Here is a 72,089-nt window from a genome sequence, read left to right as displayed (position 1 = left end):
CGATTAATTTTCTCATTTTTCTAAACGATATCGAATAGTCTCACAAGTTATTATATAGTCTTGATGCTTCCCTGCTCATGTATACGTGCAAAAATATTTACTATTGAGCAACCTGAATTTCTATAAGGAAGAAACACTGTGCAAATGCAGAGAATTTCACTTTAAACCGCAGCAGATGCAAAAACAGTGCTATGATTAAGAAGAACATTTTTGCCTGCACTACACTGACCATACCGAACAAGTGTATCAATGCTCTGGAAGGTGAAATGTCTTTAAGTGCAGCTTCTTTCTTTGGACCATGCTTCAGTGGAATGGCATGCCAGAGGAAACCGTTAACGGACTCCATCTTTTATTTTTCAAATAAAAAATTTCCTTATTGGAGATTTTCAATGTTTGTCTTTGGTTTAGTTCGAACATTGTAGTGATAGAATTATGAAAATACAAGACAAAACACTTGCACGAGTCTCTTGTTTTGTCGTTGTTCTTAAATTGTTTTAAATTAAATACGGTGCAGTTATCCTTTTCATTCCATCTCTTATGCCCAAATAAACGCAACAAAAAGACTGAAAATGGCTTGTTCGCTGCAGAGTTCTCACGTGATGCGGTTTCTCACTTCTTCATTAAAGGGTGCTCTTCTGCACAAGAATCCTCATTGTATCAAACTCCATTTACAAGCTGTTAAAATTAGTCTCTAGTGTAGAATATACACCTCCTACAAATCAGTGCGTAATTTTTCAAACGAACTGTTTGCGAATGTGGCAAAAGTGCTCCTTTTATATCATAAGAAAGGCAACCCTGTAAAAGGGGACACTAGACCAAAAATGCCTATGTTTTCTCGAAGCACAAGTCACCGACACCTAAGCGCTTCATCGTTAAGCTCTACGCTGCAGTACTGGAAGCTTAGATGTAAGTTCGAGGGCCACGTGGACAAGAGTGGTGGAAGCAGTGGGTTGTCTCAGGCGTAGCTGCAATATAACCATAAAAGAACGCTGCAAAAAAAATAAAAAGTTACCAGGACTACGTGTTCTCTCCTTTAAAGGGTACTTTGCTGCACAATAACCCTTATTGTGTGAAAAGCTATATTTACAAGCTGTTAAAATAAGCCCCTAGAGTAGAATATACACCTCCTCCCAATCAGTACCTATTTTTCAAACGAACTTTTGACGAATGTGGCCAAAGTGCGCCTTTTATATCATAAAAAAGGCAACTCTGTAAAGGGGCGCACCAGACCAAAATCGCCTAGTTGTCTCGAAGCACTAGTTACCGACGCCTAAGCGCTTCATTGTTAAGCTCTACGCTGCAGTACTAGAAGCCTAGATGTAACTTCAAGGGCCATGTCGACATGAGTGGTGGAAGCGGTGGGTAGTCTCAGACGTAGCTGAAAAATAACCATAAAAGAATGCTGCAAAAAACATTACCAGGACATTCTGGTCTCTCCTTTAACAGTCACTTGTGAGAGATTTTGTTCGTTTGAGTACACAGCAACTCGGGAACGATTGCAAAAGTATGAGAGGCAATCTAGTGTTTTGCAGGATGTCTTATGTTGCAATCACAGTGTAATGATCTAACTGAGATACTACGCAACTGAAACAATGCCAAAGGTTTTATCTTTGGCCCTACAATCCAAGGAAAGGCTATGATGACATTGCGATGCCAGCTTACAGCGTGTGCTTATACCTATGGCTCCTAATTCAAACTGCGTCGGATTATGAGACGTTTAGCACACTTCGTTCTCCCCCAATATAGTGTCAAGGTTACGTGTTGCAGGATAGGCGCAGTTGGAGTAGTAAACATTTTGATTTATTAACAGCTGCGTGATGTCATACTACGCAGGCAATATTGGTTCGGCGAGTAGGCGTAATGAGGTAATTCAAAGTTTGCCGGGTGTATCTTATGATGTAACTTAATCTATTAGGTTACATCATAAGGCACATTCAGCCGATTTCGCGTAAAGGAACGTTTTAATTTTACGTGAGATTCAAACTCGAGACTTTCGTTTTGACAGCCGGCCTCGCTACAGGCCATAAAAAGCTTTTTTGTGGGACTTAAGAGCAAGCGGAGATGGATATGCATGTCGTGTTGTCCTTTACATACATCAGTGGCACCTGGCGATACTGTGCTTATGAGTGTGTGGGTAGAAACATGTACCGAAGGACGAAATATTGTCACAGCCTTGTCAAGAGGAGCTTGGCATGCGAGAATGAGGAATCAACTTCACAACAGTTGCACCACTTACAATACGGATGGCTTATCTTCCTCTGTTTGGAATATATTCTAAGTTTCATCTCCTTAGAAAATTTAGAAAAATATTGTAGAAGTAATAATAAGTAATTAAGTGCGCCAGATTAACAAAACTATAATTTCAAAAACCATGAATATGTGCTAACTCTTTGTGTTTGGATAACTTCTAGGCAGTTCATTGCGCAGGATTAGGACATTTACGGCTTCTTTATGAACGAAATTTAAAATCTGACCACTTTAACAAGGAACTTTTTATTTTCATTACATGTCACACATTTGACGCTTGTTTTTCTTAGAGGATAATCAGGAATCCAAAAAGTACCTTATCTCTCTTCCCAATAAACATTTAGTTCAGAAACCGCCTTTAAAGCAGCCTTTGGCGAAATCATTTGGAGATGGTGATTTATCTCACAATTGTGCTCTTACAAAATGTACGAAATGCGAAAAATAATTTCAGAGATTTCAGAACTTCCTATTTAAATATAAGGCCAAAGTAATAAATAAAGGGACCTGGTGCATACGCTGGGCCATTCTTTTGAACAATGCACTGTTTTGTAGCGTATAATTCGAGTTGCCTGTTTTTGTATCAGCATTACACCTGTATTCACCCTCGTCTGCGTTCATAAAATGCTTTCCTTTGTTGCTTTCTGGGAATCAGTTTCCGTCCAGGCTTCATTTCTATCTCCTACTTGCCGAGCACTTTGATTATCCCGGCTCCAAGTGGTGCGCTAAGAGTGTTCGGACGTTACGAGACGCGTTTTAATAAATCCAAGCTTATATTTCCGTTTTGCAGCCAGTCCTAGGTGCTATGTCACCAATTATCTTTTTCTACTTTGCGTTTCAGCTCACTGGTGTACGCTTGATAGCAGGTCCTTTTTTACTAGAGAGCGGTGAAGACAAGCTTTCTAACTTGGGCATGCACTATTTTCACTTTCTATGTGTTGAAATTATCGTTCATAGGTTATTTAAGCTGTGAGTGCATCACTGGAAACAATATATATATATTTCGGCTGCACAGGTGACAACCAAACGTCCTGACAATTTCCTTTAATACTTGCATAACCCCAAGAAAGCAAACTACCGACACACTTTTTTGCAGATATTGCGATTTTAGACCGGCATATCCCCTTAATGGTGTCCATAGTTTTGGCTTCGTTGTGTGGCACAACGAAATGCAGGTTTACAGTTACATACAGACCAGTAGAATAGGCATGACAAGATCCACTAGAGCAAGAACAATTCAAATTTGGCGGTGCTGTCACATGATCACTTAGCCAGTGAGCGTTGTATTTCCATCATGCTTCCTGATCATCTAAATATAAGAGTTCGCCTTTGCAGCGAATTATCGTGAGATTTTATTTTCCCGAAGAAGGTTAGGGAACTGGCTTTCGTTTTTTCGTTTTAAATACCAATATGAAATTATTGTATCCGTAGCTTCCATCTCGCCTTTGACACTAACGGCAAAAATGATTTCTTCTGAAAGCTACGTATCTGGTTTCTCATAAAGAGTCATTGTATTGCAAGCTTTTTTTACTTCAAATTACGTGTCTATTGGCAACAGTTTACTCCTATAAATATACTTAGCAAAACAAAAATTGCGTATGTCTCTATGTCAAGCAATATTAAGAATTGCAGTTCCCACAATTTTATGTTTTGGGAGCAAAACGAAAAACTACCTTCATTTCTAATTTTTATTTATTTCTGTGCGTATTTTTTTTATTTCACGTGTTAAGCTCTTTGTAGACAAATGAGCGCACATACGAATCCTGCGCAGCCTCAAACGCCATCCATCAAGGCATTTTCACGTAGGCTGTAAAATATGTAGCCTCTATCGAATGCAGCTGCCTAGCCGTAGTCGCTATTTATGTATTCACAAATTTTAATTTTTAGTTCTCCTTGTAAGTATACTGCAGTGATTTAAGAATTTGCGCTCTCGAGCATTCCTAGCGGTAAGTGCGCCTGTGGCGGCATCTGTCGACAGTAAAACGAAACTGAAACTGGCTTCCTGGAAAGCTTACTTTCATGCGTGACCCGCTTTGCGGTGGAGAAAAACGTTTTCAACGAATTAGCATTTACACATACCGAAAATGTCAGCAGCACTAACATTTTTTTCAGAACTGACACTAAAAGCATGAATAAAACAAAATACGCTTATTCAACTTTACATTTTTTTTCATACAAGCCGGTGGTGCTGTGGTGACAATTACTTCAGTCATTTTATTATAGCACTTTTACAAACAATGAGGCAGCGAGCTTTTTCCCGCAGTGCATAAGCACACTGTGTACAAGGCCATGTAGCGAAAACAGCTATATGTGCTAAACATTTGCAAAGAAAAAATAATAACGCCTCCAAATATGCCGCACTCTGAAATACAAATTCATTTGTATTGTTCATTTCCGTGAGTTATAGCACCGCAGTATACATGCCACAAAGAGCAGCCTTCCTGGCATCATATAAAAGAGTTTGGACAAATGTGAGTGTGTGGATCAGCTGACGATGGGCCTGGATTTAAATAAGCGCCATCCAGAATGTAGAGTAAGTGGCTCTTCACGGAGCTTACACGTTAGGTAAATTATTAAGGCGACCTTTAAAGGAGGAGTGCATATAGCACAAGAAGTAAAAAAAACATTACGAACTCAAGCAATAGGAAAATCTTTTATTCAATAATATTATTCGTACCAACATTTGGCGAGATATAATTTTGAAAGGCAAAAATGGAATCATATACATCACATATACCGGGTTAAGTGGAGAAATATGGAAGAGGCATTCTCCCTGCAGTAGGTATAGTCAGGCTGATGATGATGATGATGGTGATGATAATACATCAAGCATAGAATTATTTACTTGGCATAAAATAATTTGCGCCAATACGATTGTCTGGTTCAGCGGATGATGAGCCAGCATTGCAGTAGGCATAATCCCGACAGGACCACTACTTGCATCTCAGAGATTTTACAAAGGCAAAGAAATAGGAATATGGTTTGGTTTGTGGGGTTTAAGGTCCAAAAGCGACTCAGGCTATGAGAGATGCCGTAGTTGAGGACTCCGGAAATTTCGACCACCAAGGGTTCTTTAACGTGCACAGGCATCGCACAGCACACGGGCGCCACACCGTTTCGCCTCCATCGAAACGCAGCCGCAGCGGGAAATGGGAAGAAGTGCAGTGCTAAGAGCACTGAAGTTAAAAAGGGAACGAACTGGTCACAGTTGCGGCCGACATCTGACAGTAATAGGTAAATATATACGCAAGTAGGTGTCAATAATTTTGCTCCGCGAATATTATCAGAGGCAAACTTCACGCGTATTTCCCATGCTATTTTGTCTCGTGTCTCACCACTTCACTTAAGGTTACGTAATTAAGGCGATCCTAACGAATAAGTCGATGTCATTATATATTTTCAGACCTCGAAAATCACAACACAAAGCCTCAAATAATTTTGTGTTTTTGTGGAGATTTCCGATCCTACGAGATAATTTGCGCAAATTCATGGGGAACAACTTGTACATGTGAGTGCCACTGTAATGCTAGAATACACTACTTCTGGTGATACCTTCTCATAAACATGATTTTTCAAGCATCAGAGGGCAACGCCGGTACCCGTGGACGCTGGAAAATAAAAAAATAAATAAAATTCAAGCGCGTGCAGCTTGCTTGAACGCCGTAGTGCCAATGCCTTTTTGAAAGCATGTGACATAAAGTGCCGATAGATGGGGAACATTTTGAAGTAGCCCTTAGTGCAATTCCAATGGCGACTTTATAAAAAAATGGCGCTAGGTCCGAGTGTATTGTCTGGGCTACCACACGCCGCACATTCACAGGTGCGATCCCGCTACTGCAGAGCGCGGGAGCTTTTGCCTGCTGCGTTTCCGCCCTGGGCCGGTTCGCTCCTTAGGCAACCTGGTCGCCACCGAGCTCCCCCGGGGCCACCATATCGGCGCCCAGCTTAGCGCGGACACCGGATGAACATGGGCAGACGTGGGGCAGGCCTCCCAGCCTCAACCCGTCCTCTAACGCCAGCCTCCAAGCAGCTGGATTACAGGAGCACGCCACTACCCCCGGCGGGGAAGCGATCAATGCGGCCGTTTCTTATATGCACAATTGTGTAATTCCCCCTTAATACAATCCTTCTTTTTTAACTGGATGATGTCTCCGGCGCACATGTGCTTTAATGTTCTTATCAGGAAATTTCTGGGATCAGTATTGGTTGACAGCTGGAATGTCACAGTGCTGAAATATACGCTTGCGCAAGGGCGTCTGGTTTTGTTTTGAGCTCAACAGATGCCGCGCTAAGCGCAGCGACCTAACCTCCTGTCTCGTTCACTCGGTGGCACCAAGCTCGGGACTAAACCGGAGCTTCGATACCCGTTCGAAAGATGGGAGGCCGATGCAAAGAGCGCGATATTTTGAATGGCCTTAGCACATTATAGAATCTGCCGCACTTAACATCTCAGACAGTTGATCCTCTAGACCGCCTGCTCTTTGTTTCAATATTGTGGACGCGACCATTGTTGAACGTGCGTATGCAAATCCTGAATCATACTCGGTGGAAGCAGCTTCGTCTTGGCGAGACCCCTGTTTGAATATTTCGATATGCAAGAAATGGAGCACCGCTCGATAATCTGCAAGGAATTTACATTAATCACCAAGATCTTTTAAGGGAATTGGCGTTTTCTGCCTCCCAGGTTATTCGGATTATGGGTGTTTCCAACTGATTATCCCCTTTACATATGTAAATTTTTTTGCGATTAATTTTCTCATTTTTCTAAACGATATCGAATGGTCTCACAAGTTATTATGTAGTCTTGATGCTTCCCTTCTAATGTATTACGTGCAAAAATTGTTACTATTGAGCAGCCTGAATTTCTATAAGGAAGAAACACTGTGCAAGTGCAGAAAATTTCACTTTAAACCGCAGCAGATGCAAAGACAGTGCTATGATTAAGAAGGACATTTTTGCCTGCACTACACTGACCACACCGGACAAGTGTATCAATGCTCTCGAAGGTGAAATGTCTTTAAGTGCAGCTTCTTTCTTTGCGCCATGCATCAGTGGAATGGCATGCCAGAAGAAACCGTTAACGGACTCCACCTTTTATATTTCAAATAAAAAATTTCCTTATTGGAGATTTTTAATGTTTGTCTTTGGTTTAGTTCGAGCATTGTAGTGATAGAATTATGAAAATCTAAGACAAAACACTTGCACGAGTCTCTTGTTTTTTCGTTGTTCTTAAAGTGTTTTGAATTAGATTCGGTGCAGTTATCCTTTTCATTCCATCTCTTCTGCCCAAATAAAAGCAACAAAAAAACTGAAAATGGCTTGTTCGCTGCAGAGTTCTCAGGTGATGCGGTTTCTCACTTCTTCCTTAAAGGGTGCTCTTCTGCCCAAGAATCCTCATGGTATCAAGCTCCATTTACAAGCTGTTAAAATTAGCCTCTAGTGTAGAATATACACCTCCTCCAAATCAGTGCCTAATTTTTTGTTTGCGAATGTGGCCAAAGTGCTCCTTTTATATCATAAAAAAGGCAACCCTGTAAAAGGGGGCACTAGACCAAAAATGCCTATGTTTTCTCGAAGCACAAGTCACCGACACCTAAGCGCTTCATCGTTAAGCTCTACGCTGCAGTACTGGAAGCTTAGATGTAAGTTCGAGGGCCACGTGGACAAGAGTGGTGGAAGCAGTGGGTTGTCTCAGGCGTAGCTGCAATATAACCATAAAAGAACGCTGCAAAAAAATAAAAAGTTACCAGGACTATGTGTTTTCTCCTTTAAAGGGTACTTTGCTGCACAAGAACCCTTATTGTGGCAAAGCTACATTTACAAGCTGTTAAAATAAGCCTCTAGAGCAGAATATACACCTCCTCCAAATCAGTACCTATTTTTCAAACGAACTTTTGACGAATGTGGCCAAACTGCGCCTTTTATAACATAAAAAAGGCAAAACTGTAAAGGAGCGCACCAGACCAAAATCGCTAGTTGTCTCGAAGCACTAGTTACCGACGCCTAAGCGCTTCATTGTTAAGCTCTACGCTGCAGTACTAGAAGCCTAGATGTAACTTCGAGGGCCATGTCGACATGAATGGTGGAAACGGTGGGTAGTCTCAGGCGTAGCTGCAAAATACCATAAAATAATGCTGCAAAAAACATTACCAGGACATTCTGTTCTCTCCTTTAACAGTCACTTGTGAGAGATTTTGTTCGTTTGAGTACACAGCAACTCGGGAACGATTGCAAAAATATGAGAGGCATTCTAGTGTTCGCATGATCTCTTATGTTGCAATCACAGTGTAATGATCTAACTGGGATTCTACGCAACTTAAACAAAGCCAAATATTTCTGCTTTGGCCCTACAATCCAAGGAAAGGCTATGATGACATTGCGATGCCAGCTTCCTAGCTCCTAATTCAAACTGCGTCGGATGATAAGACGTTTAGCACTCTTCGTTCTCCCCCAATACAGTGTCACGGTTTCGTGTTGCAGGATAGGCGTAGTTGGATTAGTAAACATTTTGATTTATTAACAGCTGCGTGATGTCATATTCAGTTCAGGCGTTCAGTCGTGTCCGACTCTTCGTGACCCTATGGACCATGTCACGCCACGCTTTCCGGTCTCTCACTATCTTCTTAACATCACATAGCTTCATCTGCAATGCCTCGAGAATGCCATCTAACCATCGCGTTCGCTGCCTACACCTTCTCCGGCGACCCTCAACCTTTCCCAACATCAAATCTTTCTCCAGCGACTCCTCTCTTCTCATCAGATGACCAAAGTAGCTGAGCTTTAACTTTAGAATTTGACACTCCAATGAGCAGTCAGGGTTTATGGTCGACAATATCGACTGATTTGATCTTCTGGCAGTCCAAGGAACTCTTAAGAGTCTTCGCCAGCACCACAATTCAAACGCGTCAATTCTTCGGCGGTCAGCCTTTTTCACAGTACAACTCTCGCATCCATACATCACAACTGGAAAGACCATAGCACGGGTTATACGGATCTTGGTTGGCAGACTAATGTCCCTGCTCTTTACTAGGCGGTCAAGGCTAACCATTGCTCTCTTTCCCAGAAGCAGGCGTCTCCTAATTTCATGGCTGCAGTCTCCTTCCAAGGTAATCTTGGCGCCCAAGAACAGAAAATCTGTCACAGGCAATATTGGTTCGGCGAGTAGGCGTAATGAGGTAATTCAAAGTTTGCCGGATGTATCTTATGATGTAACTTAATCTATTAGGTTACATCATCAGGCACATTCAGCCGATTTCGCGTAAAGGAACGTTTAGATTTTACGTGAGATTCAAACTCGAGACTTTTGTTTTGACAGCCGGCCTCGCTACAGGCCATAAAAAGCATTTTTGTGGGACTTAAGAGCAAGCGGAGATTGTTATGCATGTCGTGTTGTCCTTTACATACATCAGTGGCACCTGGCGATACAGTGCTGATGAGTGTGTGGGTTGAAACATGTACCGAAGGACGAAATATTGTCACAGCCTTGTCAAGTGGAGCTTGGCATGCGAGAATGAGGAGTCAACTTCACAACAGTTGCACCACTTACAATACGGATGGCTTATCTTCCTCTCTTTGGAATATATTCTAAGTTTCATCTCCTTAGAAAATTTAGAAAAATATTGTAGAAGTAATAATAAGTAATTAAGTGCGCCAGATTAACAAAACAATAATTTCAAAAACCATGAATATGTGCTAACTCTTTGTGTTTGGATAACTTCTAGGCAGTTCATTGCGCAGGATTAGGACATTTACGGCTTCTTTATGAACGAAATTTAAAATCTGACCACTTTAACAAGGAACATTTTATTTTCATTACATGTCACATATTTGACGCTTGTTTTGATTAGAGGATAATAAGGAATCCAAAAAGTACCTTATCTCTCTTCCCAATAAACATTAGGTTCAGAAACCGCCTTGAAAGCAGCCTTTGGCGAAATCATTTGAAGATGATGATTTATCTGCATAATTGTGCTCTTACAAAAAATACGAAATGCGAAAAATAATTTCAGAGTTTTCAGAACTTCCTATTTAAATATAAGTCCAAAGTCATAAATTAAAGCGACCTGGTGCATACGCTGGGCCATTCTTTTGAACAATGCACTGTTCTGTAGCGATTAATTCGAGTTGCCTGTTTTTGTTTCAGCGTTACACCTGTATTGCGCCCTCGTCTGCGTTCATAAAATGCTTTCCTTTGTATTTTTTGGGAATCAGTTTCCGTCCAGGCTTCATTACTATCTCCTACTTGCCGAGCACTTTGAATATCCCGGCTCCAAGTGGTGCGCTAAGAGCGTTCGGACGTTACGAGACGCGTTTTAATAAATCCAAGCTTATATTTCCGTTTTGAAGCCAATCCGTAGTGGCCATGTCACCAATTTTCTTTTTCTACTTAGCGTTTCAGCTCACTGGTGTACGCTTGATAGCAGGTCCTTTTTTACTAGAGAGCGGTGAAGACAAGCTTTCTAAATTGGGCATGCACTATTTTCAATTTCTATGTGTTGAAATCAGCGTTCATAGGTTATTTAAGCTGTGAGTGCATCACTGGAAAAAATATATATATATATATATTTCGGCTGCACAGGTGACAACCAAACTTCCTGACAATTTCCTTTAATACTTGCATAATCCCAAGAAAGCAAACTACCGACACACTTTTTTACAGATATTGCGATTTTAGACCCGCATATCCCCTTAATGGTCTCCATAATTTTGGCTTCGTTGTGTGGCACAACGAAATGCAGGTTTACAGTTACATACAGACCAGTAGAATAGGCATGACAAGATCCACTAGAGCAAGAACAATTCAAATTTGGCGGTGCAGTCACATGATCACTTAGCTAGTGAACGTTGTATTTCCATCATGCTTCCTGATCGTCTAAAAATAAGAGTTCGCCTTTGCAGCGAATTATCGTGAGATTTCATTTTCCCGAAGAAGCTTGCGCAAGGGCGTCTGGTTTTGTTTTGAGCTCAACAGATGCCGCGCTAAGCGCAGCGACCTAACCTCCTGTCTCGTTCACTCGGTGGCACCAAGCTCGGGACTAAACCGGAGCTTCGATACCCGATCGGAAGATGGGAGGCCGATGCAAAGAGCGCGATATTTTGAATGGCCTTAGCACATTATAGAATCTGCCGCACTTAACATCTCAGAGAGTTGATCCTTGTTAAACGTGCGTATGCAAATCCTGAATCATACTCGGTGGAAGAAGCTTCGTCTTGACGAGACCCCTGTTTGAATATTTCGATATGCAAGAAATGGAGCACCGCTCGATAATCTGCAAGGAATTTACATTAATCACCAAGTTCGTTTAAAGGAATTGGCGTTTTCTGCCACCCAGGTTATTCGGATTATGGGTGTTTCCAACTGATTATCCCCTTTACATATATAAAATTTTTTGCGATTAATTTTCTCCTTTTTCTAAACGATATCGAATAGTCTCACAAGTTATTATATAGTCTTGATGCTTCCCTGCTAATGTATTACGTGCAAAAATTGTTACTATTGAGCAGCCTGAATTTCTATAAGGAAGAAACACTGCGCAAGTGCAGAGAATTTCACTTTAAACCGCAGCAGATGCAAAAACAGTGCTATGATTAAGAAGGACATTTTTGCCTGCACTACACTGACCACACCGGACAAGTGTATTAATGCTCTAGAAGGTGAAATGTCTTTAAGTGCAGCTTCTTTCTTTGCACTATGCTTCAGTTGAATGGCCTGCCAGAGGAAACCGTTAACGGACTCCATCTTTTATATTTCAAATAAAAATTTCCTTATTGGAGATTTTCAATGTTTGTCTTTGGTTTAGTTCGAGCATTGTAGTGATAGAATTATGAAAATCTAAGACAAAACACTTGCACGAGTCTCTTGTTTTTTCGTTGTTCTTAAAGTGTTTTGAATTAAATTCGGTGCACTTATCCTTTTCATTCCATCTCTTCTGCCCAAATAAAAGCAACAAAAAAAAACTGAAAATGGCTTGTTCGCTGCAGAGTTCTCAGGTGATGCGGTTTCTCACTTCTTCCTTAAAGGGTGCTCTTCTGCCCAAGAATCCTCATTGTATCAAACTCCATTTACTGGCTGTTAAAATTAGCCTCTAGTGTAGAATATACACCTCCTCCAAATCAGTGCCTAATTTTTTGTTTGCGAATGTGGCCAAAGTGCTCCTTTTATATCATAAAAAAGGCAACCCTGTAAAAGGGGGCACTAGACCAAAAATGCCTATGTTTTCTCGAAGCACAAGTCACCGACACCTAAGCGCTTCATCGTTAAGCTCTACGCTGCAGTACTGGAAGCTTAGATGTAAGTTCGAGGGCCACGTGGACAAGAGTGGTGGAAGCAGTGGGTTGTCTCAGGCATAGCTGCAATATAACCATAAAAGAACGACGAATGTAGCCAAAGTGCGCCTTTTATAACATAAAAAAGGCAACTCTGTAAAGGAGCGCACCAGACCAAAATCGCCAGTTGTCTCGAAGCATTAGTTACCGACGCCTAAGCGCTTCATCGTTAAGCTCTACGCTGCAGTACTAGAAGCCTAGATGTAACTTCGAGGGTCATGTCGACATGAGTGGTGGAAGCGGTGGGTAGTCTCAGGCGTAGCTGCAAAATAACCATAAAAGAACGCTGCAAAAAAAATTACTAGGACATTCTGTTCTCTCCTTTAACCATCACTTGTGAGAGGTTTTGTTCGATTCAGTAGTTCAAAGCAACTCGGGAATGATTGCAAAAATATGAAATGCATTCTAGTGTTTTGCAGGATGTCTTATGTTGCAATCACGCTGTACTGATCTAACTGGGATACTACGCAACTGAAACAATGCCAAAGGTTTTATCTTTGGCCCTACAATCCAAGGAAAGGCTTTGATGACATTGCGATGCCAGCTTACGGTGTGTGCTAATACTTGTGGCTCCTAATTCAAACTGCGTCGGATTATAAGACGTTTAGCACTCTTCGTTCTCCCCCAATATAGTGTCAAGGTTACGTGTTGCAGAATAGGCGTAGTTGGAGTAGTAAACATTTTGATTTATTGACAGCTGCGTGATGTCATACTATGCAGGTAACGTTGGTTCGGCGATTAGGGGTAATGAGGTAATGCAAAGTTTGCTTGATGTATCTTATGATGTAACTTAATTTATTAAGTTACATCATAAGATTGATTCAGCCGATTTCGTATAAAGGAACGTTTTATTTTACATGAGATTCAAACTCAGGACTTTTGTTTTGACAGCCGGCCTCGCTACAGGCCATAAAAAGCATTTTTGTGGGACTTAAGAGCAAGCGGAGGTGGATATGCATGTCGTGTTGTCCTTTACATACATCAGTGGCAGCTGGCGATACTGTGCTTATGAGTGTGTGGGTGGAAACATGTACCGAAGGACGAAATATTGTCACAGTCTTGTCAAGTGGAGCTTGGCATGCGAGAATGAGGAGTCAACTTCACAACAGTTGCACCACTTACAATACGGATGGCTTATCTTCCTCTTTTTGGAATATATTCTAAGTGTAGTGAACGAAGAGCGGATGTTACGAAACACGAGGAAGAGAACAACGAAGTGCCGCTGCGCTGCTCGTGCTCGCTGGTTAGTGCCTAGATGGACTGTGTTCCTGTGTTGTTCGCCGTGCAGCTTACAGAGGGCTATATTCCCTGTTGAACCCTCAGTAAAACCCATTTCACTTGGTGGAGGGGAGGATTTCCATCCGCCCTGGAGCTTCTCAGCCGCACACTACCGACAACAGTCATGACCGATGCTACCACTCCTAGTCCAACCACCTCCTCGTCTCCCGTCTTCTGCGCTGGAGCTTTGCGCCAACGGGACCCTCCTATCTTCAGCAGAACCGGCGCCCACGACGTGGAAGATTGGCTGTCCTCATATGAGTGGGTCAGTACGCACAACAAATGGGGCGACGGTCTCAAATTAAATAACGTGATATGCTACCTAACGGACGTTGCCAACCTGTGGTTCCGCAAACACGAGGCCGATATCTCCTCGTGGTCTGCTTTCAAGACCACGTTTTCCGATATCTTCGGCAGGCCTGCAGTGCACAAGCTGCGCGCTTAGCAATGCTTGCGCGGCCGTGCACAGCTATCCTGGTGAAAATTTTACAAGTTATATTGAAGATGTTGTAGACCTGTGCAAGCGCGTGGACGCTTCAATGACAGAACATGCCAAGATTGGTCATATTTTACAAGGAATCGACGATGACGCGGTCCAGGTGCTTCTGGCCAGAAACCCAGAAACCGTGGTCGACGTAATCAATGCATGCCCGAACTTTGAGGAATTACGCAAGCGCCGTCAAATCAGATCGTTCTTCGCTCTCACACCAGGAGCCTCTTGCAGCTTTAACAGCTAACGCAGAACAGTCCCCCTTGCTACAACAAATCAAGCAGTTCGTTCGAGAAGGTGCCCGTCAACTGGCCCTCGTTCCCCATGGTCCTTGCGCTTCCTCTCCTTTGGTGCCAAAGTTGCAGCTAGTCATCCGCGAACAAGTAGCAGAAGCACTTCCCACGCTTCCTGAAGTTTCTGCTGTCGCTCCCTTGACATACGTCGGATCACCAGTACAATATAGCCAACCTTCTGTTCCAGCCCCTTTGACCTACGCGGCAGGGGCTGCGCGGCCTCCGCCTGAGCCGTTACCACCCATGCAGCCTGTCCTACGCCATGCACCGCTTCCTCAAACGGCTCCCCTTCATCCTGCGACTCTGCGCTATTAAAACCATGGCGAATTTCCGACAATCTCCCAATTTGTTACTACTGTGGTTGCACTGGACATGTGGCCCGTCGGTGCCGTCGCGGCATGGCTGCGCGTCCCGAGCCTGCGTCTTCGGAGTACTCCCCACCGCTGCTTCGTTCTGCTGCCTCTTCGCCTGCATACGCCGCCGAACAGCGTTCGTATACGACCCATCGTTCTCCTTCTCCACGTCGCAGGTCACTGTCACCAGTGCGCCGGCGACCACCCCCTGCTGATGAGGGAAACTAAGTTGCGCGGTTCATGAGGCGACAACTGCGTGCTGTGCGAAAAGCTCAAGGCCTCACATTTTGCCCACGAACGTTATAGTAATCTCTATTGATGGTCTGTCTGTATATGCGCTAGTCGATACGGATGCTGCGGTGTCTGTGATTCATGAGCGACTTTTTCGACGATTACGAAAAGTTACAACGCCATTTAACGGTTTGTCGCTCCACACTACCAGCGGAGAGAGGATTGCACCGTTAGCAGCATGTACAGCGCGTGTCGTCATTGAATGCCTTTTGTACAGTGTCGAGTTCGTAGTTTTGTCATCTTGTTCTCACGACGTGATCCTTGGATGGAACTTTTTGTCTACAAATAACGCCGTGAACGACTTCGCCCGAGCTGAAGTGGAATTTTCTGCATTGTGCCACGTACCGCCGACGACAACCGTTCAGTGTGTCCTCAAAAGCTCACCATCGCTGAAGATGTCGACGTAGCTCCAGAGGCTTGTGCCCTTGTGCCTCTTTCGTGTCCTGCCGTGTCAGCCGTTAGTGTTCTATTTGCGCCGTCTGCATCCTTCATCCACTGCAAGCACCTGCCGCTGCCGTCTGCTGTTCTCGATGTTCACGGTGACTTCACGAAGCTGCTCATCTACAATCCGTCTCCGTGCCCGATTACTCTGCTACGTGGGGAATCTCCCGGTTCTATTTAACCAGCCCACCTTCTCTCTGACCTGGATGCCTCCGAGACCAACCGTGGTAAATACATCGATGCTCTGCAGTCCGATCCGACGCCTGATTCCTTGCCAGAGGGCTTCTTCCGAAACGCCATCGATGACGCCCTTCCTTCCACCTACCTGACGCAGCTTGTGGCCCTTTTACAGACGTTTCGCTCCGCGTTCGACGCCGCCCACAAACCTCTCGGCCGCACTTCCACAGTCGCGCATCACATTCAGACCGGCTCTAACACGCCTTTTCGACAGCGCCCCTATCAGCGGCAGAGCGTCGCGTGATCAATGAGCAAGTTGAGGACATGCTAAAACGTGGTGTGATCCGTCCATCTCAAAGCCCCTGGTCTTCACCAGTGGTGCTAGTAAAGAAGAAAGATGGTTCGTTTCGCTTTTGTATCGATTACCGGCGCCTCAACAAAATTACCCACAAGGACAATTACCCCCTTCCGCGTATAGACGATGCTCTTGATTGCCTCCAAGGTGCCGAGTACTTTTCGTCTCTTGATTTACGTTCTGGTTACTGGCAAGTACCAATGGCCGCCTGTGACAGAGAGAAGACTGCATTTGTGACGCCGGATAACCTTTATGAATTTAATGTGATGCCCTTCGGTCTGTGCAATGCGCCCGCCACATTCGAGAGGATGATGGACGAAAGTTCAAGTGGCACATCTGCCTCTGCTACTTGGACGACATTGTTGTCTTTTCCACCGACTTCGCTACGCACCTAGAGCGCTTGCGGCAAGTTTTGGTTTGTCTTACTGACGCTGGCCTAAAACTGAATCATAAGAGGTGTGACTTCGGTGCGCAGCAGTTGACAATTTTGGGTCACATCGTCTCTAAGGAAGGTGTTCGTCCTGACCCGGGCAAGCTGCGCGCAGTCGCAGTTTCCTAAACCGGCCTCACTCAAGCAACTTCGAAGCTTCATAGGTCTGTGCTCGTATTTTCGGCACTTCGTACGGAACTTTGCTTCTATTATTGCACCCCTGACGAAGCTGCTCGGGGAAAACAGTGAGTTAAATGACTGGTCGGCCGAGTGCGACGAAGCGTTCACCGCATTGCGCCATCTTTTGACATCGCCACCAATCCTTCGCCACTACGACCCGACAGCACCCAACGAGGCCCATACTGATGCGAGTGGCGTTGGCCTCGGAGCTGTCTTGGCTGAACGGAAAAACAGCTTTCACGAATACGTCGTCGCCTACGCGAGTCGTGTTCTCTCTAAAGCTGAATGCAACTACTCAGTTACGGAAAAGGAGTGTTTGGCAATTGTGTGGGCACTAACGAAATTCAGACCCTACCTGTACGGTCGCCAGTTTGACGTCGTCACGGACCACAACGCGTTATGTTGGCTGTCCTCTCTTAAAGACCCGTCCGGCCGCCTCGCACGATGGGCCCTCCGCCTTCAGGAATTTAACATTCGCGTTGTATATCGTTCTGGCCGCAAACACATGGACGCCGACGCTCTGTCTCGTTCTCCCCTATCCAGCGAACCTGCTTGCTCCACGGCGGCTGATCCCGTCCTCTCGTCTCTAACCATCGCTGATATGCGTACGGAGCAGCGCAAAGACCCGTGGCTCGCATCTCTTATCGACATCGTCTCCCCTTCTCCCAACGCTGCGCCTTCTCGGACTTTACGCCGTCAAGCACCACACTTTGCCCTACGAGACGGTCTTCTCGTCTTCTCTACCGCCGCAATTATATGACTGATGGTCGACAGTGGCTCCTCGTCATTCCCCGCCATTTACTACATGAAATTTGTGCCTCTTTCCATGCCGACCCTCAGTGTGCCCATCCTGGTGTAGTCAAGACGTTTCAAAGAATTTTTCAACGCTACTATTGGCGCGGCATGTACGGTTATATTCACAAATACCTCCGCTCCTGCATCGCCTGTAAGCGCCGCAAGCCATCCACACCTCTTGCTTCTGGCCCCTTACAACCCCTTCCATGCCCGGCCCGTCCTTTTGATCGCATTGGTGTTGATCTTTACGGGCCACTTCCCTGCATGGTCTCTGGGAACCGCTGGATTATCGTCGGCATGGACCACCTCACCCGATATGCGGAGACCACTGCCTTACCTGCCGCTACTGCCCGTGAGGTCGCCCTGTTCTTCTTCATTTTGTTATTCGCCACGGCGCGCCGCTTGAGCTGCTCAGTGACCGAGGCCGAGTCTTCCTTTCCAATGTCTTTGAAGCTCTACTGGCCGAATGTCGCATCATACATCGGACCACCACAGCCTATCACCCTCAAACTAACGGGCGGACTGAGCGCTTCAATCGTACTCACGGAAATGTGCTCACGATGTACGTTGCCGCCGATGAGACTAACTGGGACGCTGTTCTTCCTTTCGTGACATACGCTTACAACACCGCCACGCAGTCAACCACCGTATTTAGCCCTTTCTTCCTCCTTTATGGGCGTGAGGCGTCGTCCACGATGGACACTATTTTACCATATTGTCCCGACTCCTCTGAGTGGACTCCACTTTCTGACGCTGCAAAGCATGCGGATGAATGTCGCCCGCAGTTTAACATCGGAATCTCAAGGCCGCCAAAAGCATCGTCACGACAAAGATCAGACGTCACATGTTTTCCCTACAGGGTCCCTCGTTTGGCTCTGGGTTCCTGGCACCCCACAGGAATTGTAATCGAAATTTCGAACTGAATACCACGGCCCCTACCGCATCGTTCACCAAACCTCCCCTGTAAATTATATCGTGGAGCCACTCACTCCCTCTTCGGACATGCGCCATCGCGGCCGCGAAATTGTGCACGCGAGCCGCCTCAAAACATACTACGACTCGCTCGTCTCGCCCTCGCCATAGGTCGCCAGGGTGGCTCCTCTTCGCTCACGGGGAAATTGTAGTGAACGGAGAGCGGATGTCACGAAACACGTGGGAGAGAACAACGAAGTGCCGTTGCGCTGCTCGAGCTCGCTGGTTTGTGCATAGACGGACTGTGTTCCTGTGCTGCTCGCCGTGCAGCTTACAGAGGGCTATATTCCCTGCTGAACCCTCAGTAAAACACATTTCATAAGTTTCATCCCCTAAGAAAATAAAGAAAAATGTTGTAGAAGTAATAATGAGTATTAAGTGTGTCAGATTAACAAAACTGTAATTACAAAAATGTGCTATAACTTTGTGTTTCGATAATTTCGTCACGTCATTGTGCAGAATTAGGACAATTATGGTTTCTTTATGAGCGTTATGTAAAATCTGTGCACTTTAACAAGGAACTTTTTTTTCATTACATGTCACATATTTGACGCTTGATTTTCTTAGAGGATAATTAGGAATCCAAAAATACCTTATCTTGTTCCCAACAAACTTTTAGTTCAGAAACCGCCTTTGAAAGGAGCCTTTGGCGAAATCATTTGGAGTTGGTAGTTATCTCGGAATTGTGCTCTTACAAAAAGTGCAATTCAGAAAAATTATTACAGAGATTTGAGAACTTCCTATTTAAATCTAAGGCCAAAATCATAAATTAAAGCGACCTGGTGCATATGTTGCGCAATGCACTGTTCTGTAGCGATTAATTCGAGTTGCCTCTTTTTGTTTGTTACAGTTGTCTTCAGCCCTCGTCTGCGTTCGTGAAATGCTTTCCTTTGTTGTTAGCTGGGCGTGACTCTTCGTCAAGGCTCCATTTCTATCTCCCACTTGCCGAACACTTTGATTATCTTGGCTCCCAGCGGTGCGAAAAGAGCGTTCGGACGTTACGTGGCGCGTTTTATTCAGTCCAAGCTTATATTTCTGCTTACCAGCCAATCCGCTATGGTCGTGTCCCCAAATTGTTTTTTTTTCTACTTTGCATTTCAGCTCTCTGCTGTACTCTCGATAGCAGATACTTTTTACTAGAGAGCGCGGAAGACAAGCATTCTAACATGGGCATACACCCCATTTTCAATTTCTATGTATTGAAATCAGCGTTCATAGGTCCTTTCAGCGGTGAGTGCCAACACTGGAAAATATATATATATATATTTCGGCTGCACAGGTGACAACCAACCTTCCTGACAATTTTCTTTAATACATGCATAATGCCAAGAAAACAAACTACCAACACACTTTTTATAGATATTGCGATTTTAGCCCCGCATTTCCCCTTAATGGTCTCCATAATTGTGGCTTCGTTGTGTGGCACAACAAAAAGCAAGTTTGCAGTTGCAGACAGACCAGTAGAATAGGCATGACAAGACAGACTAGATCAAGAACAATTCAAATTTGGCGGTGCAGTCACATGATCACTTAGCCAGTGAGCGTTGTATTTTAATCATGCTCCCTGATAGTCTAAAAATAAGAGTTCGGCTTTGCAGGGAATTATCGTGAGATTTCATTTTGCCAAAGAAGATTAGGGAACTAGCTTTCGTTTTTTTTTTTTTTAAACCAATATGAAATTATTGTGTCCGAAGCTTCTATCTCGCTTTTGACACAAACGGCAAAAACGATTTTTTTCTTAAAGCTACGTATCTGGTTTCCCATAAAGAATCATTGTATTGCAAGCGTTTTTTACGGCACATTACGTGTGTCTTGGCAACAGTTTACTCCTGAAAATATCCTTAGCAAGGAGAACTTGCGCAAGTCTCCATGTCAAGCAATATTGAGGATTGCAGTTCCAACAATTTTATGTTTGGGAGGAAAACGAAAAACTACATTCATTTTTATTTTTTATTTAATTCTGTGCTTACCTTTTTTTTTCATGTGTTAAGCTCTTTGTTGACACATGAGAGCATATTGAAACTCTGGGCAGCCTCAAAATGCATCCATCAAGGCATTTTCATGTAGGCTGTAAACAATTGTTGCCGCTGTTGTATGCAGCTGCCTGGCCGTAGTCACCACTTGTGAAATTCACGAATTTTAATTTTCAGATCTCTTTGCAAGCATAGTGCAGTGATTCAAAATTTTGCGCTCCTGACGCATTCCTTGAGGTAAGTGCGTCTGTGGCGGCATCTGTCGACAGTAAAACGAAACTGAAACTGGCTTCCTGGAAAGCTCCCTTTCATGTGTGCCCCGCTTTGCGGTGGAGAAAAATGCTTTCAGTGAATTAGTAATTACAGATACCGAAAATATCAGCAGCTCTGACATTTCTTTCAGAACTGACACTAAAAGCAAGAATAAAACAGAAAACGCTTATTCAACTTATACCCGCTTATACCCGCTTATTCAACTGTACTTTTTTTTTTCGTACAAGCCGGTGCTACTATAGTGACAATTACTTCAGTCTATTTTATAATAGGGCTTGTACAAACAATGAGGCAGCTATCTTTTTCCCGCAGTGCATAAGCCCACTGTGTACAAGGCAGGTAGCGAAAATTGCTATATGTGCTAAACATTTGCAAAGAAAAAATAACAACGCCTCCAAATATGCCGCACTGTGGAATACAAATTCATTTGTATTGTTTATTTTTGTCAGTTATTGGACCGCAGTAGACATGCCACAAAGAGAAGCCTTCCTGGCAAGGCATTAAAGAATTTGGACAATTGTGAGCGTGTAGATCAGCTGACGATGAGTCTGGATTTTAATAGGCGCCATCCTGAGTGTAGAGAAAGTGGTACCTCACAGAGTATACACATTTGGTAAATAATTAGGGCGACCTTTAAAGGCGGAGTGCATTTAGCATACAAGTTAAAAAAACTGATGAACACAAGTCATAGAAAAATGATTTATTGTTCATTATTATTGTTACCAACATTTGGGGGAATCAAATACATCAAGCATAGAAGTATTTGCTTGGCATAAAATAATTTGCGCCAATACCTGTGTCTGGTTCAGCGGACGATGAGCCTGTATTTCAGTAGGCAGAATCCCGACAGGACCACTACTTGCATCTCTGAGATTTTACAAAGGCAAAGCAATAGGAAGTAGCGCAGTGGTTAGAGCACTCAAGTAGAAAAAAGTGAACTCGTCACAATAGCGCCTGAAATTTGGGAGTCATAGGTAAATATATACGCAAGTAGAAATCAATAATATTCATCCGCGAATATTTATCAAAGAGGCAAACTCCACGCGCATTTCCCATGATATTGTTAGGTTACATAGGCGATCCTAACGAATAAATAGATGTCATTATAAATTTTCAGACTTCGAAAATCAGAGTACAGAGTCTCAAGTATTTTTTGTGTGTGTGTGTGTGTGGAGATTTCCGATATATGCATGGAAAAACCATCGTGGACGTGCATGCCACAGTATCGCTAGAATACACTAATTCTGATGATACCTTCTCATAAACATGATTTTCCAAGCATCAGAGGGCAACGCCGATACCCGTGAACGTTGCAAAAAAATGTGGCAGCGGAAATCAAAATGAAATTCAAACGCGTGCAGTTTGCATGATCGGCGTAGTGTCAATGCCTTTTTGAAAGCATGTGACATAAAGTGCTGACAGATGGGGAAACTTTTGCAGTAGCCCTTTGTGCAATTTTCAATGGCTACTTAAAAAAAAAGGGCACTAGGTCCGAGTGTATTGTCTGGGCTACCCCACGCCGCACATTCACAGGTGCGATCCCGCTACTGCAGAGCGCGGGAGCTTTTGCCTGCTGCGTTTCCGCCCTGGGCCGGTTCGCTCCTCCTTAGGCGACCTGGTCGCCACCGAGCTCCCCCGGGGCCACCATATCGGCGCCCAGCTTAGCGCGGACACCCGATCAACATGGGCAGACGTGGGGCAGGCCTCCCAGCCTCAACCCGTCCTCTAACGCCAGCCTCCAAGCAGCTGGATTACAGGGGCACGCCACTACCCCCGGCGGAGACACGATCAATGCTGCCGGTTCTTATATCCACCATTGTCTGATTCCGTCATAATTACATTCCTTCTTTTTTCAACTGGATGCTGTCTCCGGCGCACATGTGCTTTCATGTTCTTATCAGGAAATTTCTGGGATCAGTATTGGTTGACAGCTGAAATGTCACAGTGCTGAAATATACGCTTACGCGAGGGCGTCTGGTTTTATATTGATCTCAACAGATGCCGCGCTAAGCGCAGCGGCCTAACCTCCTGTCTCGTTCGCTCGGTGGCGCAAACCTCGGTCCTAAACCGGAGCTTCGATACCCGTTCGGAAGATGGGAGGCCGATGCAAAGAGCGCGATATTTTGAGTGGCCTTAGCACATTATAGAATCTGCCATACTTAACATCTAAGACATTTGACCCTCTAGACAGCCTGCTCTTTGTTCAAAATTATGCAAGCGAACATTGTTGAACGGGAGTATGCAAATCCTAAATTATACTCGGTGGAAAGAAGTTTTGTCTTGACGATACCGCAGTTGGAATATTTCGATATGCAAGAAATCGAGCACCGCTCGATAATCTGCAAGGAATTCACATTTTTGTAAATCACTTAAGTTCGTTCAAGGGTGATTCGTTTAAGGGAGTTCGTCTGCCTCTCAGGTTATTCCAGTTATGGGTGATTCCAACGTATTATCACCTTTACATAAAGATAATCAATTGCGATCAATTTTCTCATTTTCTAAATGATATCGAATAGGTTTCAGAAGTTATTATAAAGCCTTGATGCTCACTTGCTAATATATTACGTGCAAAAAATATTTACTGTTGAGTAGCCTGAATTTCCCTAAGGAAGAAATTCTGTGCAGATGACGAGGATTTCTCTTTAAACTGCAACGCATGCAAAAACAGTGCCATGATTAAGAAGGATCTTTTTGCCTGCACTACACAGACCATACCGAGCAAGTGTATCAATGCGCTCGAAGGGGAATTGTGTTTAGGTACAGCTTCTTTATTTGCACAATGCTTCAGTGGAATGGCGTACCAGAAGAAAACGTTAAGGGACTCCATCTTTGACATTTCAAATACAAAATTTTCTTATTGGACTTTTTAAATGTCTTTATTTCAGTTACATATTATCCCACTTAGAGCATTACAGTGTCCATTAAATATGAAAATATCAGACAAAACACTTGCACGAGCCTCATGTTTTTGTCATCGTTCACAAGGTGCTTTGTAATAAATTCGGTACAGTTATCCTTTTCATTCCATCTCTTCTTCCAAAATAAAAGCAATAAAGAAACTGAAACCGTACCTAACAAATTACAAAATGACTTGTTATCTGCTGAGTGCTCATGTTATGCGGTTTCTCTCTTCTTCATTAACAGTCACTTGCGAGAGATTGTTTAATTTCAGTACAAAGTAACTCGGGAACGATTGCAAACATATCAGACGCGTTCTAGTGTTTTACAGGATGTCTTATGTTGCAATCACACTGTAACGATCTAACTGGGATACAATGCAACTGAAACAAAGCCAAAGCCCTTGAATCCAGTAAATGGCATTACAGCTTTCGATGATGACGCGTGGCATCGCAAGCGGCGCCCAGTTCAATGTTCAAGGCTTTTCTGCGCAGTCATGTTTATTCGTTTGCTCAGCCGTTCATTGGCAAAAAACTTGTGCTCATCTTTCTATGCCGGTCATTATTGTCTAAGAAATCTCCGATCCGATCCGACGAGTCCGATCTCTTGGCCCGTCCGGTCCGCACTGTCTTCTGTGCACACACAACACACTCACTCACTCACTCACTCACACACTCACTCATTCACTCACTCACTCACTCACTCACTCACTCACTCACTCACTCACTCACTCACTCACTCACTCACTCACTCACTCGCCGTCGCTTGCGCCGCTGCCGAGGAAGACAGAGGGAGAGCCGCGAGGAGAACGGCTAAAGCCCCTCTAGGCATAGCCACCTGCAAACGCTTTGTTAAAGGGGCAGGGCTCCACGAGGTTAATAAAAAAGAAACTAATGAACCATGTCACTTGCTTCATAAAGCCGTGAAGTTTTGTTTTCATTTTCCTTGAAGTCAGCCCGCTCAATTCTGTACAGTCAAACTTTTTTTCTTTTGTGTTGCACTGGCCGGATGGGAAACAAAAAAAAAGCCTTTTGCCTTCGCCTTGTCGGTTGCGGACACCGAAGGCGCAGCAGCACGGCATCGCGATGAACCTTTCACATGCAACAGTTTCCTCGCGCTGGTTGGAAAATGGCCACCAGCGCGCGTCGGAAAAGAAAAAAAATATACAAAAGCGCAACGTTCGATTACACGTGACACGCACTGGCCAATGGCGGAGGAGGCTGGGAGGCAGGAAGCGGCGAGGAGTAAACTCTGGGGTAGAGCGCATTGGCGGAAAGATCTAATAATGGCAGTACTTTTCGAAGGATACAGGAGCTTTAGGGACGGCCCCTTGCCATTGTGCACCACGGGTGGAGTGCCTTCCCCACGTTCTTCACCGCAGAGGGCACCCGCGAGTGGGCGACAGCTCCGAGAGGAGAGAGAGGGGAGCAGCGACGGGCCCAAAGTGTGACTGTTTTCTACAAGAGAATATAATACTGTACGACCACATGCAGGTAATTGAATTGTCATCAGTATGCTTGAAGTTTTTGCGAGTTTTCTCTGAAATATCAGGGCTGAGTAAAAACCTCGGCTAAAAACAAGGCATCTGTATGAACCAGTCGAACCGTCGACGTCGCCTTGTGTCTGGAGCCCATCAGACTGCCTGTCCCCTCGATGCCACCATCGCGCTACTCAGTAAACATACAGCAACAAATGGAGTAGAGGAAGCTTAAAAACTATACCTTTCCTAACAAATACAGAATTTCCAAAATCGTTTGCGCAAATTAGACCAACCTGTCGCCTCAGCGGCGAATTTGGAATATCAAACCACGTATTCCTTATTTCTTTGGCCCATTTAGCTCCTGTGGAATGCATACCTGAAGGCGTTGTCTACCGAGTTGTCTGTCCGTCTAATGCGCCCAGTTTCAGTTTTCTGCACGAAATTCCGACGAAACGAATTGCGCTGGAGAGCTTTGGAGAATCAGCTCTTCATTTTAAAACTAAGCCCTTTCTTAGTTTAATAAAAGGTTGTACTGCGATTGTAATACTCTCTTAATTATAATATGTGACACAGTGCTTTGTGGCATGGAGTATATTGCTGAAAATAATTCCTTCCCCGAGAAAAACATTTCAGCAAGCCTCTCGGAAATCGAGAGCAAAATGACTTACTTGCTGAATCTTTTACTACTTTCAGAGCTACACAAAATATAAATTTTTTACTTTTTTACATGCTACGGTGTATTCAGTGAGTATTTGCTATGCGCTAATTCGCCGTTTCACCAATAAAAAGAATCGATAATCAGGCAGCCAGTCTTATTGCAGAAGCTTACGCCACATGGAACATCTGCCTATAATATTTCCTTCTATCAAAATTTCAGTAGCCGCTAACCATCATCACTTACGCCTTTCTTGAGTTTTAAATCTAATTCTAATTAGATGTGTGTCAGGAATGCACCAAATCTTGCGTCTAGGAAGCTTACCTTGATATTCCTGCACATGCTTTGACGTCTGTCATTGGCAAAAAGAAAGTGACTGTGCTTTTTGTCCATAATGCTTTCGCAGTCTGCTTTAAATATATTAAAATTTTTGATATATTCATTTATTGATGCAGAAAACTCCGTAATAAGAGACAATATTACTTGAAATTCAAATGAAACCTATCACGCAATTATTATGTGCATATGAAATATGTTCTGAAATTGACCTTGAAAAGTTATTTACTAAACTTATAAAACGCGCATGAGCATCAGGTATCCGTTCAATCCTCTTCGCAATACAAACATTTTTAAGCTGGCTTCATTAGCATTGTAGAAGAGCGGTTGATTGGGTGAGTTGAACCATGACGAACAGTAGCATAAGAGCGCAACAAAAACGAGACAGAGGAGAAGAGGACAACAATAGCGGTGGCTTACAACTGATTTGGAGTCATACTAATCCTTCCCGTCATATCCCCTCCCAACCCTCCATTCTCCGCATCCCACCTGTTCCCCAAGACTACCGCCGCAGCTATAGGCGGGTATAAGTCGAGACCACACATCCGCTCCCCCGCCATTAAATTATATATAGTAACTACCACCACCACCTCCTAGGAGCTCCCCTTTCAAAATGACTTCGAAGCCTTCGAGTTGTCTAGACACGGCTGTGGAGTTCTTCCGGTTCACAGACAGCCATGGAGGTCTTACGCACAGCAAACCGTGCCAAGAGTAAAGTATATAACCTTTGCATTTTACGTACACTCACCTAAGGGGCTGAAACGTGGCGGCTAATGATAAGGGTCCTACTTATGTCGAAGACAACTCAGATGGCCATGGAACGAATAATGGTCGGGGCAACATTAAAAGATAGAAGCATGCAGAGTGGGTCAGAGAAATAACTCGAGTTAATGACATTCTAGTGGAAAACGAGAAATGGGCATGGGAAATGCATTTATTGCAACAATAGGATACCCGCGATTGTCACTTATGGTAACAAACTGAATTCCAAGGGTAGAGAGTGTTACAGGTGCGGCAGAAAGGTGGGCGAATGAGGTTAAGACGCTCACAGAGGTCATTACTTCGTCGGAGTTCATTACTTTTCGACGAAACGGCCAGTTGGGTGCAGCTCGCAAAAGACCGCGTTAAATCGACGAATATGAGAGGGACCTTCGCCCTGCATAGTCGGGTTGATGATGATGATGCACTCGTATCTAGCCATGCTTAATCAAGCTTCCGCTCGGTAATATGAATTATCCATTTAGTCTAACGTGGCTTAGAAACAGCATAACAAAGCTTTCGCTTGCGTTACCCGGCTCGCAGAAATATTTTTGCATGTGCAATCTGTGTGTAGTGTGCTCCGGCAAGTGGTGAGAGACGAATGACACACCCAGAACGAGGGCAGCAGAGCGGAGGTGGGGATCAAAATCTGGCACCTGAAAGGCGGCAAAAAGCGAGACACAGCGTTGGCTTCTACAAAGCACGAAACCCAGCGGAGAGATGCAGCCCTAGATAACCATGATCTATGTTTCAGGGATGATAGCGGACGAACGCCTGGTATGGTCGATAGTCTTCTGCCATCTACAAGAGAATTTGGTAAAGAACGAAACGGAAGGTGACGCCATGAGCCTGAGAGGGGGACCTAGAATGAGAGAGTGCCAACGAAGTGAGCTTCTCACTGCGAGTGGATAGAGGAAAGACCTTAGTTTCTGAGTAGAGAAACCGCGCATTGAGTGTGATGGCTTGACCGAAATAATGTAAATACGTTGCTTGCAATTTCGTATTCTGAAGTTTGAGGAGCCTAATTCACGGATTTTGAAAGCGGCTGAGTAAGAAACCTGCTGGGTAAAGCGGTCGACAGAAACTCTGACGCTAATTTGAATTGCCCTAGCATTGACAGACTTCGGCCCATAGCTGATTGGACCCCTCGGACGTTGACGAGCTGCTCATCTGTACCTGCATCGCAATATTAACCAGGTGGGTATCCTGTTAGCTCCTCTGTGAAGGCACTATAGTAACCACTGAATATAACTTACGTTGTCGCGAGGGCTAAGTATTGGACCGATGTGAAGAAGGGGACAGACAAATGGAGCTGGCGGCGACTGCCGAGGTAGGTAGCGTCAGGGAAAGGTAAGTAGTGTTCATGGCTGACCAGATATTGTTGCAGGTAAATCTCCAAATCGTAGAAACTGAATTTAAAAAAACAACACTGAGCAACAACGGCTGTGCCAGTACTGTGGTGGCGGCTTCAATAAGTGCAGAGAAATACAGGACACAAACATCTTGAGGGAGGTGCTGTTGGTATGTCAGCTGAGGAGACTCATAATTCTATGCTGGTTCAATGACATCGAGGTAGCCGTGGATGTGTACAGTGTCTCAACGAATAAAGAGCGGGCCTCTTCTTGCCTAGAATGAATGGAAAGCCTGGGGGAGAGCTAGATCGGCTATCGTTAGAGAAGCGTCGCGTTACCGCAGCACTCAATTACTCTTTTCTGAAAGGTCTCCGATTGTCATCGCATGGGCATAAGTGATTATTTTATCATTCAGAAAAAGCATGAGATGAATTGCCGCGACAGACTGCAACATGACAGAAATATTACTTTAGTTGTTGCTACGACTACAACACAGCTTCCCGGAACAACTGCCTGAGCAGAAAACATTAAGTACGTGTTAATAATAATAATAATAATAATAATAATAATAATAATAATAATAATAATAATAATAATAATAATAATAATAATAATAATAATAATAATAATAATAATAATAATAATAATAATAATAATAATTTATTTTTCTTTACTACAAGGAAACGAAAGGAGCAGCCGCTAAAAAGCTGTTTCGAAGAGCAGCTTGACGGGGCGGCTGCCCCTGTATATGACGGCATTCCACAGCAGAGAAGTCACGCCCAGACAGTGAATAAACAATGAATGAAGAAATAATTTGACTACAAAACAGCACTAGGAAAATCAGAAAAAGATACATGAAAATAACACAGACAGAACACCTAATTTAAGAAATATGTATTTATAGAAACATTTCGCGGATTAATTGAATGGGAGGAAGAAAGAAATCGACCATTTTCAGGAAAGTATTGATTTAATATGGTAGGAAGCCTGAAGTGAAGCATCTGCCTGCCATAGTTCGTCCGGCAGGTCGTAACGTGTAACGCTGTAGTATAGATACCCGTTTAATTGGTATTCAAAAGGTACTTTAAGGAAACCAATACACCCGAACGGAGTTGTTAACCTCACCGAACAATTTGACAAAATCTAGGTAGTTGAAAGTCCTAGACAATCGTGGTAGATTTGTTAAGCGGCATTGCGGCCTCTATAAGAAACGAGAAAAAAAGACAATGTTCCTTCTAGGGTGTCAAATTACGATGCCGGATGTTCAGCTGTATATCTTAAAGCAGGTAGGTTGTGTTATGAGTATGACATCCCTGGTGATCGATTTCCCGGATGCCCAAAACAGACACAAGCGCAGACGAAGAGTTTGAAGAGCATGTTCTGGAACAATATGTGCCTTTGAACCTACTGGATACATCTAAAGACACCAGAACAGCCACCGCTGCAGCATAAATTAGCCCTAATAATATATGCATTTATGAGCCCAGACAAGCAGACAGTTTCAGAGAGAAACAACCATACTTCTTCAAACCAAATGGTTCTGGGCTAGTTCCTGTTTCATACTAGGAAAACAGACAGCACAAAAATGATAACCACAGGAAGAAGATGCTTCAGCAAAGAACGCTATCAACTGATTCATTTGTCTGATAGACAGATTTACACCTTCGTCAGACACAATGAAATTGCAGGATAGTCACATGAATAACCGTGTCGCCTCATTTCAGAAAAATACTCTGAAAACTGCAGGTTTTATTCTCTCGATATCAATGGGTGCCTTTTGAGGCGCAATGGGGTTTAATGCGTACAAAGATAGCTGCAAGGCTGTAAAAGATTACTTATTGAAGGCAACACAACAAACGTAGCTCACTGGCTATGAAACTTCTTGTAGCAGTTTCGTGATGCCGTTATGCACAAGCATACTTTCAATGTCAGACATCGAAACATGGTGCGATTCGAACATCCTGGATTCGTGCAGCAAGCTTATAATGCCTGTTTAGCAAACTCAAGCATGTGTCTTGCCCTAAAAACTCTTTACTCCTCTGACGGACAAAGGTGTCACTTTTATGTTCATGGCTTTGGCATGAGGTTGGTCGAAAATATCTGGGTCCTTTACTTATTTTGCAAGAAGGTAGGGTGACTGAACCATCTTTACCGCCAGCAATACTAGAAAATCTTTCTTTGGTCTGCACAAAAGCAAATCTTATTTGTATTGCAGTCATGAAGTTATTGCAGCCAGATCTATCATGAAGGCAATGGTTCATCAATTCCATTTTTTGGTCTTTTGTGCGCTGGGATACTAGCTCAGCATGCGATCCTAGAGACCCACTCCACGCGTGTTGCCGTTGCACTCGTCTACTGCAGCTGGCTAGTACATTTTGTAATTTTTTTCTTTCTTGAAATACATTCGGTGTTCTCCCATATGCCTCGGACCTAAGGGAGTTGAGGCCGATGTAATTACTTTCTTTTCCGCCCATTTTGGAAGGCACATAACTGACGCGTTCACTGTCAGACTGATTTCGCCTCTCATTTTTAATAAGAGATTTGAGGGTCATTAACCTTCACATCTTGTAGAAGCCTATTTTCCATTATCACACATGTGGCACGCAGTTTTTGTTTGTTTTTTAGCCAGCTCTTCTAGCAGGAGTATGGTGGTGAAATAGCGGTCAAAGAACAAAGGTTTTCTTCTTGTGCACTCTGGGCTCTGGAAATTGTATATCTGGGTCAGTGGACGCCACGCCTTTCAGAATATGGAGTTTGCAGCCCCATGTATTGCAATTCATCTTTATATCCTGCTTTTCATGTTGCAACTTAATATTTCTATCATTATGCAAGCAATGCATCCCTAATTGCAGTAGCGCTCTGTCCGTGTCCGCTTCTCTCGTTCTATACGTATACCACACCCTCCACTTCATTTACTGGTTTACTTTTTTGTAACACCCTCAGACACACCGTCCAACCTTACAGAGGGGAGCCTATACAAGACAAAATTTGAGGAATAAATGAAAAGCACAAGAAAATATATAAGGGTACAAATCGAAAAAAAAAAAACTAAACCGCAAGATGATCAATTGGGAACAGCATAGTGTGCAGTAAGAGCACTTTTGAATAGTTTTCTATCGGTTATAGATACTAACACCACAAGAAAGTAATTCCAATTATAAATTGAAAATGGGAGGAATCAATTGCAAAAAGCGTTTGTGCGACATGTTGAGGATCTACTTTTATGATGATGATCCACACGAAGTGATGTGTAAGAGGGATGCTGAAGGAAATGAGCGTGAAGGGCACTGTGGTAGTATATATCACGTAGCAGACAGTCGGAGCATCTGAGTTGTCAGTGAGAGAACTAGAATAGAACAGCCCGAAAATATGTAAGGACCGAAAAGAACCACATACCCGAGAGCTCGTTTCTAAGTCATGAACCAACTAATCCAACAATCCTCCCTTTTGTAGTGTAGTGTAGTGTGTAGTGTAAAGCTGTGTAGTGAGAAATTGTTTTGTGAGCCTTGCCTGCGAGATCACATCGCGTGATTAAAGTTTAATGCATTTATGGGCCACACCAGTTGCAAACAAAACTTGCATATGTTCTACATGTTCCCATTTTTTTCTGGTCCACGATACATGACTCACCCCACTTTTAAGAAGCGGTGCGTGGGCTGTCACCCGTGATGTCACGGAAAATTGTACTCATGCCCCTGAGCTTGATTCTTGCAGGAAGCGTGCATGATGTTTCGTTTATTGCCGTCGTTGTCGCAAGACGATGACCACGCAACGGAAACAGTTAAATGTACCGGATCTTAAACGCGAGCAAATGGAAGGATGGCAGTCGCGGCGGCTCCATCAACAAGATGGAGCAGCTGCAAGGCAGGATCAGTGCCTTCTCCGCTAGGGCTTCTTGACTTCGTCGGCGTGGTCGGCGTAATCCTTCTCAATCAACTCTCTAACGACGGCGAAGCGCTGGTATCTGGCCGGTTTTGACGAAGTGCTTACACAGGACGCCGCGTCGTTCTGCACGTCGTAGACGGCCCACACTAGTGACACGTTCTTCCTTCGGGCCTCTTTTATCGCCGCGTTCATCTGCATCGCACCAAAAAATACAAGCACACATTCAGAACATTTGTAAGGTAGAGACTGGTCAGCGAACTAAACATTTATTAGCCAATGTTTACGCCGCTGATTTTGCTCCGAACATTCTCTTTCACTCTGAGACGGAGCATCTAGCAGCCAGAGTTTAAACCCTGGTGGCTTTTAAACCTATGCAGTCTCCACGCACATGACTGTTCTACAAATGTCTTACTTTCTGGCCAGGACGAAACCCAAAGGAGACAATTTAAATTTTCGTGCGTATTGTAGTTATTCAGTCTTGACACCTTTCGCGTTGTTCTACAGCCTCACTATCGACGGGCGCATCTAGTGGACACAAGTATAACATTGATGCTTATTCATCTTGTACAGTCTTCTCAACGTCAATGTACTTCGTCTCATTAGCATATAGCGTGAGCCTCTAGTACTCGCAATTTAGAAACTAGCTGTTATCTTTTCTCTATAGTCTTGACGCCCCCGGTGCTGCTAGTGTCTAACACCTGGCAACAGAAGCATCTAGTAGCCACAACTAAAACGTTGGCTGTTCTTATTTTTTTACATTCTGCTCTATGGAAGAGCACACTTCGAATCGGTAATGTCAACCAGTACGTTGTTTTGCATGACTTCATTAATTTCAAAAAAAAAAAAATGCAATAGTAAAAGCCCCCTTTAGTTCTTAACGTCCCACCACAGCTTCAATAATAATAATCGGCAGCGCGTAGTAACCAAAATGTTTATTTTGACGCTACCTCTTTGGATGTTCAAAACTACCACTTATCAATAATGCTATAGATCTTCTATGCTTGGGGATATATCTTTAACAAATCCCAAGCATGCTCCGCTGGCCCGCTAAAGCACGACAGCATAATACATGTTATTATGTTATTATTATGTTATTATTTTGTTATTATTATTCTCTCACAATCTTCACGTTATAATTGATCGGAATTCCCAAACTGACTGCATATTTCTCGACTTCAAAACATCATTTGAAAAAGTTTCTCAGTCTCCTCCTCTTTGAGCGGTCTCAACTAAATATTCAACCTAACCTGCTACGTTGGATAGAATACTTCCTTTTAAACCGGTCCCAGTCTGTGTCAACAGTCATATCTCTTCCTTAAGTTCCGTTGACTCTGGTGTGCCTCAGGGCTCCGTCTTAGGTCTTTTGTTATTCCTCATATATATTAATGACCTACCTAACTGCGCATCGTCTAAAATTTATTTGTTCGCTGATGATTGTGTTGTATTTCGTGAAATTTAAAGTAATGACGATTCTAGAGCCTTGCAACAGGATATTGGTGCTATCTCTAACTGGTATATTGTGGAAAATGCATCTTAATACCTCTACATGTAAATTCTTACGTGTCTCCAGAATTTCATCACTTTCTACGCTCTACTTTCTAAATAACACAGTTCTCCAATTCGCCCCTTCCTACCACTGCCTAGCCGTTGAAACCTCTTGAGGTCTCACTTTGTCACTTCACATTAACACGATAATTAACAATGCTAATCGCATGCTCGGTTATCTCCTTCCTAATTTTTCTTCCGCCCCTAGCTCTCTTAAACTCCTCTTGTACAAAACACTTGACCGTACTAAACTAGAATATGCTCTGTCATTCTGGGACCCACATTGTGCTAACCTAACTCACGCCCGTGAAATGGTTCAGAATAACTCCGCTCCTTTCATCGTGCACAACTATCATCGTACCGCTAGTATTTCAGCAATGAAGCACATTTTAAACCTCCCTTCTTTAACGTCTCGTCGTAAACTTTCGCGCACTTGGTTTTTTGCTTCATAAAATATTTCACATTTGCCCCCAGATTCGTACCGTAATCATTCCCCCGCCTTCGTAATTCTATTCTCAACTGGACCATGCGCACAAGGTTGGGATCTCTCGTACCGTACTCATCCCCCCCCCCCCCCCTTCGTACTTCTTTTCTCGACTGGACCATGCGCACAAGGTTGGGATCTCTCTATTCAGAACACAAACATGCTGTGAGTCTTTCATCCCTCGTACCTCCAAGGAATGGAATGACCTCCTCGCTCCGGTCGTCAGCATTGAAGACATTGATCACTTTCGTAGCGCCATAGCCAACATTGTATAGGTAGTTGACTGACTTGTCTGCAATATTTTTTTTTTTTTTGTTATTACGTTTTTGTACCCTCCAGTCCCCTGTGTAATGCCTCTGGCCTTGAGGGTGAAATAAATAAATACTTAGTCGTGAGCCTGACCTTCCCATTAACGTGCTCCCATTACTATACACGACACTCAACATATCAATCACCGACAGTCTGTGACACTGGAAAGCATCAAAATAACCGATGAACTCGTGTCAGCGCAAAGAAAAGTTATATGACGGGAGTCATTCAAAACCCAATACGTCCGACTGCTGCCGGAATACCCGGGTTCGATCCCGACCGCCGGCGGCTGCGTTTCGATGGAGACGAGACGAAGTGCATGGCGTCCGTGTGCTGTGCGATGTCAGTGCACGTTAACGATCCCCAGGTGGTCGAAATTACACCGGAGCCCTCCACTATGGCACCCTTTTATCTCTTTCCTCTTTCACTCCCACCTTCCTCCCTTCCCTCACGGCGCAATTCAGGTGTCCACAAACCAGATGTGGCAGGTACTGCGTCTTACCCTTCCTGTGAGCCAATTATTATTAGTATTGTAATGAAGCGGTTTAAATGGTTCGCACAACAATATATTCTTCTTCTCTATTTTCTCTTCTGTCTGCACGAGGCAGCGGAGGTGGCTCAGTTACAGAGCCAGTAGCTGGCCCTTGCATTTTCTGCCGGTTTTGCGGGGAGAAAGACTTCTAGATATGATCTAGGCGTGCAAAGCCCATAAGCCTCCCTCAGAACTCTTGCCTGATCCCTCTAAAAAAGCTTGGGACAAGCTAAGGTCCAGCGATGACCCTGGCATTCAATTCAAGGCCGTCGAATGGGCCGGCGTTGCCAAAAGTCTCCAGGGCCTGCGGCACGCTAGCTGACTTCCCCTATTCCTCCCACTTATTGTGAATAAAGTTTTATTAGCCTCAGTCTTTTCCTTCTTCCTACAGCCACAACAACAACAGCAATATATTTATCCTACGTAGCAGCTACGACGGCCAGCGTTCACAGCGAAAGCTCGAGCTTCGTACGCTTTTTCGTTTTCGGCGCGTTACGTCTCTGATTTGCTCTTCTTTCTTCTTTCCACAGGTAATGCAACTCTCTTAAAATACTCCCCCTGTAAAAAAACACCATCCTGGCGGATTAAGCGGAGGTCACGATGGCAGGGTCATAGTACGGTTTGAAGCGGTCACGGTGGACAATTTCACGTCCTCTTCGGCGGTGATCTGTTGACTGCGTGAGGGACTCTATAAGGTAATTAACCGAAAAAGTTTGCTTAAGCATACGATAGGGTCCCTGGTATCGACTCAGAAACTTGGGCGACTGGCCTGAAGTAGAAGTGGGTACCCATAGCCACACCAACGAGTCTGGACAATAAGCAGGCGGCAGACATGACGATCCGACGCGGTTGTTTTTCTGGTGGTACTGATTTCGAGGTGTGATTTGACGTGCGATCTGACGGCACTCTTCGGCACAGGCAGCGGCTTGAGAAATGGGCGTCAATTCGGAGGCGTCGGGACGGTAGGGTAGGATCGGGTCCATTGTGCACGAAGGTTTGCGGCCGTAATAGAGGAAATAAGGCGAGAAACTGGTAGTCGCTTGCGTAGCAGAATTGTAGCCGTAGGTTATGAATGGTAACACACGGTCCCAATGCGCCTTTTTCACAAGGCCGCTCTGCGCATGCGCGCCTCTCCCCTGGTTGAAAACAAACCACCAACCCCAGCTGCGCATGCGCAGTTATTGGCCTTCACGATAGGCGAAGCCGTAGCTTATCTCGGAGGCCATGTGAAGGTAATATTTGTGACAGGCGTATGCGATAGATGGCGATAGCTGTAAAGAACACACACTGTCATTTCAATGGCGCCAAGGACGTCTTCAACCAGTAGCAGACGTATTTTAAACCACTCCTAGAGGGCGCCACATTTTGTGAAAAAGGCGGATTTCAGTGGGTGGATGAAACATACATAGCCATTATGTCTCCAAGGGTCCGAATAAATCGTTTGATCATTCCATTTGACTGGGGATGGCAGAAATACGTCGTACGATGAACAACACTGCACGCCTGAAGAAGGGCTGCTACGACATCAGACAAAAATGCGACCACGGTCACTACGTAATTCTTGGGGCGCACCGTGACGCAGGATAAGGTTCTCAAGGATGAAACTAGCGACGTCACGAGCAGTTCCAGTTGGTAAAGCGGCCATTTCATCATACCTAGTGAGGTGTTCGACGGCAACAATGATCCACCTGTTGCCGGCGGAAGAGCAGGGAAGAGGCCCATAAATATCGATTCCAACACGTGCAAATGGCCGAAGTGGACACGAGAGAGGCTGCAGGGGAGCTGGAGGGCGTGGTGGGTTCTTGCAACGCTGACACTTGATACAAGAGAGGACGTACTGGCGAATAAAACGATACATGCCCTGCCAGTAGTAGCGATGAAGTAGGCGAGTATATGTTTTCAGGAATCCCGCATGGGCGCACTGTGGATCATTGTGATAGCTCGCGCAAATGACTGGTCAGAGATGTCGCGGAATAACTAGCAGCCATTTACGGCCATCAGGGAGGTAGTTTCTGCGGTAAAAGAGGTTGTCACGGATAGTAAAGTGATGGGCTTGAAGTCGTAGAGCTCGAGAAGGGTGGTACTGTGATTGGTTGGCCAGAACGTTCATGAGCGAAACAATCCGGGGATCGCCCCGCCGGGGTGGCGCAGTGGTTAGGGAGCTCGACTACTGTGCCCAAGGACGCGGGATTGAATCCCGGCCTCGGCGCCCGCTTTTCGATGGAGGCGAAAAGCAAGGCGCCCGTGTGATGTGCGATGTCAGTGCACGTTAAAGAACCCCAGGTGGTCGAAATGTCCGGAGTCCTCCACTACGGCGTCTCTCATAGCCAGAGTCTCTTTGAGACGTTAAACCCCACAAACCAACTAAACAATCCGGGGATCTTTGCGCTGCTCAGATGCCATATCCATGGTTTCAAGAGAGAAAGAAGTGAGGCCGGCGACAGCGTGTGGTTCAGGGTCAGAGGTCACAGGGGAGTGTAAAAGGGCGTCTGCGTCGGAGTGCTTGCGACAAGATCAATAAAGGACACGAATGGCAGAGTCTTGTAAACGGAGAGCCCAGCGGGCAAGGCGGCTTGAAGGATCTTTGAGAAACGACAGCCAGCACAGAGCATGGTGATCAGTGATGACATCGAATGGCCGACCATATAAATAAGGACGAAACTTAATTATGGGGCAAACGATCGCCAGACATTCTTTTTCAGTTACTGTACAGTTGGTCTCTGCTTTTGTCAGGGCACGACTGGCGTGAACTACGATGTACTCAGGGAAACCAGGTTTGCGCTGAACGAGAACGGCGCCGATACCGATGCCGCTGGCGCCCGTGTCTATTGCCACAAGGCCACAGTTCTCCTTTCCCAAGGTCATGCATCTCTCTTAGAGTATATAATTATATCAAGGCTAAGCGGTGTTTGTAAGTAGACAATAAAGGTGTTAGGCGCACTCGTAGCAATGCCAGAAATGATGCTACCGACACTAGTTCATAAGTTTGTGGTGTGAATAATTTCTCTGCCATGCGCAGCAGGTTATTCACATAGCTACGTCGCAGCATAGTTCTTAGCACATCAGGTATCTGATGTTTTACCGTTAAACCTCGCATATTTGCACCCTCTGAGCATATGTTCTGATGTTGGAGAGGGCAGCAACGAACTGACTTTACCTCTCGCCTAAAGCACAATCTTGGCTGACATTTCCGTCACGTTCGTGGAGATTTTTCAGCCTGTCTGCATAGTGAATTTGTTTTATTTTATTTCATGTGCACCAGGGATGAGCCATGTCCTCGCTACAAGCCTATGAAATGAATGGATGATGTTTCACACCCTATGATTCCGTTGAATAAGAACTATCATCATTCAGTGCATTAGTCTAATGCTTATCTATATAATGTCAACGTGTACAGTAGGACATCATCGCAAGAACGCAGCCTGTTCATTCTGTAAACAAGAGTGTAACATGCCTCCAATTACTTGAGCCATGAATCAGTCATCTGTTACGTCATCATTAGTCATCATTCGCGCTGCTATGCGCAATGCGGTGCAGTTCGAGGCGTAAGCTTATTTTAGAACTTCAGACAGGTCCAACGCCTGGATGGGGTGTTGTCAAGCCTGGCATATGCAACAGCCGCTCTGCACTCCGTATTCTCGATTACGTCAGGAATTAAAAAAGTAAACTATTCACTCTTTTTTCCATCCCATGAGCAAACAAGGTCTGCTTATATTTATATTTTAACACGGCCTCGTAAAACACCCCATATTTCAGGAAATGTGACGTCGGCGTTGTGAACAAAAATGACGGGCTTGCGTCTTGCATGTAGTAAGTATCAAGGTGAAAGCCTCTAGGCTCATGAGTGTGCGTCCGTGAGTGCGTCCGTCCGTTTGTGTCACAATCAATATTGCAATAAAATGATGGCATCGGCTACCAACGAGTGAAGTCATCGTAATAAAAAATCTTCGGCAAAAAATCTAACACCAATACAGATCAATTATTTGGCAGAATTAACTAATCAATTACATTTTTAAATGATTAGTATGTAATTAACCAATTATTTCTATAGGTAGTTATGAAATGCAATGAGTTAATTAACCACGTGAAGTCATCAAAATTAATCCCATGACGGCAATGGGTGGTACCGCTATGGCGGGACAGGTAGCGTGACAAGTGGCATAAACAAGTCGCCCGAGAGGTTGCATGATCTCAGCAGCCACCGCTTAAAAGGCTTCCACCTCATCGCACTTTAATAGTCAAATATGTGTCCTCAATATTGTGACTGGTTACATGGCCATGCACTCAGTGCTAGTCGAGGTGTGCAACGTCTGAGACCACTCGACAAGGTCGATTTGGCAAGCACCGCCAACTTTTCCTTCTCTTTTATAGGTGAAGGAAGGAAGAACCGGATGTAGCGAAATACTCCAATATAACAAAATACACATATAATGAAACTTCGTACAGAACGGAAGACTCTGATATAGAATACGTCTTTATGTGCCCCTCATTACTACAAGCGCCGTCGATCAATTATCTCATTAACGAGCTTTAAAATCGCCAATATTTGTTTTATCCGTGCCATACATTTTGCTGCAACGCTTGCTTTATCACTCAGTATGAACGACAATATGAAGTTTCTAAAGCGTCATTCGGTCTTTCGCACAGAGTGTACGACGCGAGGCAGCTGCTTCGAGATGTCAGTGTGCACCTGCCCCGATAACGGGGGTTACCAAATTGGTGCAACCACGGACGAACGACGGAGGCTCGGTGGCTGCAGGTCCCCCGTTTTGCCTTCCTGCCATAGACATCTTTCAGGCGCGCAGCTCGGCACAATGCTCACAGTGTTTGAATGCATGCAGTCGTTATTTGTGGTACCAGTAGGCGCTTTTTGTGTCCTCTCATTTCGCTACGTGCGCGCCGTTCGATCTGCACACGTACATAACTATAATTGTGAAGAAGCAGGTATACGCAATTATAGTTATGCAATTATAGTTGTGAAGAAGCAGGTATACGGTCCCCTTCATGGATCACTTCTTTTGTCGTGGCGGAGGGGCTCGCGAAACTCGATAAGTCGTGAGCTCTGCTGTGTAGGGCCACCCAAGATAGACAGGTGACGGCAGAGAGTTCTGACAAAATGTGATTCACTGGAGAAGGTAATGGCAACCCACTCCAGTATTTCCTCCCAAGAAAACCCTATGGCCACTCACAATACCATTAATGATATGGCGCCGGAAGATGAGCCCCCCAGGTTGGAAGGCGTCCCACATGTTACAGGGGATGAATAAAGGGCGATTCCTAGTAGCTCCAGGACGAATGAAGCGGCTGGGCTAAAGCCAAAAGGACGCTCAGTTGTGGATGTGTCGGGAAGCGACCGGAAAGTCCGATGTTTCAAGGATATATATCACATAGCTACATGCAATTTAAGATCTATGACGCAAGGTAAACTGGATGTCGTCAAACGAGAAATGGACAGATTGAACATTGATATCTTGGGTATCAGCGAGCTCAACTGGACCGAAATGGGAGAATTTATGGGCCGCTTCTCATAGTAAACAGAAGAATGGGCAAAGCAGTGCTAAGGTACAAACCCAAAAACGACCGAATGATTTCACTTCGGATCCAAGGTCACCCTTTCAACATAACCAAGTCTATGCACCGACCACTACTGCTGAAGAAGCTGACGTTGAGAGATTTTATGCGGACCTACAATGCCTTTTAGACCTCACCCCATCATCAGACGTCGTTTTCTTATGGGATACTGGAATGCTAAGGTCGGAAGTGAAGAAATATCCGGAATTATAGGCAAGTTCGGTCTTGGCGAGCCAAAATGAAGCTGGGCAGAGGCTAGTAGAGTTTTGTCAAGAAAACAACCTGAGCATAGCGAATACTCATTTTCAACAGCACAAGAGGGGCCTGTACACATGGACTTCACCGGACGGTCTGTACAGGAATCAGATCGATTATGTTCTTTGCCGGCAGAGATGGAGAAGCGCTAAACAAGCAGTAAAAACAAGGCCTGGGGCCGATTGTGGCACTGATCATCAGCTTCTTGTTGCCAAAACTAAGCTTCAATTGAGGAAAACGCAGAACACTAGAAGGCCTTTCAGGTACGATCTGGACCAAATTCCATTAGAATATGCTGTGGAAGTGAGGAATCAATTTCAAGAATTAGATCTAGAAGACAGAGAGTCCGAAGAGATGTGGACTGATGCTCGTGATATAATAGAAGTTACTACTAAGGTAGTTCCAAAGCAAACGAAATTCAAGAAAGCAAACTGATTATCTGAAGAGGCTTTGCAAATAGCTGAGGAAAGGAGGGTGGCAAAAGTTATGGGGGAAAGAGAAAGATACAAGGTTCTCAATGCGGATTTTCAGAAAATAGCAAGGAGAGATAAGAATGCCTTCCTGAACATACAGTGCCAATCAGTTGAGGACAACAGCCAATTAAGGAACACAAGAGCTCTGTATAAGACAATCAAGAATATCAAAGGAAGCTTTTGTGCTAAGCTGGACGTGATAAAGGACAAACGAGGCAAGTACCTCACTGAAGCCTCAGAGATAAAGAAGAGGTGGCAGGAATACACAGAAGAACTGTACAAGAAGGACCCGAATGTGCAAACTCAACATAAGACGGTTGTGATTACTGATCTCGAGCCGGGCATCCTGAAGAGTGAAGTTGAAGGGGCCTTAGCCAGCCTTGCTAAGAACAAAGCTAGCAGAATTGATGGCATTCCAGCTGAGTTGCTTCAAAACCTCAACCATGACGCTGTTAACATTCTGCATACATTATGTCAGAAGATTTGGACAACCCTGCAGTGGCCACAGGATTGGAGGAGGTCAGTGTACATCCCCATTCCAAAGAAAGGCAGTTCCAAAGATTGTTCCAACTACCGCACGATCGCGCTTATATCGCATGCTAGCAAGGTGATGTTGAAAATCCTCCAAGGTAGGCTGCAGCAGTATGTGGATCGGGAGCTTCCGAACGTGCAAGCTGGGTTTCGTAAGGGCAGAGGAACTAGAGACCAAATTGCCAACCTTCGCTGGATCATGCAGAAAGCAAGAGAGTTCCAGAAACCCATCTACTTCTGTTTTATTGATTATGCGAAAGCGTTTGACTGCGTAGATCACAGCAGATTGCGGCAAGCTCTCCAAGAGATGGGAGTTCCAATTCACCTCATCTGTCTCCTCAGGAACCTGTATAAAGGGCAAAAGGCCACAGTCCGAACTGGGCATGGTCTTACTGACTGGTTTCCGATCGAGAAAGGAGTGAGGCAAGGCTGCATACTGTCGCCCTGCCTATTTAACCTATATGCAGAGTGCATCATGACGAAAGCCGGTCTGGACGAGTCTTCAGCTGGAGTGAAGATTGCTGGAAAACGTATCAACTACCTTAGATATGCGGATGATACCACTTTAATGGCAGAAAGTGAAGTGAAACTCAAGAGACTTCTGATGCGCGTACAAGAAGAGAGTGAGAAGTTTGGGCTTAAACTGAACGTTAAAAGGACAAAGATCATGGCGTCTTGCCTTATCAAGTCCTGGAGCATCAATGGACAAGAAGTGGAAGCTGTGACAGATTTTCTCTTCTTGGGCTCCAAGATTACCTCGGAAGGAGACTGCAGCCATGAAATTAGGAGACGCCTGCTTCTGGGAAAGAGAGCAATGGTTAGCCTTGACCGCCTAGTAAAGAGCAGAGACATTAGTCTACCAACCGAGATCCGTATAACTCGTGCTATGGGTTTTTCAGTTGTGATGTATGGATGCGAGAGTTGGACTGTGAAAAGGCTGACCGCCGAAGAATTGACGCGTCTGAATTGTGGTGCTGGCGAAGACTCTTGAGAGTTCCTTGGACTGCCAGAAGATCAAATCAGTCGATATTGTCGACCATAAACCCTGACTGCTCATTGGAGGGTCAAATTCTAAAGTTAAATCTCAGCTACTTTGGTCATCTGATGAGAAGAGAGGAGTCGCTGGAGAAAGATTTGATGTTGGGAAAGGTTGAGGGTCGCCGGAGAAGGGGTAGGCAGCGAACGCGATGGTTAGATGGCATCCTCGAGGCACTGCAGATGAAGTTATGTGATGTTAGGAAGATAGTGAGAGACCGGAAAGCGTGGCGTGACATGGTCCATAGGGTCACGAAGAGTCGGACACGACTGAACGACTGAACTGACGTATACGGTGGCTGACCGGTACGCGATGCGGCGCCAAAGGATTGTCTGAGCTTCAGGTGTTCAGAAGTTGCTTTGAACGCTTAACCCCTTAACGACAGGTTGCCCTTTTTTTTTTGTAACGAGCCTTATGGGATTGTTCAAGCGACATACGTTTGTCCCGTATGCATGTGTGCGAAAGAGAAAACATAGGTAAAGGCAGAGGTTCGGAATGCAGTGACTTCAGTGCCATTATATGTTTTTTTAAAACCTCTACATTACCAGGTATTTGATTACTTGATATCCCTTCGCCAGTCTTTGATTATCTGGCGAAAATCTTATTTTGATTTGCCTAGCCATCGATTGGTAATACGTGACGTCTCATTTTTTATTGGTTGCTGTGCCCGTCGAGGGCGGAGACAAAGGGCTTAAAAGTAAGCGTTTCGGGTAAAATCAGAGTTTATTGCGTCTAATCAATCGTTCAGTCGTATTGTAAATAGTTTTCTCCTTGCTTGTTTCTTCTCGTTTTATTTATGTTATAAATAATCATTTAACGTTCATTTCCTGTCTTCAAGTAATGTGAATGTTTGCGAATCGGAACCAGCAATGCATCAAGTACACCGATTCCATTATCAATATCTCCCAGCATCACCCCACGAAGTGGAAACACAACTGATATAATAAACGACGAATTAAACAAATAAACAAAAATATAACGTTACAAATTCACGGCATATGCATAGGTCAGCGTGGTGCCGCTGAACGTCATGATATTGACTTCCCCGCTGGCGATGTCATGAAACGCCCTGTTTTGAAAGTATGGGCGTCTATGGAAGCGTGGCGTCCATTTCACTATGCAACTGGACTTCGCTCATGTCATATAGTGCTGACATACAAAAATGTCGCCGCTAGCGCATGAACCCAAAAAGAATAAGTTGTAAAACTCATACGAGCGTCGTAATACAATATCATACACTGATCATATATTAATATACATTTTTGGTATTGTATGGTAATGTAGGAGATTGTATGAATTTTTTACTATGCATTTATTTTTATTATATTTGTGTGATGTTGTTTCATAATGCCTGTATAAGGTCTTGCATCATCCGTATGTTTTTTTCATTTGGTGATAAACACATAAATATTTGGCAGGCTGAACAGTACAACCTATAATACGAGTATTTCCTAGAAAATAGCAGATTTCTGGGAAACAAGACATATGTTGGTGAACCTATTTACCGGATAGAATGTGCGAGTTACAGGACCTGAATCCATTACCTTTTCGCGGATAGTGTTGTTATCCTCGAAGACCATGAACACATTGTTGCCCTTCTTCTGTGCGGTAGCGCTGCTCTCTAGTTTGTCGGCGACCTTGACGTCGCCAACCTTGCACACCTCCGAGTTGTCCACTGCAAGCGAGAAGATTAAGCATATTTCTAACATTTTGTCGTCTATCAGCGTAAGATTGTAACTGCAAACCCCGAGGAAGCGCAGGCTACCAATGTCGATACGAATAGAACAATAGCAAATGTCTAATTGTGAAAAAGAACCACTCACATCTACGGCAATCATGAATGAATATTCATCGCAGTTTTGTTTATTTACCCATCGTAATTGTTTATCGTTGTGAAAACATTTCTTGCCTCATCTGTGACGTCACTAAATATTTTGTGAAATTCATCAAAAATTTCACAAGAGTGCGCTTAGGAGGAGAAAGGAAACGACAAAGGAGGAAACTCAATTAAATTTGCAAATGGCAGGACAATGTAATCCACGATGCAGTTATGAACTACGAATGATATGCATGTGACGGATATTTCTTCATTTTACTGCCGATATTTGTCTTTCCTGTCTTATATTTTCTTCTTTACTTTGTGCTTTTATGCCTCAATTACCTTATAATCACAAATATATTAGACAAATGTTTGCTGATGGGGCAGAAGCAGAAAAGTAAATATAGAACTCCAGTTTCTATAAAGCAAGTATTGCCAAATCGCATCACTGCACTCTCAAGGAGCTCCTCCGAGAAACATAGGGCACGGTGCAAGCAAGATATATTTATGTCGTGAAAAAGCGATTTCACGTGCATTATCACTCGTAACGGGATCACATAAGCAAACCATAAAATCGTTTTCTTCTTGGCTCAGAAATTGCGCAATTTCCACGTAAAAGAGCTAGAAACGAAACAAAGAACAAGGAATATAACGAAAATTTAACCATGCTTTGGATATACACATCGTCATAGCCTAAGCATTTGGAAAATCGGTGGCCTAACTTACAGCCCGGTTTCGGGGATCATAAGTTGCGTTTCTACGATAAAATAACTGTGAAGAAATACGCAGAACTGCTTATAAGTGCGAATGCGCAAGCATTACCTTTTGCTAAAGGGCTCAGCCCATGCAAATATTTCTTAATTTATTGTTGGCGTGCACAAGGTGTGTGACGAGACGAGTACAGAAGATAATGACGATCAGAATGACGATACCAGTAACAAAGTAATTAACAGGTCATTGATGACAATAGGTCCTAGCAATGTAACGTACATTACTAGCCATGATAATGAGGTAAGACTGAGTAATTCAGTGAGATTTTAGGTCAACTATAATCCTCATCACTTGAGGTCAACAGATTAGGTAATAAAATAGTGATAGTTATCGCTAGCGATGAGTCATCAGCTGATCACGCAATGGGAAAATGGATGGACAAGATGTCAAGTTTATGGCGTCCTATATACATGCAACTAAGCATGTTTTGACAAAGTGTAGATGTTGGAATAGCACCGAAGGCGTCGAACATTCAGCACCAGCTGACTTTAAGGGTAAGAGCAGCTAAAAATCCTACGGGCTCCCGAATAGGGATGCCGACCATCAAGTTTTATTTCATTAAAGAATGTTTCCATCATAATCGAGGCATTTTAGAAAAGTAATCATCACTGGACTCGGAATTTTGTCTTTTTGGCTTATTGGGTGGATTGTGTCTTCTGGTCATCAATTCCGCGGGCCGTCACTTTACTGATGAGCCAAGAATAGTTTTGGTCTTAAAACTTTGCTTACGTTTAGCTTAGAGCTTGAGCAACGATTACTGTGGCTGCTACCAATCGGGACACAAAATCCTATTTCTAGCGAAACCTGTTCGGCCAAGACGCACACCACAAATATAATTTAATAGTGCGCTATATTGAGCGATTTGGAAGTAGTTTATCTTGTCGTCAAGATGATTCATTAGAGCCTAAAGCAAGAAACCTAGCTGTGACGCTTTGCAATGTACTCTAGCATCATGAAAAGCGAACTAAATCGGTTCCGAAATCCAGGAAAAGCGCTCATCAGCGCCCGTCGTTCCGTACCTAAAATCCTTCAATCATCCACAACCAGCCAGCCTCCATCCCACGCCGCTGCAGGCGGCGGCGCATGTCCTAAAGCAAGAACATTATCTGTGCACGCGCTCCCCAATGGCGGGCGATCTGTGGCAACACTATAGCTAGTTAGAATAGGATATATTCTAGCTGAGTATATTCCATACCTTGATACATTCTTACACCATCCCAGACTCTAAGGTAACGTCAACAAGTTCGTGCCAATTTTTCTCCTCCTCTTCAAACCATCCTCACCCCCTAATTAGGGGGCGAAGCGAATTCGCCCACGCTACCACTTGTGGCTCCCTCGGGAGGAGATGATGGGTCATATTTTGGCACCTACAGAGGGACAACGTTGGCCGACAGAATTCCGCATCAGCAATTTTCATTTGTCAATTCTCTCCAGTGTTGCACATTGCTCTCCTGTTACGTGCTAGATCTGCGCACAAGAGCATCTTTTAAAGAGGCCTAAATTGTTATAGCTTAGTGCCCGTCCGTATTTGCACTGTCTTTGTCATTTCGACATTGAAGACAGCCGTCCAATGCACTTACCTTGGTAGTACAGGTCGCACTCGTCGCCAAAGCCGGTGCTGTCCTTCAGGCCTTCTTTGGGCTCGAACAGGACTACGCTCATGGTGACAGAAAGGGCCACCCGAAAAGGCATGCTCTTGTTCACCACGGCGATCAGGCGCTCCTGCATTGAAAATTGGTAAATAGGGATTAGGAAGCAGCATATACCATCACTGTCTCGCCACGGAGAAGATACTCAGTTTATTTCCATCGGCGCATGCACGATGAAGGGACTCGATAATGAAAGTTACAATACGGTAGCTTGTTGTCTCTGTTAGACCGCGCTGTAAAAGAAGTAATTAAGGCAGTAAACAAAGATTCTGAGATTCAAGAACACCAAAGAGAGGAAATGAGAATAGGTCGAATGTGGAATACAAATAACAACCCATCGTCGCTCAGGCTAACCCAGGATATTTTCACAAGTGAAGGCAAGTGTAGAAGGTGCGCCAGGTTTTCCCTTTTTCTCTTTTTTTTGTGTGTGTGTGTGGGGGGGGGGGGGAGGGGGATTTCGTTAGTATGAAATGTTCGGGCTAAGTGGACAAAAATAGGCACAAACAGGGTCGACTTAGTATGAAGCGAAAAATGAGGCTTCTCACTGTTGCATTGTTCATGGATTGGCAAATGGTCAGACAGAATACAATTTGTAGCAGGCATGTAAATAAAAAGAACAAAGGAAAAAGTGATCATTTTACCATATGTGAATGTGTAGCGTTTAGTTGTGTTATCATCCGTCTTTGCGTCGAGTGGTTCGATAGGAAGTATTCACTGGCACGCCATGCGCGGTGCATTCTGGGTAACTGTGCATTTTTTTTTGTCCACTGGAAGAACTAAACAGTGCAAACCTATACACATCAAGTATTTGTTGTGCGATCCCACAAGCAGCGGGTTTCGCTGCAATGGTTTTTGGGCTGTTGTAGACGGTAGCAGCCGTACACAGAGCAGAAAGGCCTCGACGTTTTAAAGATTTTCTTTATTCAAAGCCACCTCAGTTACTGCATTGAGTCATTGTGAAACGCCTTTACTACTTACCTGGAATCTGTAACCCGTTTACAAACACGCCCATTAGGAACTATTTCTTTTTCAGGGAGGTCTCAAGGTAGCGTACACCTGTAGAATTCTTTTCATGTTCTACCAATAAATTCACTGTACGAATTCAAAATTGCTCAGATCATTCACAGAATCGTAGTAGCAAATGATCCACTTCCCATCACATTTTTGAAATTCCTTTACTAAGCACAAGAGCTGCCACAACCCAAAACATTAACCTACCTCCATGTCAAATTCTGTATGGAAAAATTCTCGTAGAATTTAACGCGCTCTTGTTTGGAATTATTTGCAACTAAACATAAAGCAACCCTTAATTTTACTCCTACTTTAAAGAGGTTCTTTGTTCAGAAACATTGCGAATTAAGTGACTTTATATTCATTTTTCTACAAACTATGCATGTTATGAGTTATTCTGTTATGGATTGTATTCATTGTTTCATTTGTTCGCATGCTGCACTTATTTTGTATCTTATGTTAATTATGGACCCGTTACTAGCCAATGGCTATGGGTCCATCAATGTTTGTATATCGCAAGATATGCAGTGAATGAATGGAATAATTGATTAATTAATTAATTATAATTTTTAATTATTGTAAGCACGAACGAGTGCGACCGAATGAAACATTTCTGCAAGGTCAACGTCACCTCTCTGAGATGCTACGTCGCGCATAGCTGGCACATCTGAACCGCGTGGGTATCATGGAAAAGGAGAAATCCATATCAACGATGGGCCACGCTGGAATCTTCATTATGTGTCCTGGCAACCAGCTGTTGCCACGATCCATGCACAACTGCTCTTACCTCACGTGCACGCCGTATACCATTTAAAAGAGCAACTTGGCAATCTCAGAACCGGCTTCACCATTTTCAGCCATGCACATGCAGTGGGCCACCAACACCCCATTCCTCCCCCTCCCCCCCTGCCATGCTTGCGGTAATATAAGCCTTCAAAGGAGGGCTCGACAAACTTCAAGAGTGATTGACCTGCGTGTGCAATAAAGGTAATTACCGGTGGATTTAACTCACCCATAAATAACGCTTGTTGCGGAATTACACGCGTACTGTAGAATGCTTCTCCCTACTAAGTCGGTGAGTTTTTGTAGCACAAATTTCGCACATGAATGGCTTTTGATCATCTGTATATTTTTATACCAACTTGTCGGGGTTATCTGCTCTATTCGCTCAGCAGTATTCGGAGGTTCTCAGCGCATATGTCGACATTAGAGCAAAGCAAGCCGCTGTCTCAGCGATGGCACCTATGGTGGCGTCTCGTGTTGTTTAGAACAACGCTGCCATGCAGATCAGGCGAAGGAACCCAAAAGGGCAGAGTTGTTTTGTGGAAGGTTTGAAAACCTTTATGAACCTATTTTTAATAATCATAAGCGAAGTTTAATTTTGCGAAAACTGCGCCTAATTTGGAAGCTTTGCTTGGCCATTGAAAAACTCTTTTCGAGCTCGCAACGCAACGAGGTGGCGCCACCGGTGCCATCGCTGTGGTAGCCACTGGAAGCGGCTTGTTTTCCTCCATTGCCGCCACACATGGTGCTAACATCCGATTTGATCTGATAAAATGAGACCCCGAAACGTTTCGTATCGGAATTGGGATGGGAAAATGCCATTTCTGTACGAAATTTGAGCTACAAGAATTCAGTGGTTTAGACGCATGTAATTTCCGTCGTTCTGGCGAGGACACTGCTTGGGTTCATCTGCGTCAGCAACGGCTTTCTAACGTGGCGCTTGTACCCTGGTCGCGCCCTTCGGGAGATCTGTAGACTTTCAGTTGGTTTCAACTCATAAATCTCGCTCACATTTTTATGTGTGGCCACAAGTCGACGCTTGCCATGCATTCACGCACATCGAACGCAAAGGGGACGATGTCGCACAGTTCTGTTTTCTCTATATACTGGTCTCTATGCGCATCCTACAGAATTTTCACATAGTTTGAACTGTCGCTCAAGATGACGGTTTTCTTTGCATTACTTCAATGTTGGAATGGGTTAGAGCTGCAACAAAAACGTGCGCACACGAGTAGCTGAACCGTCGACCGCCAAGATGGCATCGGTTGCCCACTGATGTCGCCTTTGACGTCATTTGAATACTCACCTATTGTATGAGACCATGTACTAAGGTACCCATTCTTCTCTATCAATTAAGGACGGTGCCACAAAGAAAAAAAATGCAGTGACGTCGGCTGCAGAACAAGCACAAAGACGCAGTTTACCGTTTTACAAAAATATATAGACGGGAAATGCACGTCAACACCACACGCATTGGGAAGAACCGATAACTGATCGGGCTTTCTGAAAACCCAGGGAGTTTCAAGAACAATAAGCGTATGCGTCGGTGGCTGGTAGTCAAGAGGGAAAGGGACCAAAGGTGTCGGAGTGACAACGCACGCGTTGAGCACAGAACGGAGTAAAGTGAAGGTCGATAGCAAAAAACTGATGTTGCAGTAGAAACGACTTCGGCGCTCTTTTGGAACATTATGCATCCTCAAAGGCTGCATAATATTTTTTTTTCAGGAGAGAAGGGCAACCACGGAACTTAGAGTAGCGTGTTAAATTTACACCCATATCTCACCATGGTTGGAGGAGCCTCGACGTCCTTCACTTCGCCCGAGTACTTAGTCAGCGGCTGGATGGAGCATTTGCCGCCAAGCTGCGGTCGGAGCAGGTGGCTCAACAGAATAAGCACATCCACCTTGCTGCATCGATGCAGTGTGAGATGAGAACGAGAAGAGAGGTTGTGTTAACGAGAGGACGGTGAAGCACCAAGAGGCTTCAAGTCATTTGCCCAGGTTTGATGACATCATCTTAAGTTATGGAGGACGCTTAAGCTCTGCCTTTTAGGCTGTGACGCGATAGCGTTAAAAAAAGCTTTAGCGTAGCCCAATCCGCGATCTGGCATCGTGACCCGGTACCGCGCACTTCCAGTGCGTACGGGCCGATTGCTTCCGACGACACGAGTCTGTATGCCTAAAGCCCCTCTATCTGGAAAGTAGCGAAACTCTCCTCCCTTTGGCTGCTTTCCTCCTCGATTCTCCTCTGATTTCACTCTCCCACCGGCGGGAGCGCTGCGCACGGCACGCTGAACCTGCCTGCGCAGATAGAGGGGCTCTATGTATGCCCAGAAAGTGGCGCCATCTAGCGCCGTGAAGGCGATCTGGGCACGCGCAGTGCAACGTGTGGTAGCAAACCACGGTAACAGATCGCGGGTTGCGCTACACTAAAATTCTCTCCTGTGTGCAGCTTGTGGATCCTCGTTCGCACGCATTTTCTCGCTTATTCACTAGTGCCTTAACAAATACTCATACGCATTCTTTCGAGCACGCACTTTTAAGCTGCTATATTATCCAGCTACCTTTGTAAGTGACCGCCCGACACATATATAAAACCTCGATTTAACCAATGCGTACAAATATGCCTACCCGGCCTTGAAGTAGCGTACCTAACTGGCAAAGAATCCGCCTTTTGCGCGAGTTCTATGCGCATGCGCGAAGTTCCAGCCGCGACTGATGGAAACACATTGGACGGCGTCGACGGCGTTTCTCGTAGACGCCAGTGCACGGGGGCTGGCGACACTGTGACCTTCGCAGGCTTGGCAAAGCGATGCCAACCACATCTGCCGCGTACAGTTGCCACTCTCGAGGCGTGCCGTGGTGTAAGACGTGGTTTTTCAGGTTCCCTTCGGCGAGCCGCGACCACCAACGACGTGAAGCTTGAATTAGGGCTACGAAGCCTCAAGATGTGAATGGGCGACCTCAGCAACCAACTGCGTACTCTCGACTGTGCGAAAAACACTTCGTCACAGGTATGTATGCATCCAAATTAAATATGCATGATGAAAAGTACCTACTGGAGTTAGCACCAATCCTGCAACCCAACAGTGATAGCAATGAAGATTTGTTAGTTGTGTGTTTGGTTTATGAGCGACGGGGCCGGATCGCGCTGTATTTTGTCGTTTGTTTTATTTATGTGCGAAGGGGCGGGTAGCTCAAGGTAGCTATGTGCGCCAGACCGTAATATTTAGCATGTTTTGCATGTTTTATCGCGACTGCCGCCTGTCTAACAAGAAAAAAAAATACGGCGTTTGTTATGATGCGCCGCTGTTGCGAGCCGATGTTGGTTGAGCTAGTCATGAGGCTCGCGAACGGTGGTGCATCACAACAAACACCGTAATTTTTTTTTCTTGTTAGTCACGCGGCAGTCACGATAAAACGTGCTAAATATTACGGTCTAGCGCTCACAGCCGCCTGTGATATCTGCCCTTTCGCACATAAAGAAAACAAACGACAAAATCTATCGCCATCAGGCCCCATCGCACATAAAGCAAACACGCACCGAAGAAATCCTCATTGCAGCTATCACTGTTGCGTTACAGGCTGGGTGCGTACTCCAGTAGGTACCTTTAATCATGCATATTTCCTTTAGATGCACACATACCTGCTGTATCTGTGCTTTTGCCGCTCGCAGCATATGACGCAGTTGACAATCTTGCATGACGCACAGTGTTATTTTTTTTACCTTACAAGCTCGTCTTCGTTCTCGCCAAAGCATTCGGATTTTGTTCCTTCGGTGTACGTAATCAGCTGCATTTTGTTAGGGAGCTTGAACATCGTCGTCTTCGTCCAACCATCTGCAACGATACGGAAACCGCTGGGCACAAATGAGTCTCCTGGAGGGTTCATGCTCATTCGCTTGCGGAGTGGAGCGCTCTGGATGTAGAACAGCGTTGGTTCCTGACCGACATGCGCATCCGATGTATAGGAGATGTGCATGTGTCACCATACAGTCGTTGATTCCGCAGAAATCACTGCAGAGGCTGTTGTGGATCCTTTCACAACAGAATGACCATTCTCTGTACATTGAGAACCTTTTCACCACTGCGACCACATCCGTTCTGGGGATAGAAACCGGCTGCAGCGTTGAATCCTCCATTGCCGGAAAAATGTCGCGCGTTTCCTACAGGCGTGCATTCCGGCCGGGACAATGTCCTGTTCAGGGGTGTGAATACGTGCCTCTCTGCCGAGCTTCGTAGATGAAATCCTATAGCTGCACGCTTGTAGATGACGCGAGGAGGAAGCAACGCCCATTGCACCATGCCGGCGCCGCGGTGACCGCGTTGTGCTCGGTAACTCAAGACGCCCCGCGCATATGCGCTGCTCGTTTAAGTCACAGGAGACGATTCCACTTAGCTCTGCAGCATCAACAAACCCCTGGCTTCTTTGCCCTTTGAAATCTCTCTCTCTCTCTCTATCTGCCTCCGTGCTCTCCTTTCGATTTTTGTTACAATAAATTTAAGTCAGTCGTGAATCTGCACGCTGAGAGAGTCTCATTCTGTCACGCCGAACACAGCCCGCGCTACCCGCTCTTACAATACGAAGACAGTATATGCATGCATTACGAGTGGATTGTGAAAACGCTGAAACATTCCCCCATACTGCGTGAACATGAAACTGCAATCACTGTTACTACTTTCTGCCTCAAAGGCAAAAAAAGGAAAGGGTGAGCTTTCGCTTTCTACCTGCGTTCGCGTGGCCATTTCGCATGGTACGCTAAGCGCTGAAACCCCACTCCATACCTACCCCAAAATTAAGTAAGAACTGTGGGGACAATTAAGCCACCTTAAGATGGAGTGCGATAGCACCGGAAGCATTGTTGCTGCCGCAGGCTCCCCCATCGCAGCCAGTCATGCTTGTCATTTTCTCCTATTTTATTGTTTACTACGTTACGGGTTCGTTAGTACGTTAGGGGTCCAACATGCACTACTGCTCTTGACCATCTGAAGTGATCAATGCAACTGTCAATGGAGCTGCAAACTAGATTATGTCACGTGGTCTCATGACGTTACACGTCCCCCCCCCCTCCCCTGCCCCTCCAGATTAGCACTGAAGCGTCCCCCTGACGTCGTCAACGTCTCGACGAATTAGGGAATTTGGTGTCACCGTTTAAATTGATATTACCCAATTTCAGCTCAGAAGGGCTATAATGTCATTACATCAGTGAGAACTCTTTAGAGCTAGCCCAGTCTTCGGGATTCTGAACTGCATTCGGGTGAAGCGCCACTCCTCAACCCATGCGTACCCTTACTGGTGTAAACATGCTGAATTTTTTTTAGAGCAGAGATCCAAATTACAGTCAAATTTTCGATTTACCCTTGCCTTGCCTGAAATAAAAGCCCTATTTATGAAACGCTAGTACAAGAAAATACATCTTAATTATGCTGTGATTTTCAATTCAGTAAGTCAAAACGCATACCACTCGCATGCATTTTAAATATATCAACGTTTTCTATATTCAAGGAACAATTACTGGTACATTACAGTTGGAAGAATATTTCTTTCACTAAATATTGGCCATCAGTCTACTATTGATGAGACTAGCGCCATTACAGGTTCAGTGACATAAGGTTTAAAGGTTAAACTATTCGAGGACCTCTTATTGAGGTGCACAGGAACCGCACAGTCATAGACGAGAGCCAGAACGATTCAAGCTGGCAGAGAACAAAATATGTCTTCAGTATCAAGGAAACCGGTTACTGGTAAGTCTGAAAGCGTGAGGCTGTATTAATGCTTTAGTGCCCTGTAACCCTGTAAATAATGCCAGTTGCATTTCTTTCCATCAGCCCGCGCGCCGCAGAAGCTGTATGCCCAACCTTAAAAGCTCATGGAAGATAACTTTGTCGAAGAAATTCAATTTGTTTGCAGCCAGGGCGTACTATAAGAGAATTAGGGAACATTGAGTATTAGCTTATTTTGGCCTGTCTCGATAACTAGTCGCCTCTAGTATAAAAGATGCTACCTTTAACGAAATTCGAGCTCTACTAAGCTTCGAGCAATAAAAATTCAATATATATATATATATATATATATATATATATATATATATATATATATATATATATATATATATATATATATATATATATATATTGCTTCCGCCAGCTGTTTTGAAGCCGATGGTGGTCGCGTCGACTACTTTTGGTACTCGAATCTCTGGGCTTAAGCAGTGTCTTTAAACGCATCGTCACTGTCATCACGGATTGCACTTTCTGTCCTTGTCAGTGCCAAGTCAAAAATAAAGGCAGGAAAAATCCCTGCTGAAGTCAACTGCGCTCAGATATAAATGCGCATTTTCCCTAAAATATCATGTATGCCGAAAGAGTCAGAGGGTCACTTCTTCCTTTCTGAAGCGATTATTCGTTGCAACGGTCCTTCGTACTTCGCACACCGCATATATCTATTGCAGAAAGCGTGGAAACACTCGAATGAAGTTATTCTTCTTTGGCTAACGCTGGCATTGCTCATATGTCAAGCATACAATATGGATGCCAGCAGAAATCACACTCCGAATAGTGACTCATATCACAGTTCCCAAAAGCCGGCCCTCAAGTTCATGCGTTCAAATGAGGCTTCCGGTTTCACCTCCACAGTTCAGAAATTTAGAATTCGAAGGCTGTTGGCACTGCCATGTAAACGGACTCAGCTGCGATGGAACTAGAGATTAGAGCTCTTAAGTATTTAGTTAAGCGAAGTTCTACGATATTGTTCAGTGGTGTACTCGGAGAGATCGGGAAAATCCTTCTATTTTTTCACGGCTCGTTAAAAGAGTTGTACATTTACGCGCGGCATTTTGCATATAGGCAGGACCCGGAGAGCCTGCCTCGAGCCATTGAAAACGAGCAGCTCTTCGCGCAATTTTTGCTTGTTCAGTTACTTAGCCGGCTCCTAATTCGGAGCTTTGAGTTAAGGGGGGAAGGAGGGGGGGGGGGGGTGCACATTAACAGTGAGCAACAAAAACAATTACACGTTACTGCAATTTACACGATTATATAAACACGAAAACACAACCGCAATGGGCATGAACAAAACTGCGTAAAATTTTACAGCGCGTTTCGAGTCTACGGCCGGTCGACTTCAAGCCGATCGTGTGAAAGAGAATTCAATATTAGAATTACTCTTGGGAGTTTGGTTTGGTTTGGTAACGTCCCAAAGCGACTCAGGCACTCGTGGTAATGGAGTTGAATTGAAAGCAAGCGTTTTTCCAGAAATGTGTCGAAAGCTGATATGTGCAACCGCGATGGCATGGTTCTTGATTCCCTCCTAAATTTCACGCTCCCTTTTTCTGGCAGCACCGACCTATGACACTCATACCTACATTGTCCACGTCAGGTGGCACGAATGAAAGTAGTGCGGTACTATGAAGCTTTTGCTGGTGAGCGGACGTTGTAGTAGATGCCTCTAACAAACCACTGCTCGGCAAAGACGGCTTACGTGATGCTCTTCAGCTCGTTCATGGCAGCAGCGTCGTGTTGGCTGCTGCTGGACAGGCCGGCCAGTTTGACTCCTAGAAAAGTGGTCTTTAACACCGTCGTGTTCCCAAAGCGCGCCGTCTCGAGCATCCTATCGATGTTCTGCATGCGAACACAACGCGCGCGGGTCAAGGTTTTTCTAATCAGACTGCGGGATGCCTCGTCGTGCTCACATCCGAAATGGGAATTAAAGTTTTCTTTGCTGTACTTTCTTTGCAAAAAGCGAAACAATGACATTGGTACCCGCTCCGAGCCCAGTGCTTAAAATCAGAGGAATCTCCAGGCGTCTCAGATCCCTCTCTCCCCTTCCACCCTTCTTATTCCCTAGCGAAAAAACCGTATCAGTCACAATAACCTCATACAGATTTCTCATACTAATCTCATACTGAGGTAATACAAATCTCATACAATCTCATATATTTCTCATACATTGAATGATATTTGTATGAGATTATATGAGATGTATATGAGCTTAGTATGAAAAATTTGTATGAGGTTATTGTGACTCGTTGGGTTTTTTCGCTAGGGTTGGCAAGGATTTCAAAAAATTTCGCGGTAGATTGTAGGGACTCCACGAATCGAAGCAGGCATTCATTTTTTATTCGAGTTTGCGGTCATCGAAACATCTCTTCACTATGCAGTTTGAAAACTTTCAATTCTATTTTTAGTACAAATAGTTGACGTGGTTTTTGAATGGGTGTGAGGCGCAGAGTGCACATTTGATGCGGCGTTTCAGAGCTGCATTCGCCAAAACCTTGGTTTGAAGCCATACATCGTGAAGGCACATACGTCGTCGGTTAAAACCCTTGACGCCAGCTGGCCGCCAAATTGACAAACAAGTGCATTTTATATCAACAAATAATAATATGTCACCATCGTAACGCGGTATGACCAGCGGTTTCATCGGAATTTGGATTCAAATGTCACGAAAACTGTCGCTACATGGACGCCCGCCTGTCTTGAACAGATACAGACGATTGACATGCACATCATTATGCGTATATGGGGCTCTCTCGATCGAGGATATCTATGTCATAAGATTAAGACGCCATATCATTTCCGTATTACAATTGTTTGACGGCAGAGTATTTGGCACCATTTGCGAGTGCACACACCAAGCCTGCTTTACTCGTAACGAGGCTAGTAAATGATTTCGCATTTAAAACTTATCGCGCGAGGAAGATAGATGTGAAAAAAGCAAGAAAAAAAGAGATGCCATCGTGCTGACGTTTGGACGGATTTCTACCACAATTCTATAGAGTGCACAGAAATCGTGCTGCATACGGGAATGTTTGCGTTTCCACTTCAACAAAACGCGGCTCGATTTCCAAAGTTGAAAAAAAAAAAAGAAAGCTGCTCTGTTTTTTTGCGTCTCGTCATCCGCTAACTACACCGCTTCCAAAATATTAAACCCAGTAAAATAAGTCCAGCTGCTCTCCGGACCCCGTACCGACATGATGCTCTTGAGCTTGTTTACGTTGGCGGCGTCGGAGGCAACTGCGCCCCTCGAGTAGGCTGCCACGCCAGCCGTGAGGATGCCGTACGTCTTCCAGATGTCCCCCAGACTCGCCGAGCGCAGCGACGTGTCCAGCTGAGAGAGTTCGTCGGCCGCAAAGCTGATGCCGAACTGGCGCAGCTTCTCCTCTTCGTCCAAGTACGGGTAGCCCTCCCAGGCAAGCTTCTTCTGGTAGTCCAACGCCATCTGGAAGTGTACCGTTACTTGCTGTTGTTCCTTCCGGCGTTTACAAACATTTCATGCTTCTTTCCTGACTGTTTCTATGCATAGTGTACTGCAAAGCTCGCACACCAATTCGCAACGTAATGTTAAAATGCTGACGGCTGCTCAGTTGAATAAATATCCCTCATGTTATCCATTTGAGCACGGAATAATGCAAGCATGAAGAATAATTACAGCAAGCTTAAGTATCGTTAAATTTTGATTCAATAGCATTTTTGTGTGGTTATTAAGAGTTTTTCGGCTTTTCCAAATGCGCCTGCAAAGACGCACAACAGAATATATAAATATAAAAACTACAAAAAAAAAACATCCCGTTATGTAGATCAGCTATTAAAAATCTCAATACAACTTTACGTATGCATAGCGATAGGCTGCCGTATGAACATTACATATTTTTCTAATTATCAAGCTGGTTGTTAAGGTCTAGTTAGTATTGTTAAGCAGTAATTAAAGCAGAAATGCTACTTAGGAGGCTGCTCAGGAGTGCTAATTTTTGGCCCTAATTTTACGTTGCTGTAATGTGCAGCTGCTGTTTGCTGGTATAAGGCGGCCTCACAAAACTGTTCCTGTAAAGAGTTATACGCTACATTTTCAGTTATCCAAGTCCAGCTTTCTTGGACATCAATTTGCTGCTGCGTCGACAGTGAAGCATTGCAAGAGTCTGTTTTGAGCGTGTTGATGGAAACGGTCCAACGTTGTAATTCGTTTAGCAAAGCCTTGCTGTTATAGTTTGTCCTGTGTTCACACCAAGCACCTAGTTAAGACCCCTGTGAAGAAGCTATTTGACTTCATTTTTGACACAATAAAGATATGTAAGATACTGTTACGAATCTTTGATAAGAATGGTTTGGTTTACGTTTACGAGCTTAACGTCGCAAAGCGACTCAGGCTATGAATTTGTTCTAATCTTGCGATGAGATAATTTTGCTTTATTTGCTATCCTGCGCTCGCATTGAGCAGTAACTAAGGAATGCATACCATCTAGTGCCGGTTTTTCTTATATTTTTTTTTCATCGCGAAAATCCACTGTTTACTCTCTGCTGTTCTATCTCTCGTTTAAAGCCCTTTATCTATCCGTCCTGGATGCGTGCAAACCGGCTGTATAGATTTCTAGTGCTTTTTCCGTCATTTTGATTCATTGCTCTCTGTACAAATATTTAAATACCTTAACTGCCCTGCTCTTATCGCCCAATGTCTTCGGGCATTCTTATGCAGGCTTTCCCCCGGCTGTCCGAGGGTTGAAAATAAAATACTTGAAGTAGGCCAAAGAAGCCACTTATATGCAGCTGCCAGCAGTTGGCGTACCACGGGCAATTTTGTAGCGAAAGTTCTAGGCCTCGAGTGGCCGCCGCTACGTCGTGAAGAGGCGTAGCTACGAGAAAAAGAAGAAAACCGCGCTGGGTGACAACAACAAGTCGGTAGTTGCCACCTTGTTAAAGACGAACGACAACAGCGAGGTGCCCGCACCAAAAGCATTCGCTCCGCATCCGGTTCAGTCGCGTTGAACCCCTCTAATTTTTTACAATTAACTAATCAGTAATAAAGATAATTTTTTCTAATTTACTAGTTGGATTTACTAATTTAATTTTCAAAGTTAGAGAGCACCTTCTGAAATTTTCATTCCATTTATTTCCGATAAAGAAAGGTTTGGTTTGGTTTGTGGGGTTTAACGTCCCAAAGCGACTCACGCTATGAGAGACGCCGTAGTGGAGGACTCCGGAAATTTCGACCACCTGGGGTTCTTTACCGTGCACTGACATCGCACAGCACACGGGCGCCTTGCTTTTCGCCGCTATCGAAAAGCGGCCGCCGAGGCCGGGATTCGATCCCGCGTTCTTGGGAACAGTAGTCGAGCGCCGTAACCACTGCGCCACCCCGGCGGGGTAGATAAAGAAAGCCCGACGTGTATCTTTTTCTGAACTCTAAAAAAAAAAAGCCCGCGAAGTACAAAAATATCACGTGACTGGAGCATTCGTGAGCTACGATTGTACTGCTCTCAACCCGGGCTTCAGTGAAAGAAATCGGCTGGCCGTGTATACTGTACCATAGTGTATATATTTCTTTTATTAATTTTTACCTACCCTTTTCTTTCTCCCTATCGCTCACCTCTTTGATTTCCTCTACCTTTTCCTCGCTATCCCTTTATTTCCGCCGCCCCAGTTCAGGTGCTTCAGATATAAGATAGCAGATACCGGGGCTGGCAAACATCTTTTCTTTCCTTTTGTACATACAATAAATAACCACTACAACAACAACAACGTCGCTCCACGGCTCCGTTGCAGCGCCAAGCCGATACGTCTGCGAGCGATATCACCACGCTCGGTACAATCATCGCCGACATATCAGCCTACCGCTGAAACTGAGCTGTCGACTCACGGCCGCAGCTAATTTCGTTCGCTGAAACCCTGATTGAGAGAACCACAATCATGGCGCGCTAATGCGCTAGTCACGTGATATATTTTATGTTCCGCGGGCTTTCTTTAGAGCTTGGAAAAAGGAATACACGTGAGGCTTTCTTTAAGTAAACAAATGGAATGGGGGTTTCAGAAGGTGCTCTCCAATTTTGTAGATCACATTTATTGTATAAAGGTGATAGGTAACAAATTAAAAATTACTTAATTATAGTTAGTAATTGAAAATATGAAATGCCTGTGGTGCGCCAGATGACTGGCATCTGCATATAAGTGGTTTCTCTAGCCTAGCTCAAATGTTTTATTCTTTAACCCCTGGCTAAATTTAGCTTGGATACCCTGCATAATATTGCACTCGTAGCTTACCGTGCCTCGAACGATGCTCACGCTACTCTTCTATCTCCAGTTTTTTTTTTTTTTTCATCGGTGCCTGTAGGCTAATCTGTCAAAGCTACCTTATTACTAACGCTAACTGATATCTTGCTTTCGGGTACAAAAGTCCATTCTAGAAAGCAAGCCCTGGTGCCATTATTTGTCTCCAAATACCTCTGGGTACTTTAGGCTTGTCGTACCCTCTTGATTCGAGGGCCCCTGTTCATTAGCGCAACAGCTCTTTCAGATTTTCCTATCGTAGCCTTTTCCTTAATCCGAATTTATCGGTGTTTCGATTATCCAAATCCAAGCTATTCGTGTTCTGCCAGTCAGGATACCCCTTGTTCTTGCATTGTAAAGTTGTACTCCTTGCCCTTGTGCTGTAAGCACATGCTCAATGGAATCGATAAATATCACCATGTGAAATTTTTGGCGCTACAATAAAAGCCAGGAGGCTTTTATTGCGTTTTTAGAGTTTTTAGATTCGTAGACGACTTTTTACTGGTTTTAGACATCAGCTCTGGATTTTACGAGCATGATGTTTTTATTACACTGACCATTTTACGTGAGTGTCTTAATCCATTAACTTTGACTCACGAACTTCCAGAAGGCGGGGGAATTCGGGTTTTAGACTTAAAAATTATATTTTCTGATAATCATGTGTGTGGGGCGTATGAACCCCGTTGCAAGAAGCCACTACTGCAGGTTCATTCGGCGCATTCTAAGCTGGTAAAAAGAGCCGTAGTTACCTCTTGTTTTAAGAATGCCCTAAGAAATTTCTGTGAGAACCTAACTGACTTTAGTTTCGCCCAGAAATCATCTAGATTAGCGGCCGTTGGCTACCCGATCCATATGCTGGTTTTCGTTGCTGAAGGCTTGCTAAGGCTTGAACGGAAAAACAAAAATAACCGACAACCTGATAACTCTAACAAGCAGAAAAAGGCAGTTCTAATCCCGTACATTCATACCCTGTTGCATAATCTAAAAAAGATCGCACAACGTTCTCAGGTACGAGTAGCCTTCTCAGCTCCGTGTAAGCTGTGAAGCCCGGCCCTTGACCCATAACCCATTTTCCTAAATAAATGATCTATACTAATAGTGCTATTTTAAGAGCTTCGTTTAGATTCTTTGCGCAGTACACAAAAATTAAAGAGCACAGCAGAATCTGCATAGCAGTAATGCGAAAGCACGGATGCTGATGTTGGTTGCTTCTAGTTGCCTAATTCACTTCTTGTTTACCAATTTTAGTCTTTGGTACTTTCAAATTGCGCGCCAATCCCTTCCTATGCTTCTTTCGGCTCTACTTACGGTTGCGTGACGTCACATCCTTGACGTCACAATAATTCAGTTCTTGTTTACCCCATTTTAGTCTTCGGTACTTTCATATTGCGCGCCAATCCCATCCTATACCCTTTTTGGGCTCTATTCCCGGTTGCGTGACGTCATATATTTGACGTCACCCTTACTAACTGCCTTAATTAACTACTTTAGTCTTTGGTACTTTCAAATTGCGCGCCAATCCCTTCCTAAGCCTTTTTTGACTCGATTTCAAGTTGCGTGATGTTACATCCTTGACGTCACCGTAATTGACAGATTTAGTTCGTTAGTTTAGTATTTTATACATTCAAATGTTGCGCTAAGCCATTCTCTATTGTGACCATTTTCGCCTTTACTTTTGTATTTTGCTTCTAATTAATTGCCTAATTAACTTATTGGTCTATTTATGTTTTCGGACACAACATTATGTAATGCTCTATCGATTGACACCACTCATTAACTTCTACCACTTCTCAATTACAAATGCTGCGGACACGATTTCGCTGACGCGGTGTGCTGACGCGGTGTGCTGACGCGGTTTGCTGACGCGGTCTGCGGAAGCGGTCTGCGCACAGAAATCTGTGAAAATAGCGAAGAAATGCTTTCGCATTATAATATGCCTGCTTCTCAATTTTTATAACTGTCCTTAACATTTGCATTCACTATTTATAATAAAAAGTTCGCGCTGTTCATCATCTTGAGTGTATTCATCAAGATCCTCACTGCGGATATGTTTATCCGCCGAGAGAACTACATCAACAGCTTCCGCAAAACATTTTATGAGGATGCAGAGGTAGCCTCACTGACTTTATTATTTTCCCATTTTTTTCCTAATGCATGCTCATACCACGACTCCTATTTTGCTTTCTGTTGTCGCTTCTTTTGAGACATAGGCACATACAAAACGGCTTCCATCTCAAAAGCACGTCCTCCAAAAGGACCACCTATTCGCGGTAGCGAACGTAGTGAAACTCAGCGGGGATATTTTACTTCGCGACTGCGATAAACGTAAAGACTGCAGTAAATTACTGAATAGGTCAGATGGTTAAGCTGAGGGCCGCCTGATAACTGTCTTTTAGGGGTCCTGCTAGCTGCGAACTACGATGTGTAAAACAACTCTACGCCCTCATCTACTTATTCCGAGTTCCTAGAACACCAATGAAGTCTGCGATGTGTTCAAAAATTTAATCGCTAATTTGACATGCTTAGGACCATGCGGCAAGTGGTGGTAGGCCACTAGAGTTAAGTGTTTGTGCAGTACTTCTCGTCTTGCTTGTTTCCGCAGCTTCTGGGCAAAGAAGTATACACGGCGAACTAACCTGCAGGAAGACGGAGTAGCTCACGGGGTCGTCGTTGGCCTGCACCTTGGATTCGGACATTATGACGTCCGTGTACACAATGAAGTCACAGACAGGTACCGAGGTCACCTGCTGAGACGACACGACCGAAGGCCCGACGGTGCAGAAGGTGAACATAACGGGCCGCACGTGTGGCTCTGGTGTCCAATTCATCACAGTCGTCTCCGTCGTCGTCGCTGCGCGTTAACATACTATACACTCACCACCGAGAGTGAAAAATGTACACCTTTTGACAAAAGTTTACAGCCCAGTGGGTCTATTTCTGAGCCATACTATGTGGTTCGTAATACATTCCCAGGCTTCCAAACTTGCTGAAGGCAAGAAGGGTTTCTCATCGTACGGTCTCCAATGGCTATGACTTCCACGATTGTAAAAAAAGTCATAACATAAGGCTTAAAAGTAGACCCTCAGGGCTCTAAACTTTTGACAAAGGCTGTACTTCCATTTACATACAGGGTCATCGACTGTTTGGCTGAACACGCCCGCACGCGGCCGCCCTTCTTATAGCGTCACTGCGATTGATCCGACAGCGCGTCGAAGCTAAATGACAGGGCACACGAAGCACCATCGCCAGGTGAGTCTGTACCTGTGCCACTTTGCAATGATGTATGGCCGCGACGGACGTAGCAACGCTTCGAAGGGAACGAACATATCCTTGAGGGTTCCCTTTATGAATGGATGACCTTGTACTCCCTCTCTCATATGCTTGCTAACAGAAGCGGCTGTCCGTAAGGAGTGCCTTAACAGCCCGCCGTACATTTCAGATACTAACCTGCCGGAAATATGGTGACGGATAAGCTTATCCCGAGTTGTATAAACATGGCCGTTACGAACAACCCTTGAGCTACTTCTTTAAGAGGATATACGCTGTATTTCGTTTTGCTAAGATTTTTGTTTGTCAGGATTTTGGCAAAGTGCGGTCCATAATGCAAGCAAAAAGTTTTCCCACTATGTTTATTCGACAATACGTTAGAACCCCGAGCAAGCACACCCCGTTTGGGTGCCGATCGACCAGGGCTCAAAGGCCAGATAGACAACTCACGAAAATAACGCATCCAAAGCGAGGATATAGCGACCGATTGGGGCAGTCCGGCGTCTCCTTGCGGCTGGTGGTGGGCGTATGGCAGCTGTTCAACGTGCCGATGACGGGGACGCGTCTTATCTCGGCATTCGCGCAATGGGCAGACAATGTGGTATCACTTGAAAACTTCCTTGTGGAAGCATCTAACACATAATACGGGTTCATAATAACAGGACTAAACTTTCGCTGCATAGTGACGGAGCGCGCATGTAATGGTGATTGTAGGTTGAGTGCGTAGTCTGTCAGCAGCAGTAGCCCGGTGGCTATGCGCGGAATATATAGCACGAAGTTACAATGAAGCGCAATTGCTTTAGACGGACATTATTTTTTATTTTTGGCGGCCAAAATGGCCGTGACAGTCACTGCACGAGCGCAACGCGGCGACGCTTGCTGAATGTGTATACAGTAGCCGCCTTTTTCACAAGATTTGACGCCCCCTTGCGAGTGGTAGAAAATTTGCTACTGGTTGAAAACCTCCTTGGGAGACGTAGCCACCTGCGCAATGGTGATGCGTCTACTTGACAGTTACCGCCATCTGTCGCATACGCCTGTCACGAATATGACCACGCGCCGCCCACGGAAACCAAGAGCTGGGCGTGTGCCGCCTGGCTTTTCAACCAGGGAAAGAGTGCACACGCGCAAAGCGGCCACGTGAAAAGGGTGGATTCCCTTCAAACATATAAACGCTATGAAGCAATGTGTAATCTGTCTTTTAGTGCGAACGAATCACTTAATAGGGTAAACCAGAAACACAGGAGGTATATGTGAAGCCTCCATCTTTGGCCTTTGAACTTTTCGGAACTCAGATTCTTAGATGGATGAGATTGGGCTCCTGGTGCTATGCTGTGGCATCATGGGTATCGCTTCCCTTTCCCTATGATTTCACACTTGCTGGTGTACATATTGTGAAAGACGGCCAGGCCGAGACGCCAAAGTCGTGACGGCAAGGCAAGGTACGCCGTGTCAGCGTTTTAATCTGATGGTGAACCAAGGCGCGTACTCGAGCTGGCGCCGCGGGACGATGACGATGGTATGTAATAACGAAAGAAGAAGATTATGGTATGTACAAATGAAAGAAGATCCGTGGAAGGCTCAAAATATACATGGCACGCTTGGTGAAATAAACAGTTGTAAGTCATCGCTCTATTCTCTTGTGCCTTCCCGTTCCTTCTTTCTACCTGCGCTGTTCTTCCTCTCCAGTAAAGTAACCCTCGTGACAAAACATTTAGAACTTTTTTAGAACATTTAGAAACATTTAGGTTAGAACTGTTATATATGAGTTTGTCTATACATGCATGCTTTTATTATGTGGTGATGTGGAAGAGAACCCTGGTCCCCCAGTTGCTGAAATGTTAGAGTCCTTGTTACAAGGTCAACAAGCTATTAGAAATGATATAGCTGAGGTGAAAAAGATGGTGGACGAAACCGAAAGAAAATTGAACAACTTTAGTTTTTGCGTCACCAACCTTGAAGACAGTGTCAAAACAATATCTGCTAAAACAAATGTTATTGATAACATGTGTGCCTGTGTCACAAAAATTCAGGAACAAATAAAATGGCAGCATTCAAAATTAATAGATCTTGAGGACAGAAGCCGAAGAGCGAATCTTGTGGTTTTTGGAATAAAGAAAACATCGGACGAAACTGAAGCTAGTCTCCGGGAAAAGGTGCTAAATGATGTCTTTCGTGATAAACTTGGCGTCAGCTGTTCATCTGTAGCACGTATTAATCGCCTCGGTAAACAGTCTACACATCAGCCAGTTATATTGTACTTCCAGGACTATTTAGAAAAGCAAGCGGTTTTGCGTAATACTTTTAAGCTGAAGGGTACGAATATATACATTAAAAATGATTTCTCGGCCGATACTTTAAGGAAACGAAAACTTCTTTGGGAATGCGCTAAGAAGGAAAAAGCGAATGGCAAAAAGGTAGCATTGATAAACAACAGGCTTAAAATTGACAATAGGTTCTTCATATGGGATGACGTTGTGAATAACCAAAGACCAGTCGAAGCGGTAGGAAGGGAGCTGTGTGATAAATAGCAATTACAGCATCCGACGCATGAGCTGCGCATGCTGTCACTAAACGCTAGAAGTATAGTGAACAAGGTTGATAAACTAGAAGCAATGCTTCTTTCTTACGATCCTGATATTTTAGCTATGACAGAAACTTGGCTACATGACGGGATTTGTGATGACGAAATAATCCCACCCGGTTACATCTTATTCAGGCGAGATCGTGGTTCACGTGGTGGGGGCGTTGCAGTTGTCGTTAAATCTGACACCTGTGTGACCGTTCTGGACCAAATCCCTGAACATGAAAGCTTATTGTTGAAAGTTTCATTGCATGGATTTTCTTTCTTGTTATGCACTGTTTATCGTACACCCGATGCGTCCGAATTATTTCTTGAACAACTGAGTGAACATCTTTTAAATTTACGGAACAAAAATGTTATTCTAACCGGTGATTTTAATCTACCGCACATTAACTGGAAGCGCCCTGTGTATGGGAACTGCAAGAATGCTGATGCTATACTGGACATTATGTATGGATTATGTATCGAACAAATCGTGACTGAATGTACCCGCGAAGATGCTGTGTTAGATCTTCTCTTTGTTAGCCAAATGCTGTGTAATAGTGTTATCAGCATCGAACCTGGTATTTCCGATCACCGTTTAGTGTATTTTTGCTGGAAAACAAAACAAATCACGAGGCCCGCCCAAAATTATAAGACCATAAAAAAAGATTTTTGCCGCGCAAATGACACGGCCATCATTGATTACTTGGCAGATAATCTAGATAATAATATTGAGCAAGATGTGCATGGCTTATGGAATCGATTCACTAGTGCTATTCGATATTGTATTGAACATTTCGTGCCCACAAGACATGTAAATAAAAATCGAAAAAACCCATGGATTGACAGGGACATGATACACACCAGCCGCAAACTGAAACGTATAAGAAAAAGGGGCGAAAGGCAATCACAAAAGTTCCACGATTTAAAGCGCAGTTTAACTGAGAAGATTAAGATCGCAAGAAAGCGCTACTTCAATACAACACTTCCTCAATTTTTAAAGAACGATTCATCTAAATTTTGGCGTTATCTCGCGCAAGGGAAGGACGATGTTAAGGAACTCAGGGTAAATGGTAAATTAGTAAAGGAAGGCAGAGAAATTGCGCAGGTTTTCAATGAGTACTTTCAAACTGTTTTTTCAACTCGCAGTGAGCAAAATTCCTTAAACTCAGAGATAAATTTTGAGGATGTACCTGTCATTTCGGCTGAAGGAGTCCTAACATTGTTACGCAACCTGGATGAAAAGAAAAGCCCAGGCCCAGATGCTCTTCATAATTCATTCTTAAAACGCTACGCTCCGCAGATTGCACCTTTTCTGGCAAAGATTTTTCAAGTTTCTATCAGTACTGGTAAAGTACCCTCTGATTGGAATCGGGCACGTGTTATACCATTGCACAAAAAGGGAGATAAATTCACAGTGTCTAACTACAGACCTGTATCTATAACGTCCACATGTTGCAAGCTACTAGAGCATATTCTGGCTGGTTATATTTGGGATTACCTATCAGAAAACCACCTTTTATCGCCACACCAGCACGGGTTCAGGAAAGGAATGTCCACTGTCACGCAATTGGTAACCACTGTACACGAATTCGCTACGACACTTGATAACTCCGGTCAAGTTGACGTGCTATTGTTAGATTTTTGCAAAGCGTTTGATAAAGTTGAGCACGGAAAATTACTCTATAAGTTAAAATACATTGGCCTCCCGAGTTACCTTATATACTGGATAAGTTCATACCTTAATAACAGAGATCAATTCGTAGAAATTAATGGAAATTTTTCTGATGTCCTCACTGTAAGCTCCGGAGTGCCTCAAGGCAGTGTGTTAGGCCCTCTGCTTTTTTTATTATATATTGATGATTTAACCCAAGTAATTCCTGACTCTGTCTCCATTCGACTGTTTGCAGATGACTGTATTATTTATAAAAGCATTACCTCAGATAACGACCACGCGCTATTGCAGCAATCTGTTTTTTCCATAGAACAGTGGTGTAAAGACTGGTGTATGGAACTTAACACGCAAAAGACGGTGCTTCTTAGAGTAACTCGTAAAAAGAATTTCAGTTCATTTCAGTATCGCTTACACAACTGTCTCATTTCCGAAGTTTCTAGTTATAAATATCTTGGCGTTACTATTACCAATAATCTCTCCTGGAGTGCTCACATTTCAAATATTTGTTCATCAGCTTTTAAGAAACTTTGTTTTATCAGACGTAAACTCAAAGATGCTCCATCCAATCTTAAACTACTGGCTTACACCACATACGTCAGGTCTACACTTGAGTATGCTTCGATCATCTGGGACCCTCACACTAAAAAAGACATTTATCGAATTGAACAAATACAGAGAAAAGCGGTGAGGTTCATTTTTAATAAATATCAAAGAACGGACTCTCCTACTAACCTCATGACCGCCAACAACATTCCGCTCCTAGAAACTCGCAGGAAAATGACTCGTTTACTCTTTTTGTATAAAATTTTAAACAACCAAATAAACCTCAGTCCTCCACCATGTGTGAAAGTTCCCAACACTAGGCGGACACGTCATCACCATAGTCACTCACTGCAGCCAATTTATGCAAAATCTAAATCCTTTCTGCATAGTTTTTATCCAAGGACAATTTCTGAATGGAACACTCTCCCAGAAAGCTTAATTCAGTCTCCAGACTTTGACCAGGCTCTACAGCAACATCTGTTTGGTTGACTTCGATTGTATTGTATTGTTACTTTGATGTCGCACAAAGGTTTTTCATGTTTTCCCTTTTTTTTTGTCTCTCCGGCTGTTGGTCAACACATTTCATGTCATTACATTGCCTCTGTTTGTTAGTTTTGTGGGTGCTTCGTGTGATTTATTGCGTTTCTTGTGCGCTGTATATATGTATGCCACTCCTGCTAGGACCGGAATACTGGTCTGCAGTATCTTGAAATAAATAAATAAATAATAATAATAGTTTATCAAAGCTACCCCACTCCTGCATCACTCTCGCATGGAGTCATATCTTAAGTTGTCGTTTTTCAGTCTAGTGTCCATCATACGCCCATTCGCATGCATTTTTCTCAAGCTGTAATAAATTAACTAAACTTGCTCATTTCACTAATAGTTATACCAAATAAATTCATGTGACAGCTCTATGTATGCACTATCGCTATCAAATGCAACACAAATATCGCACAAATGAAAACACTGAAGCGAAAACATTTTATTCAGGGTCATTCTTGATGCCGCCATTAAGCTGAGTAAAAGTGAAATCTCATCCTGCCTGTAACTGACTGCAGGTCATCAGTATTTTTGCGCTCTATATTTGGTGTTGCAGTTATCCCGTCTACGTCTCTTTTCACGTCAACAAAACGAATCTTCATAGTTGGCATTGGGTGCGGTGAAAATAGCGGATAAAAGAAATAGATATTGCCGCGAACCATTCATCTTTATTTGTTATTTTTCGACAGCCGCCAACATGCGGCCTTATCACGGATTCTAGCGCGCAGATCGATTCCTGTATTCTTTGTTTGTCCATGCTCATTGTCGCCAGACGCGACTTTATCATTTCCTTTGTCGCAGAAGATGCTTTGAGATGTATCTCGAAAAATTATAACCACGCACGTGTGCTTCAAGTTTCCATGGTATATGCTAATCACCGTTGGCGGTTTTATCCAGATCATTCATCGCCACCTTTAAATTGAGCGCTGACGAGTGAAACTGCACTCTTAGTTCAACGACCAACGAGCACGTTTGTTGTTATCGTCACCACCGATTCTTAGCTCTTTTGCGGGAGCAAGTAGTCCACTAAAGAGTTTCAAGTGCAATGCCAGTGTCTTCGTGTGTGGCTACTGGGCTTGTCACCACTACGTGACATCTGGTGGAAGTGATCCCCTTTGATATCCGGCCTACTCTTTCAAGCGAAGACCTCAGCATCGTTCCTGATGCCTTGGGAGACCAGCCTGCTGATCACCGAGCTAGCCGCCGACTTTAAAGCCTCCAACCCGAGCAGCCTGCAGCCAGACTCCATTCGAACCAGTCGCCCAGTCTACAGTACCGGTTGTCTTCGTGCAGCCCCGGAAGCACCATCTTCCAAAGACTGCCCACTGCAAGATACGGAAGACCGAATGGGACTCATCGACCGCGTAACAGAATTCAGTACCTGCAACGACGCTGCGAAATTAAAGGAAGTCTACTTTGCTCTTCGAGGATGTGCACGAATCTGGTTCGAAAATCATGAGACTTATTTGAACTTGCTGCTAACACATGTCCATCTTTATTTCTTGAACGAATCACACGTGTACTTGCGCAGTGAAAATCTTGTATTTGTATAACTTACTTACACATATATGTTACCTATTCTGTTTTTCATTTCTGTGCGCCCCACCCCTTATGTAATACCCTCTAATGAGGGTCTTTAAGGTATTAAAGTGAAGTGAAGTGAAGTGAAGAATCGAGAGGCATTCAAAGCGGAGTTTGTGACGGCCTTTGCAAGTTGCGTCCGAAATAAAAGAGCCCAGAGCCTCCTCCAATCAAGAGTTCAGCTTCAAAACAGCCCGTTCTCGCCTACGTTGAGGAAATCAAACGTCTCTTCCGTCCGGCCACCCTAAATATGACTGAAAGTGAGAAAGTAAAGTTTTTGATTTGAGGCTTCAAAGAATCACTTTTCGCTTGCCTCATTCGCGGCCAAATTCGAACGAGAAGCATCCTCTATAGACCTTACCATAGGCGTCTGGACTTGGCAGTACAACTGGCCTGTAAAAGTGTTCTCTGCAAACTGCGACGCCGCAAATACAAGTGGGGATAACCTCAGTGAGATTATTCCTGAGGTGGTTCTGGAAGAGCTTCGCGGACTCCTCCTATTGCCAACGCAGTCACAGGTTGCGTCGCAAACGGACGTCATCGTCATCCGTGATGAAGTCTAGCATGCATTGGGACGTTCCTCAAGCGACGGCTCCGACAGCGCTAACGCCAGAAGCAACAGAGATGAACTATGCTGCTGCATTACGCCGTCCTGCACCCCGATGCTACCCTCCAAGCCCCCTTCGACGCGACCGAACTGCACCTGAACGCCGCCTCTTAGCCACCGCCCGTCCAGCCTACGAACAACCTTCAAGCACAAGGAAGTGTGATGCCTGGAGGACTCCAAACAACCGCCCGCTCTACTTCCAATGTAGTGAGGCCGACCACATCCTACGCCACTGCTCATACAGAGGCATCTGCCTGCGCGGCTTCGC

At 44.3% G+C, this 72,089-nt stretch overlaps 1 protein-coding gene and 2 non-coding genes across 3 annotated transcripts; all 3 read right to left on the bottom strand.

Moving 5' to 3' along the window:
• Window positions 1-6,010: 6,010 nt before the first annotated feature.
• On the bottom strand, window positions 6,011-6,306 carry LOC146180633 (signal recognition particle RNA). The gene has a single exon (XR_014700499.1).
• Window positions 6,307-22,350: 16,044 nt separating this feature from the next.
• On the bottom strand, window positions 22,351-22,649 carry LOC146180632 (signal recognition particle RNA). The gene has a single exon (XR_014700464.1).
• An 8,549-nt stretch (window positions 22,650-31,198) lies between these two features.
• On the bottom strand, window positions 31,199-64,922 carry LOC146180631 (uncharacterized). Its single transcript, XM_084577815.1, has 6 exons — window positions 64,757-64,922; window positions 63,676-63,890; window positions 57,969-58,220; window positions 47,143-47,284; window positions 44,517-44,647; window positions 31,199-32,428 (listed from the first exon to the last, which is right to left on the bottom strand). The coding sequence occupies exons 1-6, from the start codon at window positions 64,767-64,769 to the stop codon at window positions 32,237-32,239; spliced, it is 945 nt and encodes a 314-aa protein (XP_084433941.1). The 5' UTR covers window positions 64,770-64,922; the 3' UTR covers window positions 31,199-32,236.
• Between the last annotated feature and the right edge of the window lie 7,167 nt (window positions 64,923-72,089).

Source organism: Amblyomma maculatum, chromosome 8, assembly GCF_055883805.1.
Source record: "Amblyomma maculatum isolate TAMU_Amacu chromosome 8, ASM5588380v1, whole genome shotgun sequence".
In the NCBI taxonomy this organism is placed as follows: Eukaryota; Metazoa; Arthropoda; class Arachnida; order Ixodida; family Ixodidae; genus Amblyomma; species Amblyomma maculatum.
This window is presented reverse-complemented; position numbering and strand designations above follow the sequence as displayed.

Excerpts from the sequence above, each read along its gene's own strand:
- LOC146180631 (XM_084577815.1), bottom strand. Across the intron at positions 58,221-63,675 it reads GCTACTCCGTCTTCCTGCAG|ATGGCGTTGGACTACCAGAA; the intron begins GTTAGTTCGCCG and ends GTACACTTCCAG. Across the intron at positions 47,285-57,968 it reads AGCTCAAGAGCATCATGTCG|GAGCGCCTGATCGCCGTGGT; the intron begins GTACGGGGTCCG and ends TTTTCAATGCAG.